Source organism: Hemicordylus capensis, chromosome 3 (genome assembly GCF_027244095.1).
Source record: "Hemicordylus capensis ecotype Gifberg chromosome 3, rHemCap1.1.pri, whole genome shotgun sequence".
Lineage (NCBI taxonomy): Eukaryota > Metazoa > Chordata > Lepidosauria > Squamata > Cordylidae > Hemicordylus > Hemicordylus capensis.
The window spans coordinates 46336884-46408972 of record NC_069659.1 but is presented as its reverse complement, the minus strand read 5'-3'; the positions used below and the strand labels follow the sequence as shown (position 1 = coordinate 46408972).

General features: G+C 43.7%; 1 long non-coding RNA gene across 1 annotated transcript; it reads right to left on the bottom strand.

The window, feature by feature from the left end:
• Window positions 1-17598: 17598 nt before the first annotated feature.
• Window positions 17599-68457, bottom strand: LOC128349179 (uncharacterized). Its single transcript, XR_008318610.1, has 2 exons — window positions 66996-68457; window positions 17599-17920 (listed from the first exon to the last, which is right to left on the bottom strand). It is a non-coding gene; the product is annotated as an uncharacterized LOC128349179 (long non-coding RNA).
• Between the last annotated feature and the right edge of the window lie 3632 nt (window positions 68458-72089).

Below are 72089 nucleotides of genomic sequence, written 5' to 3'. Positions count from 1 at the left end.
TAAGAATGGATTCTTTGCACAGCTCCTATTAACTTGGTTAATAGGAGGGTCCCACTGTACAGGGTCCCATTGGCCAGGCACAGCGGCCTCCAAAATGGCTGCCACACCAGGGAATAGGACCAAAAACTGGGCAATTCTTACAAAAAGGAAGGCTGGTGGGGTAGGGGGAACCTCCGCAGATCCCATCACCACCTTGGCGAAGCCCCCCGGAGGAGAGAAGTTAAAAAAATATTTTCCCCCTCAAAAATGTTTGTTGAATCCCCGAACCGGCGGCGGGGTGGTGGTGTTTGGTCCAGGGTAGAGCCGAACCGGGGGTGGTTCAGCTTGATCCTGAGCCTTCAAACCGAACCAGTTTGATACCGAAGCATTTTGGATTCGATCGTGTTTGCTCACCCCTACTAACCCAGTTGCCAGGGAACACGCTTAAAATCCAGTAAATACCCAGAAATTCAGAGGAGATGGCAACCTTAGTGTGGTTCCTTCATCCCCCCCACACCACCCTTTCCCACTGCTCATGAAGAGAATTGTTCCTCCTTGTTTTCTCTCCTGCTTTGCTGTGACTGGCTCCAGCAGAGCAGGAAGAGTTGCACAGCGGCTGCTGGCAGTTGTCATCTTTTCAGGGGCTTGCAGAAGAGAAGAGGTAGGAGAGAAAAAGTATGTGCAGTATGACAGGGTAATAGAAGAAAGGTGTAAGTAAGAATAACCCCAACACCACCACCACACTACCCAAACAGTCTGATCTGGATATCTGAGCATGATATTACCAAGTCTGCATTAAATATCTATTTTTGACAAATGTACAGAATGCACAGGATCTGTAGACATAGCTTCATGTTATAAAACCTGTTCTGCTGGGGTCTAGGATGGGTCTTGAACCATGCATTCCATCATGAATTTAGGCAACATAAAAAATATGGTAATATCCCTAGCCTGTGCCTCATCTGCTCCAAGGGTCTCAGTGCACTTAGGGAGCAGCAACTTTGTTGCCCCTCCCAGAATATTGGAGACTCCGGGGAGACTTAGAGAAGTTCTAGGTTATATTATACCCACCACTCATTCATTAGGCCCAAAACCTGCCAAAAAGGCAATGGGTTCTGGGCATGTCCTAGAACTACTTCCACTGCAAGCAGAAACCATAGTTCTGGCCCAGATTCTAGTCTGGACAAAGTCTGATCCACATCTCTTCTGAACCATTTTGATAGAGAAGCAGTGGTGGTTAAGTAGTCTCATCTCCTTTTGCAGCAATATTCTAGAATATTGCTAGATAAATATTGCTAGATAAATCTAGAATATTCTAGATAAAGAAGATCCAGCATCTATCCAGATTCCAGCCAGCAGGGGGCAGTTTACCTCCCTAACTCTTCTGCCTGAGTCAGCTCATACATTTCAACTGGTTAAATAAGTACATGGGTGTGGAGATGGGTGGGGTAACCCTACGGTCTTGTGGTAGCAAGCATGACTCCCCCCTTTGCTAAGCAGGGTCCACCCTGGTTGCATATGAATGGGAGACAATGTGTGAGCACTGTAAAATATTCCTCTTAGGGGATGGAGCCCCTCTGGGAAGAGCAGAAGGTCCCAAGTTCCCTCCCTGGCATCTCCAAGATAGGGCTGAGAGAGATTCCTGCCTGAAACCTCTGAGAAGCTGTTGCCAGTCTGTGTAGACAATATTGAGCTAGATGGACCAATGGTCTGACTCGGTATTTGGCAGCTTCCTATGTTAGCATTGTTCAGCCATTCAGTGTTCTTTCATCCAGGGCATTTCATCTGGGGCATTATTGTTCCCTGCAGATCTCCAGAATTTGTGCAATGATTTAATTCTGCAATTCTATTATTTTACTTTATCTTTTCACTAATGAATTGTGTTATCATAGAGATGAGTGATTGATAGCACAAGCTAGATACAGTGCAGATAAACAGAAGTCTATGCTCTCTATGTCGAGGCAATCAATAGTCCTGCAAAACTCAAGGGTTTGTGGGGTTTTTAAAGCTTACTTTCCTTAAGGAAAGCAAGCTTATCACATCAACCAGCTTTCTGCCTGTTTCCATGTGCGTCCCTCAATGTCTAGACCAATTTGAACCAAATTGGGTACAGTTGAATACCTCAACAGCCTGCTTTGTGATGATGTCATACAAGATGGCAGACATGTGAACATCTGAAGTACAAGTGGGCTCACTTGTGAATCACCTAACCAATTTCAACTATATTGGGTACAGTTGTAGGGGCACATAGGGACACCTCAGTGGTGTACTTTGTGATGATGTCATCTATCCCAATTCAAGATGGCAGATGCATGCATGTTTGAGGTGGAAGTGGGAACCAGTTTGAACTAAATTTAGTACAATTTTAGGGTCACCTAGGGATATCTCAATGGTGTTTATTGTGATGATATCATCCAACCCAATTCAAGATGGTGAATGCATGAACATTTGAGGCACAAGTGGGATAACTTGTGAATTGCTTAACCAGTTTGAACCAAATTTAGTGCAGTTGTATTGACACAAAGGGACACCTCAGTGACATAGTTTGTGATTATGTCATCCATTCCAATTCAAGCTGGCAGACACATGAACATTTGAGGTGGAGTTCGGAATCAATTTGAAACAAATTTAATACACACAAGGACACCTCAATGGTGTTGTTAGTGATGATGTCATCAACCCAAAATCAAGATGGTGGAAGCACGAACATTTTAGGGCTAACTTGTGAACTGACTAATAGATTTGAACCAGATTGGGTACAGATGTAGGGACACATAGCAACATAAGAAGCTGCCTTCTACCAAGTTGAGCAGCCCTGGTGTAGACAATACTGAGTTGGATGGACCAGACCATTGGTCCACCCAGCTCAGTATTGTCTACACTAAGGCTGCTCAACTTCAGCCCTCCTACAGATGTTGGCCTACAACACCCATAATCCCTGGCTATTGGCCACTGTGACTGGGAATTATGGGAGCTGTAGTCCAAAAACATCTGGGGGGGCCTAAGTTCAGCAGGCCTGGTCTACACAGACTGGCAGTGGCTCAATGACATAGTTTGTGATGATTTCATTTCCCCAGATTCAAGATGGCAAATGTGTGAACGTTTGAGGTGGAAGTGGGCTAACTTGTGAAGATTGTAATTATCAATAAAGATTATAGTGGAAGGAAAGTAGGAAGAGTAGTTCTTACCAGAACTTCTTGGGTTGTTTGTTTTTACAATGGATGCTCAGAGATCCATACAATTCTGCTAATTTCTCTAAAGCTTGGCCAACAACATTCTGAAGACTCTGCTGTAGAACTTTCTCTATTCTATAGCATTACACACCTAGTTATCTCATTTGGTATTCTTGTGATATCCATATTCTCTCAGTATTTATAAATACCTTTTGCATGAAACCTATAAGTCTAATGTCATCTAATACTACGGTATCAACTTTTGTACCAAGATACATTCAAAATTTGTGTGTTGGATGCCTATCATTCTGATTCATCTCCTTTCTACAATTTACTGAAATGATGTACACTACTCTTTTCCCAGTACTTATGTGAAGGGAATGGAAAATGGATGGACTACAAGCCCTATGATGCAATACAGCTTTGCATGAATCATGCTTGCTTAAGATAGTGCTTACACTGCAAACCTGGATAATACAAATCCCATGTGACAGTGTAACCTTTATCACTTACTTTGTTCACTTTTGTCAATCACAGTTTACAAAATTGAAAAATGGGAATATACATCTGCTGGATGAATTTCAAATTAGGCCAAACACTTCCTGCAGATGTTTTACTAGGGATGGCACCAAACTGTAAAAGGGAGTCCCTGAACAGGTGAACTAAATATGAGCCGGATGGACTTATAAATCCAGAGAAGGTTGAGGACAGAAGAGGCCCCAACTTTCAGTTTCCAATTTGATCCCCATAGTAGAACAAAGTCTTCCAAGAATGTTTTAAAGCCTCTATTCTAGCATATTAGTACAGATAGTTTTAACTCTTCCTAGCTCAAGCAATTTAGCCAGAAGGAATTAATATCACTGATCACAGCATTCCCAGCTGCACAATTGAAGCTTTTGAACATTTTCTGGAACCTCAGTTTTTGTTATTTGGAGTAGAAATTTAAAGATCTCTGGTTCCCATTTCTCACCTTTCATCATGCACAGAAGGTTAATCTGGGAAATGAGACAAGGACTCTAGCAGCTGGGAAAGCAGGCTAAGGGGGGAAATCCCAGAATTGGCCATCCTTCCAAGCTTTCAGAAAAATCTTGGTGGTGGGGGGGTGGACATCCCAAGTTCTCTTTGAAAGACCTAACCTATTCCAAAATGGAGAAGTGGGGTACCAATTTCTCCTTCCTACAGAAATCTATTGCTTAGATCCAGTGACACTCCCACAATTCTGATAGTGGGAAGATGGAATCAAACTGTGGATAGTATTGCTTATGTTCTTGGAAATACCTAGGAATTAACCTTTCCCTGGAACTCCCCATCAGCCCTCCCTGGCATCACCTCACCTCAGAGAAGGTAGGGGAAACGGGGACAAGAAGAGAATCCTCAAATCAGGAAAAGATTGCAGTGGCCGCATTCAATAAAAGATGTAATTCTGTGCTTAGATTTTGTGCAACTGTTTCTGGAGTGGACAGGAAAAAATGCACTACTTAGGGTAAAGATAATAGAGATAACAGATCTGCTAAGCCACATTCCAGTGAGCTCTCATGTGCTGATGCCTTGCCCACAGTTTGGCAAGACTGTGGGCAAGGCATCAACACGTCAGCAGGGTGCTGATGCCATTGGCCACCATCTTCATGCTGAAACCTTTTCAGCATGGCCTGCCAGCCCTCAGCAGGGAAAAGGCATTTAAATCCTATTAATGGCATTTCAACCCTTCCCCCTCACACCATTTGAACCACTGTCCCCATAAGAGCCACACAGCCAAACAGTTTCACACAAGCACAATTACTGGTAACTGGGGAAATGAGAGGGGCACTATTACTCTGTTTGGGAAGGGATCATGATGACTTCCTAGGAGGGAAAATATATATGAGGGCGAGAAAAGGATCTTGGGGTCTGGTTCACTGTAACAAAGGATGCTCTTTTGATGGCAGACACGGTCAAAGCAGTCCGAGAACCCCAACACACTCCTGCCCCATGTCAGCTTGCCAGCTGGGGATCAGTCCTCTCAGGAGAGGGCAGTCCACTGGGGAGGACCAGAGGCTCCATAGGTTTTGGGTCTCCATTGGACTGTGCCCTCATAAGTTAGGGCATCCAACTATAGGGCACCCCACTAATGTGGGAGTCTGGTCCAGACTCAAGGAGTCTGGGCCGCTCCATGTGTCCTGCCATTTCCCTGTGGGCTCGGTCTTGCTAAATAGGGGTTGGCTCCTAGTACACATTCAAACTTCCTGGGCTTGGACCGACATTGCAACATATGCAGATGGGCTTATCCTACCCCCAAAGGCCTACCTACAGGGGCAGGCAACCTTTGGCATTCCAGCTGTTGCACTACAACCCCCATCATCTCCAGCCACAAAATATTGTGGCTGGGGATGATGGAAGTTGTAGTTCAACAACAGCTGGAGTATCAAGGGTTTCCCACTCCCACCCTATGGTGTGTAGCATCATTCTAACAAAAGACAAATGCTAAAGGCAAAGTACAGGATAAACAATAAAGGAAACTTTCTCCAATATTTCCCTAAAATGTTCAAGAAGATTGGACCTATTCCAAATAGAAATGCGGAAAGTTCACTTACTTCTACCTCTCCTGCCCATTCTCTGTAATTTGCTTTCCTTGCAAATAGGATGTAGATTCTTCTGACATGGTTTTTAAAAGACCCTTATGTTTGGTTTGCTCTGCAGGAAGAAAGTTCTTTGGCAGAGGCATGGCCATCAAGAAAACCATTTGCCCTCACTACTTGAACTTGCAGCATAGAAGGCACTGCAAAGAGCCTGCTCAATGCTGATTTCAGTGATCACACTGGGACATGTGTAAGGTGGCAGTCTCAGGTAGCGCTATGTTGTCCAAATAGCAACATAAAAAGAGTTCTGTGTTTGGGTTGGTTTGGTTTTTTTTAAGAATACATTTCTATTAAATGATTGGCAATCTCCCCAGACCCTGGTGAGATTAAAAGAATTTGAAGTCTTTCAACCCCCCCCCCCCCGCTCACCTCTCCTCACATTGTTTTGTATTCAGCTTGGGCTTTCACTGGTATCTGCAGGAATTTATTTTCTTTATGGCCCCCCTGAATAAAACTAGTGCTGTTTTTCCAACTTGGATTCACAGGAGAAATATGAAAGCTAAAGGCACACCATATAAATAAACATGGAATGGGAACATGAGAGGCCTGATGCATACTAGAGAGACAATACAGCATAACAAATAGTAAGTTGTGCTTTGCCTGTGGCCATTTCCAGCTACATCAATAATTATATAATACTAGAGTCACTGATTTCTTAGCTGTGGATCGATGCTGGTTTTCGCGTCACCCAGGTCTATTGCTCGTTGTTGACATAAGAACAGAAGCTTTTGCAGCAGAAGAGAAACATAAGAGAAGAGCTGGATCAGACCAAAGGACCATCTCCAACAGTAGATGGCTGCATGCCCCTTGAAAGTTCACAAGTAGGACATGATGGAGACAGTCTTTCCCTGTTGCTCATCCCCAGTACCAGGCAACCGCAGGTATATTGTAGGTTACTTTAGATGTGAATGGCATGGGAAACACAAGTGACACTGGACTTAACTCATCATGTACAAGTGAAGCATGGGCAATATGGAGATTTGGAGAGGAGTGCTGGTCTTGTGGTAGCAAGCATGACTTGTCCCCATAGCTAAGCAGGGTCTGCCCTGGTTGCATATGAATGGGAGACTTGATGTGTGAGCACTGCAAGATATTCCCCTCAGGGGATGAAGTCACTTTGGGAAGAGCAGAAGGTTTCAGGTTCACTCCCTGGCTTCTCCAAGAAAGGGATGAGAGAGATTCCTGCCTGCAACCTTGGAGAAGCTGCTGCCAGTCTGTGAAGACAATATTGAGCTAGATAGACCAATGGTCTGATGCAGTATATGGCAGTTTCCTATGTTCCTATGTTCCTAATATGCAATGTTGATGTCATCCAACAATGACAGAAGAGCATTTGGGTTGACATTTACTTACAACTAGTTACTATTATTATTCATAAATATCTTTTTCAAAAGTTATCATCATGGTTTACATAGAAAATACATTTCTGTGAAATAAGTGGTCATATCGAACACCAGAAGGAACACCACAGAGTTAGTGAACATAGTGCTCCTGGACTCAGAGATCTGCAAACAGCGTTTCCAGGGGCAGGTTGTAGAAACTAGTCCTCAAAATCTTCCCCAGCATAGAATTCTGTGTAAAGGAAAGGTATACAAGATGCACTTTGAGGTCATCCCCCGCTTCTGTCGCACATTTTGAGCATTATTATTTTAGTTATTTAAAATTAATGCATGCACGAAGCATAACACATGCATTGAGATAAGAAGCTCTTTAAAGATTATATTCAGCATACTTTATTTTAACAAGAGGAGCCATGGCAGAACCTCATATTTGTATTTTATTCTGGTTTATTATCCTCATGCAAAGAAGAGTCCATACCAAAGAAACCCAAACTTCACAGGACAAAGAACTTGGATTAAGAGAAACTATACAAAAACAAGTATGAATATCAGTATCACTGCTTTTCTCTGAAATCTATGCATTTTTCTTGATAGAATTTGATGATGATGATGATGATGATGATGATGATGATGATGATGCAAGGAACTGTGTGGTTGCAGCAGAGTCGAACCAAGATACAGTACTTGGTGCCTGATCTGTCACCAAATTCCTTGCCCATGCCCCTTTCAAAAATGACCCTTGCAAGCTTGGAAAATGATGTGGGCGTGGGCAGGAGATACAATTTTCAGCCTTCACTGCTCTCCTTGTACTTTCAAGGAGTGTGAGGAGAGTTGCAGAGATCCAGTCAGTCCCAAGAGCTGCTCTGATGACTGTGATGGAGGGGCATCTTGCCACCCTCCAGACACCCCAATAGTTTGGCGATCACCTCACTTCACCTCATGAAGGCACTGCCAATGGATTATAGAATCCATTGTACAGTAAATGATGAATAGTATATGATATCACATAAAGGAGAAATGGCTGGAGGTCATTATGGAGAGACATGAAAACCCTACTCACACATTATGTTTAACATGGACAGTCTGTGTACAGTATATGCATGTACAGATCTATACATGTGTACAGTTCTCCTTACAGTATGTTCAACATACAAACAACAGTACACTTCCTATCAGTACCCTGCATTTGAGGGATACTGTACCAGGTTTATTTTTAAAAATGAATCCATATGCAGTATTCACACAAACACATGTACTTGTTTACAGATTCCTGCATGCACATATGATGTACTATCCGAACAGTGCTGAAGTAATCATGAATAGGTTATACTTCCAGAACATTAGAGACTTCTGCAATCATTTGACTGGCTGCATATCTTCACTCATATTGGCAAAACAATGAGGGCTAGAAACCATTTTTTAAAAGATGACTATTTTGCAAAATTATGTGAACACAAAAGCCTGGAGAAATACCAAACGTGACATTGAGTAACAGTATCCTAAAGTACAAAGATTCCAGCCTCTCCTACACCCCTTCCAATTCCCATTTCTAAAACAGCCAATCAGTAGAAAGTGGCACTAGAAAAAGTAAGGGAAAATCAAATCAGATAAATGGAAAACGCTTGAGAACAGCAATACACAACTGCCTTCTCCACTGGTGTGGGCTTCTTGTAACGAGTGAGCCTCAAATATAGATTTCCAGCCATTAATACCATTATTTAAATGCTCGCCCGAAAGAGAGCAAGAGCTACTCCTGACCCACGCGACTCCCCACAAACAGCAATTACCTGTAAAAGCTTCCCAAGTCAAATCTAATTAAACAGAGAGAGATGTTTGGAAGCAGAATGGATGGTTTTTCTTCCTGGAAAAGGGGGAGGGAGACATTTGGGGGAGGGAGGCAGATGCTGCATGCATTTCTGCTAAGGACCTGACCAAGAAAAAACATCTAGCAAACATGCACAGATTCCACTCCATATCATGAAGGGAGAAAAGGCTCCCCAGCATGTTTCCATAGCTAATTAGATTGCAAGCTGCCTGAGGCCTGGATTTGTCTTTTATTTCTTAATAAACAATGTTACACTCCCATGTTAAATATTAAGTAATATTATTGGTCCCAGTTTTGCAATCTTTACTTCAGGCACAGGACCAACCGAAGCTAATGGGAGGCTAGATCAATTGCATACAAACTATCTGTAGTATCTCTGGGCTCTGGAGGCAGAAAAAAATCATTTCCAAAAGCCTTCTGGCATCCCCTAAATTGGAAGGCAGAAATGCCAACATGAACCTCTTTTACATGAGATGCAACATAGTTATGTGTTTTGTTACTTCAGTTATACAGGATTGGACTTGTCATTAGACCAGAATGTCTCATCTTTATGAAATCACCACCCCATCAGGCTGCCAACCTGCTATTTTTGATGGGCTGCTTTCCGCCCCATCCACCCAATGCCTAGGTTTATAGCTGGTCCCAGCAGCTGAAATGCTGAGGCCCATCTCCATTAGTGCTATTACTAGTGCAATGCTATCCCATTTATTTCTAGTGGCTGGAGATTCATTTCCTCTTTGTTCTTCCCATGCTATTTTATTAGTGGCCAAACAATTAATTGTGACAGTGGGAAATGCCCAATGCCCCTGGGATTGAGGACTGCGTGCATGACCTGCTTGAACTAGCAGCACATGAAAAATGGGCACTGGTTAAGGTAAACAAATCAGATAAATTGTCAGAGATTTGGGACAACTTCCCAGAGCTGCATATAAAAGAAGAAGAGCCTTTTTATTTGCCTAAATTCATAGATATGAAACTGTGCGTTTTCTCTCTCTCCCTTTTCCCTCTCTTTCTTTCCCTTTCTTTCTCCTTTGCCATGGGAGAAAGGAAAAATTTTATTTTCTTCCATAGAAGGGGGAATGGAAGGGGAAAATTTTCTCCCTTCCATTCAGCATGGTGGGGGGAGGTGGGATTGAGGGAGGGGAGGCTGGGAAACAGGGCAGAAATTGACAAGTTGTAAATCGTAAAATGCCTTGTGAAAATTGATGATGATGATGTTGATGATGATGATGATGATGATAAAGAAATGGAAAAACAACATGGGAGGGCTGAATCATATGGGAACAACTTAGGGCTTCTGTCAACCGTCCAAAAATAGGCATAAATCTCCAGGTGACTATTGAGATTAGTCCTCAATAGCTTAATAGCTTGATATTGTGAAAAGATATTGGGGAAGATATCCAAAATAGCTTCAGTCAGATTTGGCCACCCAGGCACATAAAAACATAAGAACAGCCCTGCTGGATCAGGCCCAAGGTTCATCTAGTCCAGCATCCTGTTTTACACAGTGGCCCACCACATGCTGCTGGAAGCCTACAGGCAGGAGTTGAGGGTATGCCCTCTCTCTTGCTGTTACTCCCCTGCAACTGGTACTCAGAGGCATCTTGCCTCTGAGGCTGGAGATGGCCTGTAGCCCTCCGACTAGTAGCCGTTGATAGACCTCTCCTCCATGAAGTTATCCAAACCCCTCTTAAAGTTATCCAAACTAGTAGCCAACACCACATCTTGTGGCAGAAAATTCTACGAGTTGATTATGCGTTGTATGAAAAAGTACTTCCATTTATTGGTCCTAAATTTCCTGGCAATCAATTTCATGGGATGACCCCTAGTTCTAGTGTTAAGTGAGAGGGGGAAGAATTTCTCTCTATCCACTTTCTCCATACCATGCATGATTTTATAGACCTCTACCATGTCTCCCTGTAGTCATCTTTTTTCTAAACTAAACAGCCCCAGGTGTTGTAGCCTTGCCTCATAAGAAAGGTGCGGAAGGCCCCTGCCCTCTTCTGAAGAGGCACCATCCCTGCCCTCTTCTGGTGTGGCTCCTGAGGTATTCCTGAAAGAAACCACAAGGAATTCACTCCCACAGTAGTAGCAGTGAATAACTGGCCCTAGTTCTTGGCATTCATCTTTACCCTACATCTGACATGATCTGATAGGCAGAGCTGGGTAATCGCTGTGGTGGTGCTTCATCATAGTGCTGACCTTTTAGGAGGAAATGGGTCTAGGACAGAGTTTTGGTACTCCCCCACATGAAAGAAAATAAAAATGTTTCTTAGGGAAAATTGGAGAGGGTCCTGAATCTATCTTCCCTAACATGTGAACAATGATGTGATAAAGCTGCCATTACCACTCTGATTTAGTAGACTGAATCCAAGGATCTCCTTCACCTCTCTCATCAGGTGATCAGTGTTGTCACTGCACAGAGACATGGTAGGGAGAGTATACACACACAAGCACAGATAGTGAGGGGTCTGGAAACCAAGTCCTAAGAGGAATGGTTAAAGGTGAAGAGAGACAACATTTTGAATGCTCTCCAATGTAAAAGAAATATTTCCCTTTTACAAACAAGGCAACACCTCAGAGATAATAGTTCTAGCTCAACTCTCTCACTGTTGTGCTAGTTTAATATTTGCAGAAAGTTTAATCTGGAGGGATTTTAATCTTGAGGGGAAAAGAAATTGTTCATTTTCCCACCTGCAAACTAAAAGGAAGCTGCCCACCATACCAACTCACAATTCTAGCTTTTTATTGCCATCTCAATCTGCGGCAAGTACATCAGAAGGCTAGGTCTCTGCAGGCAGCGAATATGGTAAGAAATGGGTGGTAGAAACAGAAAGCTAGCACACTGGGGAGAAATGTTCAAGCCCAGCTCTATGCCTATTCTGTGCTGGTTTTCTGCTTGCATGAAGTTTTTAAACACAGGGCAGCACAGAAAAAACAGCATTCTCACAGCTTCGGTCTGAAATGATATAGCCTGTTCTACCACTTCTGTTGCATGCAATGAAGTGGTAGGAGAACAAGTTATGTCCATACATGTGAAAACTGACCTCAGCCCTAAGATCAGAAGAGCTCAATCTTAGTTTACATCACATAGCGATTTTCTTGCCATGCTGCATGCTACAGAGAGAGTTATGGGAATTTGAAAAATCTCTGACCCATAGCCTTTGCAACCAGGAAGATCCAGGTTATGGTATGTATCCAAAAACACACTTGATAGACCTCCTTGTTACATACAAAAGAGAAAATGACACTTATATCCTGAAGCCTCCTAATCAATCTTCCAGTAGCCTAGTTTTTCTAGGAAAGATGCCTCGGGCAAGTCTGTATGACCCAGAAAAATATATTATTAGTTTGTGTACCCTAAAAACTCCCAAGATCTGTTTTTCTGTCCAAATGCCACAGATTGATTCCCCTGCCCAGGATAATCTTTTGATGGTAGGAATTGTGGGACATTACTGAAAAATATGTATATGCCACTTTTCAGCAAAGTAGTTCTCAAAGCAGTTTACATAGCAAAATGTTTAAGAAAATGGCTCGCAATATGAAAGACAGACACCAACACGGAGACACCAGCAAAAGTAAATGGAAAGGTGGTGTGTTGAACAGGGACAGCAGCCTTCCCCCAACTAAATATAGGAGAACCACCACTTCCAAAAGGTGCTTCATTGCACAGTTAGCAGGGAAAGACATTTACAACAGTTTGTGAAGTGTGGCAAATAATCATCATGAGCTGTGATAGTCTGAATATTGACATCAGATACATGGAAGAGAGAATTCATAACCAAGTTATAAAGATGGTAACTTTTCAGAGTTATTATGGGGGGCATTTCATATAAACAAAGCCACACTTTAAAATGAAGTGGCAAAATAATTGCAGGCAGACTTGGATACCAATCATAACATGAGCCTCTTCTCATGAGCAGTGAGAAGGGCTAGAGGGCGGGCTGTGGGGAAGGCTGGTTTAACGTACTTTCCCCACAGACAAGCAGTCCTTCCTCCTTGGGTGGGGGGATTGCCCGTCCAGACGAGCACCGGCTTCTGCAGGTAGCTGCGAAGGTCAGGCTGCCAGGGTGTGCCCCACCCCCAGAGCTCCGCGATGCACCAGGGCTGTCCTTAGAGAGCCCTGGCGGGGAGCAGGGCACAGGGCAAATCAGCCAGTGTGAGGCCCCCTTCCAGTTAATTCTAATGGGGGTTAAAAGAGCGGGGCCGGGGTGGTCGCCCTGCTTGCCATGCCCTAAGGACAGCCCTGTGATGCATTATTGGGATCCCTTCTCCCCACCCTGAGTCTGCCAGCTGTGGCCGACATGCAGGCAAATAAATGAGGTTAGGAGGGTGCTCGCTCTCCTAACCCCAGTTAGAAGGGTGGCTCCATAGGTGGGTTTGCTGCCGTGGTGCTGCTGGGATCAGTGGCTCACCCACATGTGCAAAACCAGGCTGGGCTTCCTTAGCCCAGTTTTGCACGTGTGTGTGTGAATAGCTTCCATATGTTATGCAAAAAGAGTGGCATACTTCATAGTTGATCCTTGTTCTCCCATTTTTGCCCTCCCCCATTTTAACAAATATTAAATCCTTGCTTTGTTATAACTTTGCTGCATCTTCTATGATACATGTGTGATTTTATAGAGAATCCTTTTATAATCTGAGAAACACATGCCCATTACACTTCATTTGGTAGAGCCAGGGGGGAAACACCACATTCCTCCTGCTTTTTGGGTAATCCAAGAATAGATGTCACCATGATGTATGATGTAGATTCAATCTGAAGCTATTGGTGTTTTAAAAAATTGAGACCTCACATAATGCAATAAAAATTGAACACACCCAAAAATGTTATGATTGAATATTATTAATGTTACCTGTTCCTTTTTGCTACATGAAGATTTTCTCCTTTTCAATCAGACTGTAAGAATGGCCTACCAGGCAGGTTGATGGTCATTGAATAAATGATACAGAGTTTGCAATTCTTTTCTGTGTTATAAACACAAATTAAAATAGAAAGCTCACCATATTATTCTTAGATCCATTTGGTGCTTTTAAGTAGGCACTGAATGGTCAACATACTGTATATGAATTTCCTTCTTGCTAATGGAAGGAGTTACTTTCAGGTTTGCGAGTTATAATTTAAGTTGGTTTACTTGAATTGTAATTATGAGTTTAATGTTACAAAACATAGATTACCAAGAGGAAATCAGTTCCACTTGTCATAACGATAGGAAATCTGTCATTAGTGCTTTATAGCTCTATCCCACTAACCACAGCCACCATATGGATGGGGCAAACAAACTTCCTTTCTTGACTTCTCTGTACTTAGGCAAAGGAAACCACTTGTAAACTGCTACCATATATGTACCAACTAAGAAACAAGATAATAGCATATCTAAGCTTCCTTGAGAAAACATGTGCTATGTCTGCTAAGTTTCCCCTTTGCCAGAGGACGCTCACTTCTTGCTGTTTGGGGCAGCGACAGCTCCTTGCTGGCCCCACTCTCTGGGCAAGCCCAGTGCTGATGCAGCCCCACCCTCTCCCCCCTGGTCCTGACCTCCAGGTCAGACTGGCACTGATGCCACCACTCTTCCCTCTAACTTTTCAGGAGCACACTAGTCCCATCTATCACTGCCATGTGCTTTCTCCCCATCACCAAGAGTGAGGAAGCATGTGGTGACAGCAAAACACAGGAACTGGCATAAGCACCTGCCACTCCCAGAATAAGGGCAGATTGTTTTGTGTTGCTTGCTGATTGCTGTATCACACCACAAGCAGCAAGGAACAAGCAGTATGCACTCTGCCCTTGTGTTGGGGCCAGTGTGTGCTGCTCCTTGCTATAGCAGTGGAGGCTTTCACTTTCTCCAGCTCCTGTGTCTTTCTGCCACCATATTCTCATGACCCTAAACAAGGTCAGAAGAGCACCCAGCCAGGGTAGGAGAGCCGTGCATGGTCCCAGGTGGTGGTCATGTTTTTGCAAGATCATGGTAAGAGGAAGGGAGATTCAGGGGCGTAACTACAATAGGGCAAGGGGAGACAGTTGTCTGGGGGATGACTGCCTTGCCCCCCCCAGAGGCAAGTCACATGACTTACTCCCCCAGCCACGCACCTGCCTGGGCTTCCTTCAGTTGTATTCATCCTCTGAAATTGATGTGAGTGTTAAGACCTGGAGCTACCAGAACAGCATGTCTTTCTCTAGTACTATTCAGCCTCATTTAAAATTTCTTTACTTCATGAGCTGAGCTTCAGTGAGCGGGGCCCCATTTTAAAATCTTGTCTCTGGGCCCACTCCAACCTTGCTACGCCCCTTGGAAGAGCCATCATGGGGGAAGCTGGGTATGATGTTATTTTACCACCCTCAGTAAAATGCTGGAGACAGAATGTCGGTTGGCCACATCCATCCTACCCAGCTCCCATGCCATAACTTTCTCCTCCTTCTCACTCAGTCTTTGCAACCATCAATTGGGAGCACGCATGGCTCTTTTACCCTGGCTAGGCAATCCTCCATTCCTGTTTAAGGTTGTGAGAACAGTCCTCAAGTGAGTTGGCCCCAGAACAAGGGCAGAGTATGCATTGCTTGTTCCTTGCTACTTAAGACCATCGCCTCACCTGGCCACACTCTGTTACACCTATACCAATACACATGACCATTTTTCAGGGCAAGATGCAGGTTGACATGAGTGAATGATATCTGATCTTTTACTCTCTTAAGCAGGTCATAAAGGGGCCACATGTTTCTCTTATCACACACCCAAATCCAGATTTTTCATTATGTGGCCATAATTTACCACACCTTCATTGTGGCTGACGTGATGAATTTTTAGAGAGCTGGAGTTCCCATCACCGACACTCTGAAATTGATCACATCTGCCCTCATGTGTTTTACACTCCTATTTCTTTTCTCCCTGTTTCTGGTCAAACAGGTTTCACAGGTTTATGAGGCACTGCATAGGTTCTGCAAGATTTTGAACAGAGATTATGATGACAGTGATGCTGATGATGAATATGCACACGTACAACTTCTAAACTAAACTTGAATTCTCTCTTTTAAAAAATAAACCTAGTTGTTTTCTCCAGCAGGAAAATTTATCCAAAGACATTGTGATAGGTTAGTCTGAATCTGGCAATGTACTAATTCAATCAAGGTTTTCTACCATTGCACCAAACACAGAAGTTGCCAATGAAGTTTCACCTTGAGAAAAATATAAAAAAATGATTTTCAGGATTTCTCCTCTAGTGAAACATCTGAGGAATTTCAAAGGACACTGTAAGAGTTCTGATAAAACTAGCAACATTTCTCAGGGGTTTTTAATACATCCTTGCCATATGCGCTGAGCAGTTAAAACTCTGAGCCGTTAAAACTCAAATTACATCAAGGCTATGTCCATAGCAGGACACTATTGCTTGCTGCAATTCTTCACTTTGTTTCCTCATTCCTGTTTCAATACTTCATCTTTGCACATTTCCCATTTGTGTGTGCTTCTTTCTGAATGAAATGGAGGCTTTGAAAAGATAGTGGCACACACACACATGCAAACACCCAACACAGAATTGTGCTATTGCATCATTTTGATACAAACAGAAAGTGAACCCAATGGGGCCCATCTAATACAGGTTTCATCCATTCCAAAAGACTAGAGCTCAGTATGTGTAAGTTAACTCATTCATAACCTATGTGTCATTTCAGTTGAGGGAACCCTGCACCTTGGAAAATGGCTGGTTGGGGCAACATTTTACACTGAATTTTACCATCTTCCCAAGGAGCTGGGAGAGCCTCCCTGATTGTTCAGTGACCAGCAGCCTAGTCATTCAACTGATTCTTCTGAAGAATAGGATTTTTCTCATTTTAACTAAGGTAAGAATAATATGTGTATTTTGTATTATTTTTGTAAGTTGTTTCAAGATTTTAATTTAGCTGAAAAATTACTCAAACATACACCATAAATACAATGCAAGTAGCATACTCTTTTAAGTAGTTGCACAGCTGTGCTCTTGCAGAATGCCACTGGGGATGGCTTTCACATGTGTGCAGTAGCCCTGTGCCAGAAACACCGATGTTGGTTTGTGCAATGTCAGCCACCATCTTTGTATCAAGATATATACATATAATCTTAGTTTAATAAGAAATATCTTTTCCCAAGTTGCTTTGAAATCAGTGGAACTTTACATCTGTTTTGGTTCGTGTGGTCTGGGACTGATCCCCTTAGTAAAATGTTCAGGAACGGCAGGAAGAATAACTCTAACTTGTTATGCCATCAGGATAGGACTACAATCCATTCAAAGGGTATAAATGATGTTTCCAGGAATAGTCCTGCTGGAGGAAACCCTGCTGGATGTTTGTCCAACAGTTAATAAATAGTTCTCAGCATTTACAAAGTATCTAATGCTGCAGGGTCTGATTTACAGCTATTTTATCTTCCTTTAAATGTTGCACAGTGACATAATAGAGTATATCGGTATGATTGCTGCTGCTAGTGGAGGCTGAATTGTTAAAAGGTGGCCACCATGCTGTTCTAGGGACAGTAAGTAACCAGCAGACAGAAGGCACTCAAAGTTCAGAACAAAAACAAGCCAAGTCCTCTGCCCCTGAGGAAGAAAGAATGGGAACGTGAAAAGCACACAGCTTTTGTTTGCCAGCAGAAAGTATCCAAGAGAGTAAACACTGAAACTGGAGACAATCAATATCTTAGAGGGATAACATTTTGACCATGGTCATATATATGTAAAATCTGTTTGTATCCCATTTTCCTTATACAAAATATTCACAGCAGATTACATACACAACCAAGTATTACACATAACACCTAGCACAATCATTGACACACACACAAACAAAAGTGCAGCATCCAAACAACATGACAGCAGCACTGGCAGATCCGAACTTTTACTGCATACAAAAGTCAAAGTCCAAGAGTGTGTTGGAATAAAGGAGATGGGGTCTTCTCTGTAGTGCAGTTTACAATGTAGAATATCCTCCCAGCAGGGGGCGGGATCCATCTGGCTCACCTTTGAAGGGCAACAGAAAAGGTGAGTCAGGCAGTCTAGACATCCTAATTAAGTGCTTGCAGAAGGGCATCACATTAGTGCAAAGCTGTTGTGCTAGTTACTGGTGCTAAGTGTGGATCTTGCAATCCAATCTAGTGTTACACTACCTCAAGCATTTGAGGTAGTAATAACTTGGTTTGTAATAACCTTCACAGGGAACAGTGCAGTTCCCTATAAAGAAGTCATTCCAAACAGAGAATCCACAACACAGTTCCTAAAAATTCACCACTTTCCCCAATTCCTTTGTGGGGTGGGTTGGTAGTTGGCACCCATGGGCCCCTACCACCCAACTTGTTTTGATGTCCCTAGGCACTACCCATGGGGAATTATGGTCACTTCAAATTCCCATTATTCCCTATGGCATAAATAATTACAAAAATAATTACAAAAATTACAAACAGAACAAAATGGAGGTTCGAATTTCCAAATTCAAGCTTGAGTCTAGGGTGTTCAAACTGACCTTGAATCTGGTCAGTTCCCTCAAGGGTGATTTGATTTGAGGTTGAATCACTTGAATGGACCAGATTCAAGTTGTATCACTGGCCACGAATCAATTCACACATCCCTGCCCCCCCCCCCCCCGATTTGTATATGAGCAACTCATATTTTACTGATGGCACTTCAGCTACCAGCTTTGACAGAACAAATGCATGCCCTTTCTTAAGCAGAGGGTTGTTTCATTAACCATTGACAATGTGTCTGTTAACATTCAATGAAACATATTTTTCCCATAAAATAGAAAAACTGAACTACGTGTACATGCTTTTCGTTAGCCTTGACATGCTTTTCATGTTGCTAGCAACAACAACAATGTTTTAAAAAAAGAAAAGATGCTATGTTGGTTAAATGCAGTTTCTTTGGTGGTAAAGTAGATAGAACGTACATTTGGTAGCTGCACTGAAGGCAATGTGCACAAGACATTTCTTTCAGGGTAGCTTCAGTGAAGGCCACTGAAATTTGCAAACATGGGTCACAGTCCTTTGCATTATTACAGGCATTCATGTACCATTCAAATCAGTGCAGCTTAAGTTCACTTACATCTGAGCTAAACAGCGACCATAGTCTAAAATTATTCTATAGTAAGTGAGCGGGGGATTGCATATCCTAGCATACACTCCAAACTCAATATGGCTTCTTTAAAACAAGAAGAGATGATATAAGTTTAGTAATTACTCTTTTGTGCAACTTTCTGCTGGAGATATGAAAAGCACCACTTGTTCTGAATTAACCATGGACTTTCTAGGTCTAAATTCCACCCTTGCCAACTGTCCTGATTTACCCAGGACAGCCATAAATTCCCACCATGTTTCCCAGCATCTTAGAATCATGATTTCTCAAACCCCACCTCCCCCATTTCTGGCCCATCTCCAGCCTATTTACTGGCCAATTAGAGGCCCCCATGCTACACAAGGGCCCCATGCTCCTCCCCCAACCCAACCATCAGTTGTTCGGCAGGGGTGGGCAGTGTGCACACAGTGCATGCTGCTGGAAGCACAAATATGGGCAGAGTGGGAAGGTTCTGTGTATTTGGTTTGAAGCAGATTGGCCAATCCATTGTTTTTTCATAATTTTACTTATTGCAGTAAAGCTGCCAGAAAGAATATTCTCTATCACAGATTACTTCACATCTAGTGAAAATGGAATTAACTATTACTATTCCAATAAACAAACAATATTTTTTTAAAAAATAAAATAAAATAAAATAAATGCACTATGCTCAAATTGGATTGTGAACCAGAAGGTCTGTGTGAGAAATGTGAAGCAAGGGCATGTGTTGTTTTAATTTTTTTTTCCCCTTACAAATACACTGTATGTCTAAGCTGGTTTGTGATCCTGGTGTGTGTTTGAACTGTGGAGCAAGGGACATGTATTGTGTCCCAGCTGGTTTGTGAATGACCAATCAAGAAGGCATGTGGATTCTTTGTGGGTTGAGTAGTCTTAAAAAAAAAAAAAAAAAATCAGACTGGAAAAGACTCCTACCTGAAACTTTGGAGAAGTCACTGCCAGACAGTGTAGACAGTACTGAACTAGATGGACCATTAGTATAAGACACCTACGTTCCTAACTAGTTGAAATAGTGTGTGGGCACTTGAGTTGTGCTGCTTCATTGTTTCCAGTAGAAACAGTGCTGCAGAAGTGGCAGTGCACCATTTTTTAAAGTAGTTGCATAACTGCCTGCCTCCAAAACACCAGTGGGTATTGCTTTCACGTGCACAGCAGCCTCGAGGGACTAGAAACACCAACATTGTGTTGGCAGCATGTCAGCCACTGCTTTCAGGTTACGCTTGTCACCCCCCACAGGGCTTCTGTGTTTTCAGTTTTCTCATTGCTGAATTACTATGCTAGGAAAAGCATCAACTAAAGCACGTTTGGCTGAAGTGCCATTGTTAATGGCATGGAACTCTGCTCGAAGGACCCTTAATTAAGTTTTCTCTAGACCTGCATATTTATGAAGTCTATCTACAAAATGTTTATGGGTTAACATCTTAGAAATGCACACAACACCAGGAAACAGTCACTGGAAAATATGCTATGCAGGGATAAATAGGGACAATTGCTCTCCCCAGCTAAATATGAGAACTGCTACTTAAAGTTGCCTTTTGCCCAGCTAGCAGGGGTAATTAAGGCATGCCTTAATTACCCCTGCTAGCTGGGCAAAAGGCAACTTTAAGTGGTGGTTCTCATATTTAGCTGGAGAGAGCAATTGTGTGTATATATATGATAGACCTGTTCTCCATAAATCTGTTGAATCCCGTTTTAAAGCCATTTGATCCTGTGGCCATTGCCACATATTGTGACCGTGTATTTCTTTGAAATGTTGGGAGAAAGGATTGAACCAGCATGTGTATTAAACTGATGACAAAAGACTAGTAGAAGATGTGTATATCTTCAGCGGGAAAGATAAATCACAGTTTCTTGGATTGAAAGAGCCCAAAGACTTAGGCATCGTCAGTGGTATTTTGAAACTGTTCTTTGAGCAGTCCGTCTCCATAATGCAAACAGTTTTCAGAAGCCTTTTCCAGTTGCAAAGGTGGTTTGGCACAGAGCATCTCCTAGCTGATTAATAGTTCATTTAACACATTTATGTACCACCTGTAGCTAGGTCTCAAGGCAGTTTACAGTTGTTTAAAATATCTATAAACATTAAAATCAATAGGTAAAAGAAATAATTAAACTTTAAAAATCAACTAGGACTAAATCAAATAAAATCAAATTAAAATATTTGTAGTGTGTAGTGACTGAACAGATGTGTCTTCAATGCTCTTCCAAAGGCCATTAGAGATGGTGGAGCTCTAACTTAGACAGGTAATGTGTTCCAAAGCCCTGGGTCAACTACAGAAAATACTCGCCACTGAGTCATCACCAGGTGAGCCAGTAGTAACCACAGACAAACCTCCTCTGATTTATTTACGTATTTCTTTGTGCATTCCACCTTTCTTAAGACATCCCAAGGCAGTTTACAAGTTTAAAACAGCAGAACTCCATAAAAATCACATTTAAAATCAGTTAAACAATAAAAACCATAACATGCCACCCAGCAACGCCCCCCCCCCAATATCTTCTCTGATTATCTTAGCTGGCAGTGAGGTTCATGACAAAGGCCATGTTCTCTTAATTACCCTGCACGCATTAATTAGATGCACACTTCTTTGAAGCCCAGCCTATATGTGGATTTTGTTTTCTTAAAACATACCTATATCAAGAACAGCCCTAGCTGCCCATTGTTTCTTAATAAAGTTCCTCTAAATCATGATTTTGATTATTCAGGCATGAATTGGCAGCTGACTAAAACACACACACGCACACCGTTTTTTAAGGTACAACTAAAGAGCTGTAGGATAATTTACACAAAAGGGTACTTTCTCAAGCAAGTAAGAGTGAGAGATGACTAAGAGCAGAATCTATTTATCAACAGCCCACTTAAACGGCAGGGATCTAAAGGTTTGTTTAATTTAAAATGAGGACCCTCCTGCTCATGTTAAAAGGCTCCGTAAGAAGCCATCTGCGTAAAAATGGGATATGATGTTTTTCCAATCTGCTCTCCCCATGTTGTCACAGTTCAGACAGACTCTGTAACAGGAAGAGCCTTGCCATTCACTTTTACCTATACACGTTAACAGATTTGAGTGAGTGAGTGAGTAAAATGTCACATCAGCTGGCCAAAGAAAAGAAGGTGCTTGTCAGTGCAGAATATTCCCCCTGCACCACCTCATGTCATACATTCTTATCCTCAAGTAATGGTTTCATTTCACTTGCAAAGAGATGTCCTGTAATGCTAAAATATGAATTCTCATGTGACTGCAACATGTATATTCCCGAAAAAGAGATGCTCCTGATGAAAAGTTCTTTGGACTGATGGTCCAAACTAAAGACCATCATCCACACATGTCATTGGGTTATTCATGCACCCAATTATGCAGCTACTCTGAGCCCAGTTCATAAAATTATACAACTTCCATTGAGAGAGCAAAGGTTAGTTTGATGATGAAGAAATATGCTTCCAGCTAACACTGTGAGGGCTGGGCAGTGTCGAGCTAAGTAGCAAAAGAACAGCATTGACTCAAAAGTGAAAGATTTTCACTAAGCTGCAGATTTTTAAACCTGTTATCTCAAGCTACGATGATGATGATGATTACATTTATATCCCGCTCTTCCTCCAAGGAGCCCAGAGCAGTGTACTACTTACTTTAGTTTCTCCTCACAACAACCCTGTGAAGTAGGTTAGGCTGAGAGAGAAGTGACTGGCCCAGAATCACCCAGCTAGTTTCATGGCTGAACAGGGGTTTGAACTCGGGTCTCCCTGGTCCTAATCCAGCACTCTAACCACTACACCACACTGGCTCTCCTCATATGGGAGGGTGGTTGTGGAATGGCTTTAATTTTTTTTTTTAAAGCTCTCCTTTTGAAACTTAATGGATTGATTCACAAATGACAATGGCAATATGACAAAGAAATGGTTTGGGGTATTTGTTTTTTGGTTTTTTTAAAGAGGGTTTTTTAAAAAAAAAAAAAACTTAATGGGCTGATTCACAGCTGCAATGTTTCAGCTTATTAAAACATTGCAAATTGTCCTTTGGAAAAAATGCACATGATTATATATGCAGGGATCTTATGATAGACAACGAGGCTATTCACACACGCATGCAAAAATGGGCTAAGGGAGCCCAGCCTGGTTTTGCAGGCATGTGTGAACTGCCAGGATTGGGTCTGCTCCTGGTGGCACCACAGCAGACAACCCGCCTAAAAAGCCTCCCTTCAAAATGACGTTAGGAGAGCAAGCTAATCTCCTAAACTCCTAAACTCATTTTTTGGATCGTCAGTCAGCTGCAGCTGCCAGACTGCGGGGAGCCAAGAGAGGGGAGGGAAGATCCCCATGATGTGCCATGCACTTGCACAGTACATTATGGTATTGCTGGGGGCCAGGATGACACATCCTCCCCACCAACCCTCCCCGCTGCCTGGGTGCACGAGGAGTACTCCAGCACAGGAGCAGCGGTCGTCTGCATAAGTCTAACCCGCCTTCCCCGCAGCCTGCTCTGGAGCCCTTCTCACCATCATGAGAAAGGGCTCAACATTTCAGAGGGAGGGTTGAAGAAGTGCACAGATTTCTGAAGGGCCACCAGGGGCAGATTCATAATCGGGTAAATGTGTTCAAAGAACATGAGCCACTGAAGAAGAAGGGCTTTAAAGGCGTTGCCCAATAACATGGGGCTGTGGGCAGTGCCTGGGCTGGGCATAGCTTGCCATTCTCATTTGGCTATGGGCCGCAGGGGGCCATATGCAGAGGAGGGTAGGGCAGGGCAGAGATGGACACCAATGTGTGCTGTCATTGTAGCCATCGCCTACTGAACACCTGATTGCCATGCAGGTGCAGCTGGCCTCTTTACGGCACATACCTGGCCAGCCCGCATAATCATCAGCTATTTGGCAGGCAATGAAGGGACTCGTCAGAAGGCAAAGCTGTAGATCAGCTGCCTGCCCTGAAGTTGGCAAGAGGGGTGAGGTGGCTATTAAGGCAAGAAGCAGCAACAGTGTGAGCAGACCTGCAAAGTAAGTACCTGGGAGGCTGCTGAGCCAGCCATGACAAATCTCCTTTGTTCTTCCTCCTGCAACTCTCAGCCCCAACCCAAAACTGTTATGAGCTCCATGTGAGGGCAGGGGTGGGGGGTGGGGTGTAAGAGATTTGAGATGCCCCCAAACTCCTTTGCGATTGGGAATTAATGGGGATCCCCAAATCCTCACATTAACAAGACCTGTGGGTTCTTTTCGATGGTCTTGGCTGTTAGGACTCTCAAGACCTAAGAAGACACGAGGAGAATGAAGGGGTAAAATCAATCAAAAGGATTTATTTTCTCACCAGAGTCCAGATCAATCTCAGCACCAGGACACTTCTCTTTCTTTACAGCAAACAGTTTTAAGCTAACAACTTTAAAGATGGTCAAATACCTCTCCCCGTTTGTGGTTGCTCAATTCCCCAGGGTCTCACCCAAAAGAACCTTGTGTTTCCTCTTTTGCTAGATGCTGGGCATTGTCAAATTGATTGATTCCATTCTTCTCTTCCTCTCCTTCCTCCCTTCTTCTCCAATCCCTTATATCCCTTTTGATTGATTTTACCCCTTCATTCCTCTCGTGTCTTCTTGGGTCTTGAGGGTCCTAACTGCCAAGACCATCGAAAAGAACCCACCGGTCTTGTTAACGTGAGGATTCTGGGATCCCCATTTATTCCCAATTGCAACAGAGTTTTTGGGCATCTCAAATCTCTTACAGGGGGGTGGGGGATATCAGGCAAACAGTGTGGGATGAAAGGTGGGAAAGAACCCACCTCCCCCAGAGGTCCTGCTCTGTGTCCCATCATATGATGGTTTGGCAAGTGGGAAAGAGCTTCTTTGCAAAACTCCTGGCCTTGCAGTATCTGTTTAGCTCCCTCCCTTTCTGCCTCCAGAAGCCAGTCAAGCCCTGACTGTTTCAACACAATTGTGCCCTTCTGGAAACCAATTGCTGGTTTTACATCTTGTGTGGAGTCCATTTTGGTTTTGTTACCCTTGTTGAATTTTTGCTGTTTCAGTTTTATTTGTAAAGATGATGAAAATATTCTATCTGGTTTAAATTTTTTTGTAAATAATTCTTAGTCACCTTGAGGACCTTGTACAATTGGAAAGGCATGGCAAAAATATTTTAATAACGTACATAAATACAAGTATATTAACACGTTCAGGCTCTGGTTTAAAAACCTTACATTCTGCCCTCTGAAATATTCCAGTTTTGAACAAGGGTCTATAGCAGGGCTGCTCAGCATTGGTCCTCCTGCAGATGTTGGCCTACAACTCCCAGCCGCCTTGAGATTTTCTTAATGAAAGGTGGGGTATTAATTTTTTTAAAAAAGAAAAATCCCTGCCAATTGGGATTTTTAAAATTTTTAAAAGCCTTTAAAGACACATCTGTTCACCCAGGCTTTTAACTGATACTGTTTTGATTGTTTTTAATGTTGTTTTAGAATTTAGAATATTGTTTTAAAATTTTTAAATTGTTGTGTTTTAAATTTCTTGTCTTTGTTTTTAACTAATGTTTTAATGTTGTTTTTATCTTGTTGTAAACCGCCCAGAGACGTAAGTTTTGGGCGGTACAAAAATATGTAAAATAAAATAAATAAATAAATAGATTGATTAATTAAATAATAAAATATTGGCCACTGTGGCTGGGGATTATGGGAGTTGTAGTCTAAAAATAGCTGGGGGGCCTAAATTGAGCAGCCCAGATCTATAGCATAGGGGTGTGCAATTCAGACTTTTGATGTTGTGATTTGGATCTGAATCGAAACACCCCCATTTCATTTTTGGGTCTGAATCTGACCCATCCGAATCACCCCAAATTCGATTTGGATCTGAATTAATCCGAATCTGAATCGATTTGGATCAAAAACAGGTCCCAGGGCCAAAAGAGTGGGGTGGGGTGGTCGCGCCTAATGAGTGGAGGCTACCACCCAAATTGCAGAGGGATTGGGCAAAGGGCTGATTTTTAAGTGATTTTAGCAGTTTTCACATCTTTAAGGTTTTTCTCTATAAGGAACAATGGGGGTTTCAGCAAATGTATCGCTTCACATCGGGGGGAAATGGGTGGCCTAGAGCAGAGTCTGGTGGGTGGTAGTGCCCAAGGGGGGCAAGGAAGCTGTCAGAATTATTTCAAAGGAATTGGGCAAAGGGCTGATTTTTTAAATGATTTTAGAATTTTTCGCATCTTTAAGGTTTTTCTCCCTAAGGAACAATGGAGGTTTCAGCAGCCCCATAACTCCACTTGAGGGTGCTGGTGTGGCCCAGAGCAAGTGGCGGTGTAGTGCACAGAGGGTGCCAGCCACCCCCATGGGTTTCTAACCCATGGGGTATAGGGTTCTATTTTTTCTGAGGTGTTCTGAGTGTGGATTCTCTGGTAGCAAATGAGAGGGGATTCATGGTTTGTATCGAAAATCTCACTTGCTACCAGAGAATCTACACTCAGAACACCTCAGAAACAACAGAACCCTATACCCCATGGGTTAGATCCCTGCAAGAGAAGACAGGGATCCTCTTCTTTTTAAATTTCCCCTTCTAAACAACTATTCATGGCTTCAGAAGCTGTGTCCTCCATTGCATTTGGATAAGGAGGGGTGAACCAGCTAAGTGGAGAATGCTTTTCTTCCTGCCGTCAGTCATTTTAGGTATCTAACATTTCTACTATTGAAAAATACTGTATAAGTGACAGCGCCAAACAATCCTGAAGACACACTGAAAAGAGATTTTAATGTTATGCCATTATAAGGGCTGACATTTTTACTGCACAGCACATATGCTTACAGAATAATGTGTACAGGTTTAATGCCTCCGTATTGTAATATCCAAGGTGGAGATATTGAATATTCAATTAAAATTTAGTTTAGGACATTGGCTTATTTTAATTAACAGCTTTCTCCCTTCTACTCTCTTCCCCTATTTCGACTTTGGTGCTTGAAGGGGCTAAAAAAGAGAATGTTTGCCTAACTGCTAAGGTTTAGTCCTCCCCTTCAGCTTATGTGAAACTACACCTTTTGGTTTCATGTAGCCTAATTCAGTGCACATTTACTCAGAAATCACTCCCATGGTGATCTGTTGCGCTTACTCATCGGTAAGGGTGTATAGGGTTGCCAGAGTGGAGCTGTCCTGGTGCATACCTCCACTGATGATGTTTTACACATGCACAGCAGTGTGAACAGTGCTCCTCTGCCTATGTTCGCACACAACGCGGAACTACAGTTGAATGGGCCAGAGGTTCTTCAAGCATTACGTAGGAATGTGGGGGAATGTGGTGTTAATGCTCTGGAGTCAACCCCTGAATTAATTTTGGACTTGTGTGGGGAACCAGCAAATCTAGAGTGAACAACTCATTACAGAATAAATTTGTGCAAAACTTCAGTCTTGGAAATTACTGACAGTGAATTGAAGTCAAATATAATCAGGCTTATTGGTTTTAGAAGTACAGAAACACTGTACAGAAACACTTTCTGTAGAGCGGTTTGGTGCCTCACCTGGAGGTTGGACAAAGTACATCCAAATTCTGAATGACAGGCTATCCCCTAGAACTATAGTTGAGGGAGGAAACTCTTCCCTCAACTCTGGCCATGATTGGCTGTGTGGGCTGTCCTTAATGGATGAAGGAACCCAATTCCTCCTCCTCTCTGCAGTCATGCTGATTGCAGAGAGGGAGCTCCCTGTTATAACTGAATTTGGACAGGCAAGGGGTGGACTGAACCTTGGGACCATTGGGCCCATGGTTCTGTATCACATGTGAATGTAACCATAGAGCGGTATGTAAGCCAGAGGAGAGATAGAGATTATTGCAACCATTGTCTCCTATCAGTGTTCATATGATACAAAGTTTGAAACACCATGAGGTGCATCAAGGAAAAAAGCTCTTGGGAGCTGGCCTAAATATTAGTAAATAAGAACATAAGATCAGCTCTGCTGGATCAGACACAAGACCCATCTAGTCCAGCATCCTGTTTCACACAGGGGCCCACCAGATGCCTCCGGGAAGCCCACAGGCAAGAGGTAAGTGCATGCCCTCTCTCCTGCTGTTGCTCCCCTGCAACTGCTGTTGCTCCCCTGCAACTTGAGAGGCATTGTACCCCTGAGGCTGTAGATGGCCCACAGCCACCAGACTAGATAAGAACATAAATGTTTCCAGTGCTTGGGAATAGTGGGATGGCCAGACACACACGCTTAAAGAAAAAGGAATGACGTATGAGAAACTAGTCACTTAAAGTTGTGATGTATCTGTTATGAGAAAAAATAGCCAAACAAGATTCATTTTTAGCTGCTTTCCCATTCTCAGAAAACATGGAAGGGACAGCATAAATTTCTGGTTCAGATAATTATAAATAATGCTGGCTGAAACATGAACAATTCAAATTAAAGATGCACAGAATTTAAATGATTAGGATAGGTCACATTTTGGTAGAAAAATTGTGTTTTTCTAAGAAAGGTAGAGGCTTCCCAAATTGGGAAAGAGGATATTTAAATTTTGGAATTAAGTTTTGTGAAATGTAAAGCTCAGATCCATTTCATATAACGTACATTTCAGCAAGCTTTCAATTCAGTAATCACCAGAATATTATATACTCTCTGTCTACCTCATTCAGCAACACCCAAAAAGATGCTCCTTGATATCCTGCAATCCATACATGAAGGTAAATGGAAATGTAAAATAAATACCCAAAACTAAATTAAATACCCAAACATTAATTGGGAGGAGGGGGGTCTGAAGAAATTCTTACAGTTAGGATTTGTCTGCAATAATTCCGCATTATTTTTCTGTCCAGAAAAATTTTGTTCTGTACTTTCCTCACTATGGATATTGAACTGATTTGAGTAGAGGTTTGGGGGGGGGGGAGGTGTTAGGTAAGTGTATGCTTAAAATTGTAGTGCTTATTTTTTTAATGTTAAGTTTCAATTTTAACAATTTCAGTCATCTTTTTGTAAAGCTGACTCAAATTGGATTTTGACCAATTCAGAATGAAATAATTAACTCTTCAGTACTTGTGCCCTTGTTGATCTCAAGTTAAACTACCCTTGTGTTGAGAGTCAATAAACAACTAGAATTTTTTTTTAATTGATTAAGTACTGTCAAGTTGGTGTTGACTCTTAGCGACTACATAGTTAATCTCCAGGATGATCTGTTTTCAACTTGGCCTTTAAGCAATCTCAGTGGTGCATTCGTTGTTGTCACCATCGAATCAATCCACTTTGCTGCTGGTCATCTTCTCGTTCCATCCACTTTTCCCAGCATTGTAGACTTCTCAAGGGAGCTGGGTTTTCGCATAATGTGTCTGAAGTATGATAGTTTGAGCCTGGTCATTTTGTGCCTCGAGTGAAAATTCTGGATTGGTTTGTTCTGTGATCCATTTGTTTATTTTCCTGGCATGGTATTTCCATGGTATATATACTTGGCATGGTATTTCCATGGTATTCTCAAAAGCCTTCTCCACCAGCACCAAAGTACAAAAGCGTCAATACTTTTTCTGTCTTGCTTCTTCAGTGTCCAGCTTTCACATCCATAGAGTGTCATGGGAAAAATCATTGTCCGAACAATTCTAATCTTTGTAGGTATAGACACGTCACGGCATCTAAATATCCTTTCAAAGGCTTTCATTGCAACCCTACCAAATGCTAGTGTGTGGCGTATTTCTTGACTGCTGGATCCTTTACTGCTGATGGTTGATCCTAAAAGGCAGAAGTTATCCACCACCTCAGTTACCATTATCAATTCTGAGGCTGGTTGCTGTACCCGTTGTCATTAGTTTAGTCTGTACATTTAGTTGTAGTCTCACTTTCTCACTGTCCTGCTTGATTATCATTACTAGAGCTTCCAGAACATCCTTATTCTCGTCTATCAGAGTGGTGTCATCAGTGTAGCGCAGGTTATGGAAGTTTTATCCTCCAGCTTTAAAACTATGGTCATCTTCTTCCAATCCACCTTCTTTCAGTATATGTTCAGCATATAAGTTGGATAAATAAGGAGAAAGTATACAGCCTTGTCTTGCTCCTTTGCTGATCTGGAACCAATCTGTTTCACCATGTTCCATCTGGACCAGAGGCGTAACTATAGGGGGGGCAGGGGGGCACGTGCCCCGGGAGCCACCCCGGCGGGTCACGTGGGGGGCGCCAAAAAGTGGCTTCCCCCCACACACCCCTAGATCGCCCGCCGAGTGTGGTGGCGGCGGGCGGGTGGCGGGGGCGGCGATGGCCAGGCTGTAGCGGGCCGAGCGGCGGGTCGCCCGCGGCGTTGGCGATGGCCTGTAGCAGGCCGAGCGGCGGCGCGGCGGGTCGCCCGCGGCATTGGCATGGCCTGTAGCGGGCCGAGCGGCGGCGCGGGGGATCGCCCACCGAGGACTACTGCAGAGCAGCGCTGAGCCTGCCTGCTGGCCCGGCGCCACTTCCCAACTGCGCAAGCGCTCGTTCTGGGATGCCTGGCGCGCCTGCGCAGTTGGGAAGCGGTGCCGGGCCAGCAGGCAGGCTCGGCTCCACTCTGCAGTAGTCCTCGGTGGGCGATCCGCCGCGCCGCCGCTCGGCCCGCTACAGGCGACCCGCCGCGCTGCCGCTCGGCCCGCTACAGCCTGGCCATCGCCAACACCGCCGCACACCCGCCGCCAAATCGCCACCGCCAGGTATGTGGGGGCCGAGGGGGCGGCGGGGGGGGGCGCCATTTCAGGGCCGGCCAGCCCTGGGTGCTGTTTCCCCCCGATACGCCACTGATCTGGACTGTGGCTTCCTGTCTTGTGTAGAGGTTTCTCATGAGAACAATAAGATGATCTGGGATGCCCATTTTCCTAAGGATATTCCACAACTTGATATGGTCGACGCAATCGAAGGCTTTTCTGTAGTCAATGAAGCACATAGTGACTTCTTTCTGTTATTCTTTGGCTTTCTCATTTCTCAGCAATGATGTTTCTTGTTCCTCGGCCTTTTCTGAAACCAGCTTGAACATCCAGCATTTCCCTTTCCACATAGGGCTCTAATCTGTATTGGATGATCCTGAAAATTATTTTGCTAGCATATTAAATTAAGGATATTGGGCGGTGGTTTAAAAAACTAGAATATACAACCACTAACACACTATTCAACTGTCAGCCACATCATATGGTAATTATTACCTTGGAAAGAATCTGATTAATTAAAGAGACAAGCTTCTTTTCTTGTAAAGCAACTACTTAAAGGACTATGCTTCATTCACTCTCCCATATCTTCCATGGCATGTTATTTGAAATCTTAATTTGTCAATGTATTTGACAGCATTAGATATAAAGGAAAGACAGAGCAAGGAAAACAGATAAAAACTTAATGTTCAGTCACTTCTGGCTACAACTGGGAAGGGGGGATTCATATAGATCTGGATGTTGGCCTCCAAGGAGGCTCACAGCCAGAGGCACACTTGTGTGTGACCAGTTTCCGCCTCCTCTCCAACAATTAGAACTCTCAGACATTTTCAGGATATGAGTGCCATTTGAATTGACAAACTGGGATTTATGCAATGTACTTCACACTTCACCATGGCCCTGCCTCCACTTTGAAAGCAGCGGCATGTTGCCTTAGGGTCTGAAACTAACATAGACAAGGAACATGAGCCCAGGTCTCCTGTCAGCTGGCTCAATCAAAGGCAATATTAAGCAGAGTGGTTTTCATATTTCTTAAGCTGGAGAACAGAATGGCAAAAAGAGAGAGAGAGAGAGATGAGGTTAATTTGGATCATCATAGCTGTGCACAGCTGGAAAGAGGGTTCTGAGAGAAGCCATTTTCTTGTTTGTAGTTCATGCAGCCCATCCCTTTGTGGGAACTCATGTCAAGCAGGCAAGGGTTCTTAAACTTCTAAGACTCAAGTCTCGACTGTTCCTCGCAATTCACCAGATATTGAATTCCGAGTGCCAGGGGCAGTTTCTTTCCTTTCCACACTGCATCCCTGCCCTCTGGTTCTAGTTTAAATTGTTCAATTTCTAAGCCTTTGTGAAAGTTGTGGGCTCCATCCTTCAACTTACTTTCAGGGCAGGGCTTGAAAGTCAGGCTATTGGACTGCAGAAATGGGCAAACTCCCCTCAGTTTAATTTAGGTCAACTTGGTCATTACAAGCATTCTTGACAAGCATTCGCACTGTGGGGACAATTTATCTCTTTCTGAGAAGTCTGTTCTGTTTCATAATGTTCAGACATAGAAACTGAGGATATAATGTCTGTACAAGATTATTATTTAAAAAACACCACTTTTCAGCCAAGTTTTAAATGTATGCTCTACAGGAAAAGAAATGAGAAAATTGCTCCCTGTTCCTGAAGGACTCCCAGTCTAAAAAGAAACTAGTTGGTACCGGAGATACCAGTACCAACCACTGGAAGCGATTCTATGAGAGAAGACAGGGGAGGCAGACCAGGGGAGACAGCAAATTTTTGTTGTGTTTATTTTATTTTATTTTATTTTTATTTAACATATTTCTATACCGCCCAAAATGTGCATCTCTGGGTGGGTTACAATTACAATAATTTAAACATTAAATCAATTGAACAATTTAAATCATTTAAACATTAAAATTATTAACATTAAAATCATTTAAAACCCAGCATTAAAAATATTAAAACTATAAATCTAATTATACGCATGGGTGAATAAATGTGTCTTCAGTACCTTTTAAAAAGTTGCCAGAGATGGGGAGGCTCTTATTGCAACAGGAAGTATATAAGTAAGCAACGGAGAAAGTCCGTTCCCAAGTAGTTGCTAGACAAGTTGATGGCAGCCACAGGTGAACCTCTCCAGATTATCATAACAGGTGATGGGGCTCATGGTGAAGAAGACATTCTCTTAAATACCCAGATCCTAAGCTGTTTAGGGCTTTATAAGTAATAACCAGCACCTTGTATTTTGGCCTGAAATCTATTGGCAACCAGTGTGGCAACACAGGAATAATGTGGTCTCTCCTAGCTGATCCAGAGACCAACCTGGCCACCACATTCTGGACCAAATCTAGTTTCTGGACTACATACAAAGGCAGCCCCATATAGAGCACATTGCACTAATCCAGCCTAGAGGTTACCACTGTTTTGAGGTCATTCGTCTGAGATGGATGAAGCTGGTACATCAGCCATAGCTGATAAAAAGCACTTCTGGCCACTGCTTCAATTTGGGACACCAGGGAGAGGTTCGGATCCAGAAGCACGCCCAGATTGCATAACTGTTCTTTCTGGGGGAGCATGACCCCATCCAGAACCAGCAGATCAAAAGAATCTCCCGAATTCCAACCCTCAAAAATAGTACCTCGGTCTTATCTGGATTCAGCTTCAGTTTGTCATTCAGCCCATTACTGCCTCCATGCAGGCATTTAGCGAGTTTATGAGAAGGTGAGCAAGCCTTTCTAAGCACCTAGCCTTTCCCCTTCAAACAAACTAACAGGAAGAGGGGAGTTTTGCAGTGGCTGTTTCTCTTTAAGGGGTAGCGCTCTCTCTCTCTCTCTCTCTCTCTCTCTCTCTCTGTGTTACTTGTTAGGGTTAAGATATCACAGGGCTAGGAGTTCTTACCTAACTCCAGTGTTTACTTAGTGGCTGCCTGGAGGGAGTGGAGTCAGCTAGGGCTGGGAGAGGACCCACATTCCTTTCCTTTGACTCACATCCTGTGTGACAGTTGGAAGGCTACTCTACATATGAGGTGAAGGCCCGAGAGCATAGCGAACAGAGCATAGCAAACAGGACGTCGGAGTTTTGCAGGAGTTTAGCAGGAAGTGTGCAGTGGAGCCTGGAACAAGCCCCTGCGATCACAAGGAGCCTGGTGGAGAAGAGAACGTAAGTACATATCCCTCCCTTGTATCCCTCATATTCTTGGGAAAGGCTGTTTGGACAGTTAAATAGTTGACCATTACAGCTGAGAGACCTATCCTAATAAACTATCTAATAAATGGACAATAAGCTCCCTAAATACTGTAAACAGCCAACAAAAACAGTATGAAGATAGAAGGTCAGCAGGGGAAGGGGCACTTCCCAGTGTATTGCACAGAGTGCCACATGTATGACTATTTGCCCCATGGGCAGAAGTCATGGATGTGTGCTTGGTGCAAGGAGCTCCTGGCTCTCAGGGAACAAATCCATTCCCTTGAGACCAAGGTGGCGGATCTGGAGAAGCTCAGAGAGACAGAGAGGCATGTGGATGAGACCTTGAGGGATGTGATAGAGGCATCCCACTCCAGGGCTTGTAGCTCCTCTGCTGTCAGGGAGAATGAAGGTCTTCGGCAAGGAGGACATCAGTCTGAGGAAGAGGGAAATGCTCCTTTAGAAGGGACCCCTTCCATGGATGATGAGCCCATATCCTCTCGCACAGGGGATACTCCTCTGGGGGGTGGGGGCCTCCTTGTAGTTGGTGATTCGATCATTAGAGGGATAGAGAGATGGGTTTGTGACCCACGCGCTGACCGCACGGTGACTTGCCTGCCTGGTGCGAAGGTTGCGGACATTACGAAGCATCTAGACAGGCTCCTAGGCAGTGCTGGGGAGGAGACAGCTGTTGTGGTGTACGTCAGCACCAACGATGTGGGGAAATGCAGTCGGGAGGTCCTGGAAGCCAAATTTAGGCTGATAGGTAGAATTTTGAAGTCCAGGATCCCTAAGGTAGCATTCTTAGAAATGCTACATGTTCCATGCGCAAGTACAGTGAGACAGGCAGAGCTGAGGGGTTTCAATGCGTGGATGAGACGTTGGCACCGGGAGGAGGGGTTTAGATTTGTTAGGCACTGGGATACAGTTTGGGGCAAGCAAGGCCTGTACAAAAGGGACAGGATGCACTTGAACCAAGATGGAACCAGACTGCTGGCGCTTAAAATCAAAAAGGTTGCAGAGCAACTTTTAAAATGACACCTGGGGAACAGCTGATGGGAGCTGGGCAGTATCCTGTTTGGCAAAAGCCATCCTTTAAAGTGTGAGGCTGCAAAGAATTCAGATAAAACAGAAGGGGACAGAGCAGAACCACATGAAGAGCAGACGGGAGCCTGTGCCAGCAGGTCAAAGAGTCAAAAGAATAGCATACATCAGGGGAGAGGTTCAGCATATAGGTGCTTATATGCCAATGCCAGAAGCCTCCGAGCCAAGATGGGTGAGCAGGAGTGCTTGGTTGCTAATGCAGAAATAGATATAGTGGGCATAACAGAAACATGGTGGAACAGTGAGAACCAGTGGGACACTGTTATCCCTGGATATAAACTCTATAGAAAGGACAGGGAGGGGTGCCTTGGAGGAGGGGTAGCACTGTATGTTAAAGAAGGGATAGACTCTAACAAGCTAGAAAACCTAGGTGGACTGGAGTCCTCCACAGAAACCCTGTGGGTGACTATACAAGGCCGGAAAGGGAACGTGCTACTGGGAACGTGCTATAGCCCTGCGGATCAAAATGTTGACAGTGACTGGGAGTTGCAGGAGGAAATCAGGGAGGCGTCAAGGAGAGGCAGGGCTGTAATTATGGGTGATTTCAATTACCCACACATAGACTGGGTAAATTCACATTCAAGTCAGGACAAAGAGGTCAAATTTCTAGATACACTAAATGACTATGCCCTAGAACAGTTGGTCATGGAACCGACCAGAGAGAAGGCGACCTTGGATCTAATTCTGAGTGACACCCAGGACCTGGTGCGTGACGTCAGTGTCATCGACCCTTTAGGGAACAGTGACCACAGTGGAAAAACTGAAAGCTAACAAATCACCAGGGCCGGATGGCATCCATCCAAGAGTCCTCAAAGAACTCAAATGTGAAATTGCCAACCTCCTTGCTAAAATATGTAACTTATCCCTGAAATCGGGCTCTGTACCAGAGGACTGGAGAGAGGACTCCTGAGGAAACTTAGCGGTCATGGGATAAAGGGACAAGTATATGTGTGGATTGCTAACCGGTTGAAAGACAGGAAACAGAGGGTAGGTATAAATGGAGAGTTTTCACAATGGAGGGACGTAAGAAGTGGGGTCCCCCAGGGATCTGTACTGGGACCGGTGCTTTTTAATTTATTCATAAATGATCTAGAAGCAGGGGTAAGCAGCGTGGTGGCCAAATTTGCAGATGATACCAAACTCTCTCGTGTAGTGAAATCCAAAATGGATTGTGAGGAGCTCCAAAAGGATCTCTCCAAACTGGGGGAGTGGGTGACAAAATGGCAAATGCGGTTCAATGTTAGCAAGTGTAAAGTGATGCACATTGGGACAAAAATCCCCAACTTCAAGTATATGCTGATGGGATCCGAGCTGTCGGTGACAGACCAGGAGAGGGATCTTGGGGTCGTGGTGGACAGCTCGTTGAAAGTGTCGACTCAATGTGCGGTAGCTGTGAAAAAGGCCAAATCCATGCTAGGGATCATTAGAAGGGGATTGAAAATAAAATGGCTAACATTATAATACCCTTATACAAAACTATGGTGTGACCACACTGTAGTACTGTGTACAATTCTGGTCACCACATCTTTAAAAGGACATTGTTTAACTGGAAAAGGTACAGAAGAGGGCAACCAAGATGATCATGAGGCAAGACTACAACACCTGGGGCTTTTTAGTTTAGAAAAAAGATGACTGCAGGGAGACATGGTAGAAGTCTATAAAATCATGCATGGTGTGGAGAAAGTGGAGAGAGAGAAATTCTTTTCCCTCTCATACAACATTAGAACCAGGGGTCACTCCATGAAATTGATTGCCAGGAGGTCTAGGACCAACAAACGGAAGTACTTTTTCACACAACGTGTGATCCACTTGTGGAACTCTCTGCCACAGGATGTGGTGACAGCCAACAACCTGGATGGCTTTAAGAGGGGTTTGGATGACTTCATGGAGGAGAGGTCTTTCAATGGCTACTAGTCAGAGGGCTGTGGGCCACCTCCAGCCTCAGAGGCAGGATGCCTCTGAGTACCAGTTGCAGGGGAGTAATGGCAGGTGAGGGCACGCCCTCAACTCCTGTCTGTGGCTTCCTGCGGCATCTGGTGGGCCACTGGGTGAAACAGGATGCTGGACTAGATGGGCCTTGGGCCTGATCCAGCAGGGCTGTTCTTATGTTCTTATGCCTTCTCCTGATGATGTTGACATGGAGAAATAGATTTGAGTGTCATCAGCATACTGATAACACCCTGCATCAAATCCCCTGATGATCTCTCCCAGTGGTTTCATGTAGATGTTGAATAACATTGGAGACAATATGGAGCCCTGAGGGACACCATATGAAATTTCACCCTTTGAAGAACAACGATCTCCAAGTGACACCATCTGGAACCTGTCCATGGGATAGGAGCCAAACCACTGCCTCTGACCTCCAATCCTCTCAGACGTTCCATAAGGATACTATGGACAATAGTATTGACAGCCGCCAAGAGATCCAAAAGGACCGACAGAGTCACATTTCCTCTGTCAATTCCCAATTAGAGATCATCCTTCAGGCCAACCAAGGCACTCTTCATCCCATAGCCTTCCCGAAAGCCATTTCGAAATGGGTCTAGAAAATCAGTTTCCTCCGTCTGGCCACCACCTTCTCAATAACCTTGCCCAGCCATAGAAGTTACTTAACTCTGAGGGATGCAAGGCTTCTTCAGAAGCAGTCTAATGATTGTCTCCTTAAGACAAGGAGGCATCCAGCCCTCTCTCCGAGAAGCATTTATATTCTCTAACGGGCCCTCTACAACAGCTGCTCTGCCAGATAGCATAAGCCATGTCAGGCGAGGATCAACAGGGCAAGTGGTAGGCCACACCATTCCAAGCAACTTGTTCATATCCTCAGGTTTTCTTTCCTAAATAAGCAACCAATCAAGGAAATAAATAAATCAAAAAGAAACAAGATGGAATGGACAAGCTAAGTTAGTTAGGGCTAGTTTCCCCCTCTCTAGAGCTTGATTTCTGGCTGGCTAGGGGCAGATTCAGTTTCAGTTGTGGCTAGAGAGATAGTGGGTGGGGACCAGCTGCAGGTGAGTCACACACAGCATGTGGGAGGGGCCACATTCCATAGGTGGCTCAGTTGGAAGCAGCTCTTGAAAAGGTAAAGTTCAAACAGGAGTTTGCTAAGAGATATCAAAGGAGATTTTTTGTGGTGCTTAGTGAGGAAGTGTGTGGGGAGGCACACAAGTGGTTCCCCTTTATCACAAAGGAGAAACCCAGTATGGCGAGAAGGTGAGTACCACCCCACTTCTGTAGTTTTCTTGGAGGACAAAGCTTCAAACCTTTAATTAGCTGATAACTAATTAAAGTTACCCCTGCTAACTTGGCAAAGAGGCACCTTTTAACATGGTATTTCTCTTTATTTAGCAGGGGAGAGTATCTGGCCCTATCCACCCACAGCACAATACCTCCAGTGACTGTTGCTGGTGTCTATCTTATGTTTCTTTTTAGATTGTGAGCCCTTTGGGGACAGGGATCCATCTTATTTATTTATTATTTCTCTGTGTAAACCACCCTGAGCCATTTTTGGAAGGACGGTATAGAAATTGAATAAATAAATTAACAACAACAACGGCTGACTTCAACTACCCTCACATAGACTGGGCGAAATCACAAGCAGGTATTGACAAAGAGGCCAAGTTTCTAGATATGCTAAATAACTGTGCCTTGAACAGCTGGTTGCAGAACCAACCAGAGAGAAGGCAAACTTGGACTTAATCCTGAGAGGTGCCCAGGACCTGGTGCAAGATATCAGAGTTGTAGAACCACTGGGGAATAGTGACCATTGTGTGATCCAGTTCAGCTTATATGTGAGTGGAGCATTACCAAGCAAATTCAACACAGATGTGTTGGACTTCAGAAGAGGAAACATATCAAAAGTGAGAGAACTAGTAAAAAGGAAGCTGAAAGGGAAAGTCAGGAGGATCAAATCACTCCAGAAAGCATGGAACTTATTCAAAACCATAACAATAGAAGCTCAGTTGGAACATATGCCAAGAAGGAGGAAAGATTATTATTATTATTATTACATTTATATCCCGCTCTTCCTCCTAGGAGCCCAGAGCGGTGTACTACATACTTGAGTTTCTCTTTCACAACAACCCTGTGAAGTAGGTTAGGCTGAGAGAGAAGTGACTGGCCCAGAGTCACCCAGCTAGTTTCATGGCTGAATGGGGATTTGAACTCAGGTCTCCCTGGTCCTAGTCCAGCACTCTAACCACTACACCTCGCTGGCTCTACCATCATGTTCAGGAGGATGCCAGCATGGCTAACGAGTCAGGGAAGATATAAAATGTAATATGACTTCCTTCAGAAATTGGAAGTCTTGCCCAAATGAAGAGAACAGAAAAGAACATAAACTCTGGCAAAAGAAATGCAAGGAGACAATGAGGGATGCAAAAAGAGAATTTGAGAAGCATATAGCTAGAAGTGTCAAGGGGGATAACAAAAGTTTCTTTCAGTATATCAGAAACAGAAAACCTGCCAGGGAGGCAGTTGGACCCTTAGATGATAAGAGTGTGAAAGGTATTATTGAGGAGGATAAGGAGATTGCAGAGAAGCTGAATGAGTTGCATCGGTTTTCTTGCATCTGTTTTCATGGTGGAGGATACTGACCATATACCCATTCCAGAAATGAGCTTCTCAGGCTTGAAGAAGAAGAATTTCTGAAGAACTGGACCAATTTGAGGTGACGATGAAGAACTGGACCAATTTGAGGTGAGGATGTTCTAAACTGTCTTGAAAAACTAAAAATGAATTAATTGCCAGGGCCATATGGCATCCACCTAAGAGTTCTCAAGCAATTCATAATTGCTGATCTTGCAAAAATATGTAACTTGTCCCTACAATCAGGCTCTGTACCAGAGGACTGGAAAGTCACTAATAAAATACATAATAATAAAATTTGTTAGCCACCCCATAACAAATTGATCTCTGGATGGCTCACAACGCAGTTAATGTAAGTCGGTTTTTCAAAAAGGGATCCAGGGGTCCCAGAAAACAACAGGCCAGTTAGCTTAACTCTTGTGCTAGATCAATTGATGGGAAGCATAGTAAAGGACAACATTGTTAAACACTTAGAAGAACTGGCCTTGTGGAAGGAGAACCAGCATGGCTTCTGCAAGGGCAAGCCTTGCCTCACTAGCCTTTTGGAGTTCTTTGAGAGCGTCAACAGGCACGTGGTGGATAAAGGTGATCCAGGTGACATAGTATACTTGGACTTCCAAAACGCTTTTGACAAAGTTCCCCACCAAAGGCTCTTGAGTAAACTTAACAATCATCATGGAAAGAGGACGGGTTCATGTGTGGATTTGTAATTGGCTGAAGGACAGGAAACAGAGGGTAGGAATTAGGACAGTTTTCACAATGGAGGGAAGAAAGAAGTTGGGTCCACTGGGGCAGGGGTGCAGAACATGGTTTCACGTTATGTCCAAGGGCAGCCATTATAAGGCATGTGTTTGTATGTAAATTTGTATGAAATGCAATCAAGAGAATTGATCCAAAGAGATGTATGCACATACATACAATGATGGTTGCATTGAATGGTTTGAGAATATTGTTCAACGGTCAAGGTTTGTTTAACATTAAAGAACTTTTGTGCCTCAACCTACAAAGCTGCTGACTTTGGGCACCTTATCTGCTGAAGACGCATCTGCAGAATCTCATAAAATCTCATTCTTACATTCCCCACTGGAGAACATAAGAACAGCCCTGCTGGATCAGGCCCAAGGCCCATCTAGTCCAGCATCCTGTTTCACACAGTGGCCCGCCAGATACCACTGGAAGCCACAGGCAGGAGTTGAGGGCATGCCCTCTCTCCTGCTGTTACTCCCCCTCAACTAGTACTCAGAGGCATCCTGCCTTTGAGGCTGGAGGTGGCCTCTAGCCCTCCAACTAATAGCCAATGATAGACCTCTCCTCCATGAAGTTATCCAAACCCCTCTTAAAGCCATCCAGGTTGTGTTGAGGAAAGTGCTGCTTAATTTAATACTGCCAGGCATATATGTGGGGCAGAAGAAATTACATTTCCTTGAGTCTGCTTGTTCTCCATCCTTGCTGGGGACAACTCCATGCCATATATGCCAGAGCCACAATAAATATTGACCATTTCTGACACAGGGATAAAGGAGTCTGAAATGTCAAGCTACTATTCCCTTTCCTGTTCATCACCTTCCCCCTTTGCTTCTCTTAACAAGCCTGGGTGGTGTTGATTGTTCTTACTCAGTGACAGGAATGCTCAGTGATAGGAATGTTCACTCTATATGGTCTGCAGATGCTCAAATACACTCTAAAACTACTTCTTCTGTCCCAAGACTGGGCCCTGGCTAGTGGTGGCTCAAATTAAAACCTGCTATACCATTTTGTTGGGTACTGACAACACCAATTTTGAGTCATTGCCTGAATGATGAGCTTGGAAGATTCCCAGAAAAATGAGGTCTTCTGCACTGCACAACATCCCTGCTTATCACCACGACCACACCCTCCAATTGCAGCTCTTTTTTCCTGGAGTTCACCCTATTTCTCACCAAATCTTTGCTTTTGATTAAAAACAAATACATATATGATTTGTTTGGTCCTTACGATGGCAAAGAAAGGCCTCCGAATGTAAATAGCTGCATTATTTAGGTTTATTGAACATCTGACACTGGGGAATGTGCAACTCATGAAATTTTCAGTGTGGAAGTATAAATGAGACATTCCGATACATTTTTAAAATGTGAATGATCAAAATTTTATACAGTGAATGCAAGTGCCAGCTCTGGCCATATATGGCACAGTTAATTTAAAGTGAAGTTCCACCAGAAAAGCAGCTGTAAAACTGGCATTGCATATTTATTGCCCTTGGATAATCTCCAACTCAAATGTGCTTAAATCTGAAAGTGAAAAAGATGTGGCCTGGTCTTTACTTGCCAACCAGAAAAACTATGTTCTGAGGGTCTCTCTCAGTGATTTGTTTATCTAGCTTTCTATCACCAAGAGCAGAGACCAGCAACCCAAATTTCACATCTAAGTATTAGACCAGATTACTGGGAGCCCTAGGCTCAATCAAAGGGCAAGGAGCAATACTGCCAACCTCCCTTGTATGTGAGGTACCCATCATACCACTGCTATTAACCACAGGATTATGATCTAAATAGACTAAGTGTGACCCTGAATTGCAGATCTTATGTTCTCCAGGAAACAATGCAGCTGCTGTAGCAGATATAAAAAGCACTTCAGGCCTATTTGAGAGTCCTAGAATACACCTAACTGTAAATCTGCTCTGCTGAGAAAAAGAAAAGCCATCTTGACCAAGGCATCTCTAAGTTTCTGATAACTCTCTGAGACATTAATATGGTGTTGGCATGGCATCTGCAGCTTTTGTTAAGAGGACTTTGTCAATGTCTTTGCCAAAGGTTAATCAACGTATGTATGAGCTAGTATATAAGAAAGGATGGATGCAACAAATTTGTTTCTCCAAAGGCTGTTGAAAGCCAAAAGGTTCCTTAATATCCAATTCAGAAAAAAAAAATCAACTTCAAGGTTTGACTCCATGCCTAGGAAGCCATGGGGAATCAGCCATTTTTCAGGCACAAGCTACCTAGTCATTTATAACCATTGTACAACCCCAGCCTCGGAGCCTGTCCCCTTTCACATCGGTCACACATCACATCGAAGTGATAGTTCATAGAACATACAAATTCTAGTGGTTCACAGAATGTGCAAGTTCTAGTTCCAGTCTTGGGAAGGATATACCAGGACTGGGCATTCCCTTCTTCTTTCTTAGATTCTCAGGAACATCATGCCAGTTCTTGTTCTGTCTTTGGCCAGAGCATTGAACATTTGTCTTTACTCAGAACACAAATCTGATTTGTCACCCTTACATTCAGGAACTAACTTTGGTTGATCAAGACTACTTCATATGGATTAGTTAATCCATATGAAAAGAGTTCATATGGGTGTTGTGCTTTCAATATATATGTGTGAGTGAAGCATAGATTCATGGGCATTACTGACTGAGTATATGGATGGACCAGGAGGTAGCATTCATTCCAGATTAATAGAGAATGCAAGGATACGTGGTAGATGAGTTCTGAAATGTAGCATTCTGGAGCCTAAAGGTAGTTATATATATTGCCAAGTTCCTTGATGTTCTACAGCTTATGCAATCTGTCTTGACAACCATACATGACTAACGATAACTGCTTGATGACTATTAGACTGGAGAAGTTTTTTTGCTTATCAGAAAGATTAAGTGTTTATGAACCAGGTCCATCAAAATGTCACAGATGTTGCATTCCAAATAATATGTTTTTGTAAACATCAATTGTTCTTATTCATCTTTGGTTTCCTGCCTTCCTGGGCCCTTCTGAGATGTTCATGCCGCCCCAAAGAGCATCTACTTATTCTTAACTCTTGTATTTTACAAAGCAGCAAAGACTGCAATGGGCAAGAATGGAATTAGTTAAATCCTATAGTATAATTATTAGCAGGTACAGTAGTTGATTTGTTTTCTGCCTGTTAACAGCGGCAATTACCAAATGAATCAGTTCTATTCCTAGAAAATAAGGCAGTTCCTTTAACTAGGGTTTAGTTATGGAACTTCCCATGCTTAAAAACAGCAGCTGACATGCTGCACAGCAAGCCACCCATCCAAGAGGTTTGTGGGCTCCCTGCTTCCATGCCAGCCAAGAGCAAGTCCATGTAGCTTCTGAAAGTAGATGCTGCTCTGTGCTTCTGAACAAAAGAACAGCCCTGCTGGATCAGGCCCAAGGCCCATCTAGTCCAGCATCCTTTTTCACACAGTGGCCCACCAGATGCTGTGGGAAGCCACAGGCAGGATTTGAGGGCATGCCCTCTCTCCTTCTGTTACTCCATTACAACTGGTACTCAGAGCCATCCTGCATTTGAGGCTAGAAGTGGCCCACAGCCCTCCAACTAGTAGCCATTGATAGACCTCTCCTCCATGAAGTTATCCAAACCCTTCTTAAAGCTATCCAGGTTGTTGGCTGTCACCACATCTTGTGGCAGAGAATTCCACAAGTGGATTATGCATTGTGTGAAAAAGTACTTCCGTTTGTTGGTCCTAGATTTCCCGGCAATCAATTTCATGGGATGACCCCTGGTTCTAGTGTTATGGGAGAGGGAAAAGAATTTATTTCTCTCCACTTTCTCCACACCATGCATGATTTTATAGACCTCTATAATGTCTCCCCGCACTCATCTTTTTTCTAAACTAAATAGCACTAGGTGTTGTAGTTTTGCCTCATAAGAAAGGTGCTCTAGGCCCCTGATCATCTTGGTTGCCCTCTTCTGCACCTTTTCAGGTGCAGGAGTGTATCATCACTACTGCACCACTACCACTATTGGGAACAATGGTAGTAGTGATGCAGCAACAATGATACACAGTTTCAGAGACACAGAGCAGCCTTCACCTCAGGGCACTTTCCAGATTGCACGCTACCACAGTGTCACAACATATCCCTTAAGTGTGCTTCAGCACTGCCTGTGCTGTCCCTGCACTGTTAGCAAGATGCTGCTCACATTTCTGATGCCTTTAGTTGAGATTTTGTTGTGTCGTAGCCCTATAACGTCGCATATTATATTATTAATTATTTCTTGTTTACACAGTCAGACAGGTGTTATTGACTGGTTTGTTTTATCCAGACATCGAGTCCTTCCCAAGGACCTGGGATGGCTGAAGTTTATCATCAATACTGTTGGTTATTATAGATATTGTCACAAAATATAGGCTGTTCCCAGTAAAGCTGCTTTTTGTAATTGGCTGATGGTGATTTCTGTGGCCCCTATGGTGTTGAGGTGCTCTTCAAGGTCTTTTGGAACTGCACCCAGGGCGCCAATTACCACTGGGATTATTTTGGTCTTCTTCTGCCACAGCCTTTCAATTTCAATTTGTAGATCTTTGTATTTTGTGATTTTTTCTATTTCTTTTTCTTCTATTCTGCTATCCCCTGGTATTGCTATGTCAATTATTTTGACTTGTTTTTCTTTCTTCTCGACTACAATTATATCTGGTGTATTGTGTGGCAGATGTTTGTCTGTTTGTAGTCGGAAGCCCCATAATATTTTTACATCTTCATTTTCTTCAACTTTTTCAATTTTATGGTCCCACCAATTCTTGGCTACAGGTAGCTTGTATTTTTTGCAGATGTTCCAGTGTATCATCCCTGCTACCATGTCATGCCTTTGTTTGTAGTCAGTCTGTGCGATCTTTTTACAACAGCTGATCAGGTGGTCCACTGTTTCATCTGCTTCTTTACAAAGGCGGCACTTGCTGTTTGTGGTGGATTTTTCTACTTTTGCTCTTATTGCATTTGTTCTTAGTGCCTGTTCTTGTGCAGCCAGTATTAAACCCTCTGTTTCTTTCTTCAAGCAACCATTCTTAAGCCATTGCCAGGTCTTGGTGATGTCTGATTTTCCATTATTATTATTATTATTATTATTAATAATTTGATTTCTATACCGCCCTTCCAAAAATGGCTCATGGCGGTTTACACAGAGAAATAATAAATAAATAAGATGGCTCCCTGTCCCCAAAGGTTTCACATTCTAAAAAACACACAAGATAGACACCAGCAACAGTCACTGGAGGTACTGTGCTGGGGGTGGATAGGGCCAGTTACTCTCCCCCTGCTAAATAAAGAGAATCACCATGGTAAAAGGTGCCTCTTTGCCCAGTTAGCAGGGCATATTCATGGCAGTAAAATAGCTATATTTCCCGGTTGTAGCTTACAATGGATTTCAACTGCGGTTTGAATTCGGCACACAAAACATTGCATTTTACACCACTTTTGGCATTGTAAGGCTCGCTATCTGGAACCTCCCTGACAGCTGTGGGTGGGCTCTTGGCTGGTGTGTGAAAGTGGTGAGTATGCATCCCTTTTGGATGAGCAGCTTGCTGCACAAAATGTCAGTCATTAAGTAGATCTCAATTTTCTTGGTACATTTATCAGCTGTCCTATCTCTTTTACTTCAACAGCCAATGGAAAAACAGGCACAGGAGTACTTAGAGGGAAACACATCTTTGCTTAAAAAAAAATCATGTATGCAATTTCTTACTGGTTGGGAAAGCTACCATGGTGTTCAGACATCTTTGGTGCTGTTCTTATGATAAAGAAACATCCACTTGAGGATGTTTCTTTAACATAACAGCCCCATGCAGTGATGTGCAGAAAACCCCTTCAATATTTCACAAGGCTTATACAAACTTGTATGGCTTCTCTTGAAAACTCTCAGAAGCCCCACCAGAGGTATTGCTACTGCAGCCAATTTCTCTCCTCCAATCTAATGGAGAGACCAATTTCCTGCAAAAATGCAACTTATTTAGATTCTGGAAAACAACAATTTTCAATGGGCACTGCCCCATTTCAGAAAACATACTGAGGAATATGGAACCTTGAAATCTGGGTCACAATATCATCTGGGGTGATAGCTGAGCTTCAGAACCTCTGTTGTAAAACTTTGTCCTCAAAGCTTCACTTTTGACTTAAATATTCAGTTTTGCTTCATTTCAGGCCGTTTGTGTTTGTATTCAGACCTGAAACTTCTGAATGTGTGGTACTGGTGACCTGGCTGAAGAGGTGAGTTTTTCTAAAGGCAGAGAATTCCGAGTTATTTTTCCAGGTTTGTTTGTTTTTTGAAAAATGTTTCTAAGACAATCTGATGCAAGACAGGACTGGGTCGCCCATCTCTAGAAACTATGGTTCACAGCTCATTCTAGTTCTGTAAGGCAAAAGGCATTGCTATGGGTCTTTAGTTTTGCTCTTGTGTCCCCCACAACCAGAAGAACTACTGAGCATGAGAAAGGCTCTCAAACATAAACTGTGGTTACTTTCAGAGTACAAAAATTAGCTCTTGTTCAGTGAACGGCAAAAAATAATAATGGCATAACACATTCTCAGGAGACTTTTGCAGGATTTTTCTGTATGGCATGCTCTCTAGGGATACAACTGAATTCCTTCTTTGCTGAAATTTATCACAGAACACATAGTTCTAGACTTCTGCTCCCAGGTGGTTTGGGTTTTATATGTTACAGACATGCCTATGGATTTTATAGATTTGTGAGAAAATAAATATTTATATGCATAGCAATTTTTTACTCCACCAACATTCCTACCCATGTTTGGTAGCTCATACATTTGTCCTCTAAGGAGAGAAGGTTTGCAGCTTCCATTTGCAGTGTAAAGTGAACTATAATATACCATTGGACAGCTGCAGGTGTTGCACAGAATCCCAGTAGCAGCTGAGTTCCATGTGACCTCCCTCAGCCCCAGGAGCGTGTGCTCTCCCCTCCCATCCCTGCATGAGTGCCTGCTTCCATATTCAATTGTGGGTCCAGACATTGGCCAACTTTGGATGCAATGTGGAACTGTGGGTCCAAAGGACCTACAGTATGGTTCAGCACCCTCTCCCCCACTTCTCCCATCTGCATTTGGATGAAATGGAGAGCTTCCTCTCTTCAGTCTCACTGATTGCAGAGAGGAGCGGGGACTGGCTGCTGGGGCTTTCTTCTTTAATGAAGTACAGTCCCAACAGCCAAAGGCAGATCAAGCAAGGGAGGAGCTTCCTCCCTCAACTTGGGTTGCCTATGTGGGGAAACTGCGGTGACAGTATTCAGATGCAACACTGACATCACAGACTTGGAGTTAACGGCGGCAAAACAAACTTATATTAATTATCATCATCATCATCAGTACAGATTGGAGTCCAGGGAGGGAAACCACAGGTCCATTAAAAAATATATATATTTTGCTAACCTGGTTGCCCACATTCGTATGTACAGTTTCTGAAACTGGAGGTGAAGGGACCTCCAGTTTCATGTTACGTGCACATGTGGTCATTGTGACCAATCTCAGTATATCCTCATACAGGGATTGGAGGGGAGAGCACACACTCCCCAGGGTTGAGGGAGGTCATGTTGCTACCAGGGTTCCACACAACATCTAAAGCCACTCAGTGTGTTGGCATTAGACATCACACTGGGCCGCTGAAGCCTAGTGCAACATATAAAGCCAGCAAATCCAAACTTGTTCTAACCACAGTTTGAACTAGATAAGATCCTAGTTCGCTATCTTGGCTTGTTCACAGACTGTGGATAAAACAAACTTGGGTTTGCCAAGGTTGAACACAATGAGAAATTCTAGTTTCTTTTAAACTGTGACAGAAAACTACCACGTTCCTTTCCTCGTGCACAAAGGGGAGGAGGGAGTTCACAAGTCTGAGGATTGTACAGGTAATGCTAAACTAAACCATGGTTTAGCATTATGTCTGAACCCAGACTAAATTTTGCTAGCAAGCAATACACTCAGTCCAATCTTTTCCTTTTCACTCTATTGCTTCTGGCTGTGGGAGGTCACCTTAAACCATCATCCTTCTCCTCAGCACAGACACACCATTCAAATTCACAGAGATCATCATTACATTTCATCTTCAGCCACTTACTCAAGCTGTATATATCCAAGCTCATTTCTAAGCCTTCCTCATAAATTAGTCCCTCCAGCCCCTAAATTGCTTTTGTTGCTCTTCTCTGAATTCTCTCTAATTTTGTTTACATCTTTCTGGAATTGAAATGCCCTCAGTCAAACGTAGTAAACAAGAGCAGCTTGTTCGCCAGCTAGAGGGTAATTCCCGCTACCAGAGAACAAGCACAAATGCACAAACACACAAATACACTCAAGCATTTCCAGAGCTGTCACAAATGGAAGTTTGCACACAGATTCATCCCATGTTCCCTGTGAGAAATAAAACCAAAGCTCTGAACATTCAAAGATGTCCAGACTTTCTTCAGAGAGCCATTTAATACAAACTAGAATCAAACCAAAACCCTGTTCACACATGACCTATTCCCAGTCATGTCAACAGACTTATACGTAAATATAGGGAGGCTTTGTAAACAGCGCAGCAAGTAGGAGAGAGCTGCAGCTTCCTGCCAGGCATGATGTGATTCTGCTATTGCTGCCATTTTTCCGATGTCTGAAGTCTCCCAATGTTGGGCAAACAAGGTCAGTTGCACCTCACCCCTACATCTGAAACCAACATCTGAAGTTGGCTTAATGAGGTTGGACTGAGGTAGGTAACCATTCTCTGTCCCACACTGGTGGCTTCAGACATCACAATAATGGCAGCAGTAGCAGGGGTGTGTGCCTAGTGGGAACCGGCAGCTCTCCCATACACTCTCTCTGCTGGACTAGGACTGGGGAGACCGGAGTTCAAATCCCCATTCAGCCATAATACTTGCTGGGTGACTCTGAGCCAGTCACTTCTCTCTCAGCCTAACCTACTTCACAGGGTTGTTGTGAGGAGAAACAATGTAGTATACCGCTCTGGGCTCCTTGGAGGAAGAGCGGGATATAAAAAGTAAATAAATAAAATAAAATAAAATAATAATAATATTACATACATACATACATACATACTTGCTGTGTTATGTCTGAAGCTTCCTATAGACTCCATGCAGATATTCGATTGCACATGCATAGTTACTATCACTACATAGGTCTGTCACTGCAATCCTATTTGCCTGCCCCATGCAGCTAATATGCCACACTTATATCATGTGCATAGGGTTCCAGACTTCTGAAAATCTCCCTCAGCATAGGAAAACTTTATTAGAAGAGAAAGGAGAACATTTTTTTTCCCATTTAGAAGAGGGGTGTTTCCCCCCCCCCCCAAAGAACCAGAAGCACATGGTAATCTATTTTGCTACCTTCAAGACAAAATGCACTTTCTGCTTCTGGATTTCCATACAGGTCTAAAATGTATACACCACAAGGCTCCTCTAGACCATTTGAAAGTACTGTATTATTCCATATGAAGCAAGCTGCCTTATACTAGCCATAGTCAGACATTATCCAAAAGCATGGTGGAGGGCAATATGGCAATGGGAGGAGGACACGCCAGGTGAGGGAAAGGCGCACTGGCTATATCAAAAGTATCATCCCCTCCAGTCCATCTCCCATCCAAGGAGATCACAGTAACTCTCCCAGCAGCCCACCTTGTCTGAAACTGGTCCTATTGAACACCAGGTCTGTAATAGCAAAGACCGCAGCCAACCAGGAGGTTATCGTGAATGAGCATGCTGACCTGGCATACATTACAGAGACCTAGCTAGATGAGGGAGAAGATGTACCAGTAGTCTCTACCAACTGTTTCCACCAAGTTTCCAAAGGCAGCATTAGTCAAGGTGGGGTGGGTGAGGTGGTGGGGTTGCCCCAGTTCATTGGGAGACCATTCTCCTCACCAGTTGCACCATCTGCCACTCCACTATCTGACCAGTTAGAATGTTTGCACGCAGTGTTCGGATCACAAGAAAAAGTTGGGATTCTGTTGGTATACCACCCACTCTGCTATCTAACAGTCTCCCTGCCCAAACTGCTTGAGGTGGTCTTAGATGAGGAGTTGAGGACCCTGAGGCTGTTTGTCTTTGGGAATTTAATGTCCATGCTGAAGCCAACTTGTTTGGGTAAAACTCAGGACTTCATGTCCTCCATGATGACCATAGGCCTGTCTCAACTGATTTCTGGTCCTACACATGTGGCAGGCCATATAGTATTTGGGTCAACAGTGGACAGAGGTGCTCTGTGGATCATCCAGAAGACCTTAATAGCATTGTCATGGATGAATCACTATACAGTGAAGACTGGACTGAGGGTAGACCCAATACATCTCTGCAGTGGTGGGGGACCTGTTAAGATGGTCTGCCCTCATCGGCTTATAGATCCTGACAGACTCCTGATGGCTCTGAGAGACATTCCTTCTGAGAGAGTGGATGATCCTGTTGATGCCCTGGTCTCCCTCTGGTATGAGGAAGTAGGCTGGGTTATTGACACAGTTTCGCCTAAGCATCCACACGCAACCTGCCAGTCCAAGCGATTCCCTGGTATATAAGCGAGTTGTGGCAATGAAGCAAGCTGATAGACCACTTGAGTATCATTAGTGGATAACTCAGAATGAATATGACTGAGCACAGGCTAGAGCCCAAGTCTATGGTGGTGACAGTGGTGAGTCTATGGTGGTGATTATGGCAAAGAAATCCTACTTTTCTGCCATCATTGCATACACTATGTCATCCAGTGGAGCCTTTTTGAGTGGTCCAGGACCTCCTATATGAGAGCCCCAAAGACCACCAAACTGAACTGTCAGCAGCCCACTGTGATCAATTTGCACTATACTTTGTGGATAAAATTGCATTCAAATGGAACAAATATGAGCAAAGGTTTTTGCGGAACTAGAACTGGATGTTACCAACATACCATCTGGTCTTGTTAGATTGGATGGCTTTCAGACTGTGTTGCCTAAGGAAGTGGACAGGCTGAACCAGAGGGCTCTCCCCACCCCCACAGGAGATAGCAGTCATTAGGAAATGGGCAAAGAGACACCTTTTTAAAGTGGTGATTCTCTTTATTTAGGAGAGGGAGAGCAACTGTCCCTTTCCATCCCCGGCACAGCATCGCTTCAGTGGCTGTTGCTGATGTCTGTCTTGTGCTTCATGTTTAGATTGAGCCCTTTGGGAACCAGGAGCCATTTTATTTATTTATATCTATGTAATCTGCTTTAGGAACTCGTGTTGAAAAGTGGCATTTGTCATATTCATATACTGGAGCTGTCTTTATTTTCCCCTTTTAGAATGAGAAGACTTTGGGGATAGGGAACCAATTTTGTTTATTTCCCTTTGCGATGGAAACCACTTTGAACCTTCGTTAAGCTGTGCTAACGCCCGCTGTGGCAGGTGCAGTGCGGTAAAGAATGCTAACTAAATGGGTGTGGCACCTGAGGTGATGTAAAATCTATGGGGGAGGGCCAATCCCTTGAGGCTTGACAGATCAGGGATGTGGCCCATACCTCTTACAGGCGCATCCTCGCCATATGGCTGTGCAGCATCGGGGGGATGGCATGCTGTTAGTTAAACGCCTGACCTTAGCTCAGTTAAGAAGGGCACCTCCGCTATCTGGCGGAGGATTCGCCTGGAGCCAGGGTGCTAACGCCACGGTCAGTAGGAGGGGCGGCCACCGTGTGGCCGGCCCGTTAGCTACCGCACTGCGTGGGTGGGGGGCATTGCCAATCCCAGCTCATATGGTTGTAACCAAAGCAAAATAAAGTCTGACCGTTTACCATCACATCCGCGTCTCCTTGGGGTCTGGGACAAAACACTGCTGCAGCCTCCCCGTTTTTGTTAGGGTCGTGTTGACTGCCTGGGCCCCCATCAGTGCTGAAGAATGCATGAAATCTGCCCTGAGCCATTTTTCAAGGGGCGGAATATAAATTGAATGAATGAATGAAAAGAAACTTATGTTATCTATTTCCTGTCCCAGATAGAGCACAAAACCTTGAAAAAAGCAAAACCCTAGGGTGATGCTAATGCCAGAAACTTCAATAAATAAACATTTCAAAATGTTCTAGGGGACTGAGGGCAATTTTTCTTCTGACCCACTATCACAGCCTGAAGTCTCTTCTAGTGTAGCTCAGACCCAAGTGCAAAGAACATGCTATGTCATGAACCCCTGACAACCTGCAAAGAAAAACTGGGTATTTTGTACAGAGAAGTGGCAGGGGGCTGTTTAACCCTTCCTCACTGCTGCTTTCTCACAGATATTAATTTTACAGAAAATGTTTTTTTTTTCCCCATGTGGATTTCCAGTTCCATGTTTTACCCTTTAAAACATGCAACTGGAACCCATCAGGATAAAAGCAGATGGGGCGGGAGTTTCTGCAGGAAAATCTCAAGCAAGGAAGAAATTAAGCACTGACCCCACTACTTTCCCACACAAACACCTTCACCCACCCCACACCCCACACACAAAGCTGCAGTTGTTTACATAAAAGGCCACTGGGGATTGGTTACATGTATTTGCACTTAGTGTGTAATTTGTCTAGACTCTTCATTGTGCACACACTGCTCTTTAAATGTATACTTAAAAATTGTAAGTGGACACCTAAAAATACAAACCACCCAGAAAAAAAATACAAACTATTAAATGTGAAGAACAGGTATTTGAAAAACAGATGTACCATGACAACCACTTCTCAAGGTGTTCTGTGTGGTTTCCAGTTGCATGTACACAGGTGTGTAGTTATAATTGAGCAGATGGGTTCAAAGAACCCGGGCCACCCAGCTCCACCCCTCCCTATTTTCTTCATTATCGCCCTCACTCCAAGAGGCCACAGGGGAGAGGGGTGAACACAAGCCCCCCTCTCCCCTAGTTATGCCCCTGCATGTACACTTGGTGGTGAACCCAGAGCTCTTGCGGGGTGAACTGTCCTCAGATTCAGTCCAAGAATTAAAGTTTATACATCAACACAAGTGGCACTGGAACTGTTCTGAAAATTCTCTCAGAAGCAGTTTTAGTGGAATTCAAAGGTGCTGAAGGGCTTTAGAATGATGCAGTAATTTCAGAAGTGGTGGAGGAAAAGATAATACCTGTCAAGTTTCTGATGGAGGGGCTTATCACTCTTTGGTGGTGGTGGTGGCGGCAGCAGAAGCCTTCCCGCCCCCCTGTACAGTTTATGCTGCTCCTCTGCAGACAATGCCACCACCACTAATCAATCACAGCCCAGGTACCTAGGGAACCTGGTAAGGGAAAACAAGGGGGCAGTTTATTTACTTATTACTTATTTATTTATGAGATTTGTATACCGCCCTTCCAAAATGGCTCAGGGCGGTTTGCTGCTAGAAGGTTGGGAAACTTCTCAGAATCTCTCAGGCCTGCCCAGAAGTTGCCGAAACTGGCTCTCTATTTTCACCACCTGAGAATGTGATGGAGAAAGCGGCAGGCTATTTTGGATATGAGAGGTTATGTTGGTGAAGGTGGGAGGATTTCATCTCTCTACTAGGCGTTTGGCACCTTACTGCATAGGAACTTAGGAAATGGCCTTATATTGAGTCAAAGCATTGGTCCATCTAGCTCAGTATTGTCTACACAGATTGGCAGCAGCTTCCCCAAGGTTACAGGTAGGGATCTCTCTCAGCCCTATCTTGGAGATGCCAGGGAAGGGACGTGGAACTTTCTGCATGCAAGCATGTAGATGCTCTTCCCAAAGTAGCTCCATCCCCTGTGGGGAATATCCTACAGTGCTCACACGTGTAGTTTCCCATTCAATTGCAAACCAGGGTGGACCCTGCTTAGCAAAGGGGGCAAGGAAGCTTCCTATGTAGTTATGCATCCAGTACATTTTAGATACAACATGCATAAGGCAAGGTTTATTAGCAAGACTTGCCACATACATATTCACAAAGGAAACTATCTTCAAGTACATGCAGAAATGCTTCCATATTTCATTTTTCTTCCAGGCTTAAATTCATCATCTTCAAAAATGTGGAGTATAGGTTCTTATTCTTTGCTGATGCATTTTTGCACCAAAAGGCATACATGTAAAATAACTTAGTGTGTCTTCACAACCACACAGACATATGCAAGTATATCTTTGTGCATATCTGAACACATTTACAATCACAAAAGTCATAAACAAATATTTTCATCATGCAAGTACACAGTGGTATCTGAAAAAAAAAAATTTCTGGTATATGCACCCCGATATAGTTCAACCAAAGGATAAAAATTCAGAGAGAAGATGAAAAAGTTGATTATTTTTTTAAAATCCAGCAATTTTAGAAAGCTATTCACTGTCTCCTTGAGAGGAGCGAGTTCTTAGGCAGCTCAGAATCTGATTTTAAAATGTTAATGCAGGCTAGAATAGAAGCTCTCTGGGATTTTATATAAATAAAAACATTGTCCAATATGTTTTCTACCATTAATAGCTTTTGGCACTAGTTATACTGTCATTTGAATATTTTCAGTTAAGGTTGTATTACATTTTCAAATATGTGGATATTCATGGTATACATTCAGAAAAATGGTAGATGTTGATTGTAAAGCATATGTTTCATGCTAACAAACCTTTGATTCTAAAGATCTGCAATTTTGCATCCTTTGCTTCTAGAGCTCCTTGAGGAAAGAAATATAAGCTCAAAATGTCTATGCATGAGATTAATCATAATCTTCATTCCCATGGACTTTAATCCTTACATATTGCTGCTGAGTGCAGCCCATCTCTGCTCCCATATACACTCACCCATCAACACAAATATATACCCACATATGTACTTTCACTAATAAAAGTGAAAGTGAAAGCCTTTCTGGGAGGACAGTATAAAAATTGAAATAAATAAAATAAAACAAACAAATAAAATAAAATAAAATAAATAATACTCCTCTGCCAGAGAGGGAGGCCGGTAGTCCAGCAGTCAGAACAGGAATTACATGATCTGCTTAGTGTTGCTGTTTCTCTCTTTTTTAAAAAAAATGACCTCCAGGTGAAATGACCTCCAAGTGTCCTTTTATTTCCACAGGGTTTTTGGCTTTGCTTCCCAGTGTCTCAGAAATCTACAATATCTCTCTCTTTCAATGGAGTGAGGGACTTGTTCTTCCAAACCCTTGAGCATCAGAGTTTCTGGTTCCCCACCCCCACAAGGTGTACCAATATACACATGTTTTGGAAAGCAATGGGCATTTCACTATGCATTCTGTTCATACTTGCTGTCTCCCACCCCATCGCACCATGTACATTCAGATAATGTGTAGAGAGAGATCATCTACACATCCCAGCATGCGTACAGGCCATGCATTTAGCATTAGTGCAAAAGGGGCTTTATATGCAGCTGTACACTGATGTTGAATACTGTAAATACATAGCCACCAGGAGCATGGCAAGCAAGCACATTCTGGGTATGGCCAGCAGGTGCAGTCCTGTTCACCCTCCATACAGTATATATACACAAGGAACCAAACCTGAAGATAAGACTGTTGAGTAATGCAATGCTGACAGACATCCGCATCTGGATTGTGGAGTGCATGTAGCCACTGTTTCTTCCCATCTGCCTAGTTTGAACTCAATGTTGCGTATCCAACTACTATTTCACCTCCAAATGGGAAGTATTCAAGGAAGCCCAGTACTTCAGCCCAGACCACCTTGATATCAATTCTAATATGAATTCTGGGTCTAAGGAAGCCCAGACCACCTTGATATCAGTTTCCTGATTTCCTCTTTGCCTTAAAAGCACCAATATTGCTTTAAAAAAAACAACGCCCAGCCACCTAAAACCCATTCTGGCTATACCCTACTCATCCTTGGTGTTGAATTGTGTGCGGAGCAGCAAGAGAAAAGAGAAAAACCTTTGCACATTAAAGTAACAGCACAGGTATATTTGCTCATATGGCATTGTGTTTTAGAACTTTAACAGTGAAAATAATTCAGTTTCTTCATTTATGCTGTGCTCATTATTAAGGGGCACACTGATTTCAAACAGTGTATTTATCCATCTTCCTGGAATGATCTTCACAGGTCAAGACAAAACACACACAGGCTGACATCTTAACAAAGCACTAGTGCTTCTGAAAGGTTCAATTAGCTCAGCTCTACCGCTGACTCAGTGGTGGAGGTGAATTTCAACAACTTCCCCTTCCCCAGGAAATACTCTGTGCCACCTGAAAAATATGTCCCTGAGCATTGCACAGCCTTCATGGACATTTTTGCAGTGAAACAGAAGTCTCCTGGGGGGAAGGGGAACTCACCAAAACTCACAGCATTAGTATGGAACCCTTAAGAAGCACTGGTGCCTCAACAGTGCTTATTCTGTTCTATTAGAGCTTTGTTAGGCAGGACATCAGCTGCAGAGGTTTCAAATTGTCTCCATGCTTTCTGAAGGAGGCTGTTTATATGTTCAGCTGCACTTACAAAGTTACACGTATTCATTCACCAAGTCACATGCAAGCAACTATCTCGACCCCATGCTCCAGTTGTGGCAGATACTCTCAGCAGGACTTAGTCCTGGAACATATTTCCAGTGTCAGCAAACTCACATGGAGCACATGAAGTAGTCAAATAGAAGATATTTCATCCATGTGTTTATGAATAGACACTTCTCTTTGCCACCAAGTGACCCCAGCCAGACCCCAGCCAGCCCTCAAATCCTTGGGCTCTGGGGAAAAGAACTCCTAGGTTAGAATGGATGATTTTGGAGAGTTGGGTTTAACTCTATGATTTTCAGAAACTGAAGGACCAAATGTGCCTTCTCAGTCAGCAGTACGTCTCATGAGTATAAACCAAGCAGCTCCCCAACTCTCCTGAATATACTGTGCAGCTGAGACTGGACTGATCTCTCAGTATTTCCTTTCAAAGATGTGTGTACCCCTATTCAACCATTTCTGCATCAGCGATACATCCTAGCTCCAGCTCTTTCCCATGGACTCTGTTGCTAACAGTGGTCTTTGCAGAAATTCTTTCAAGGCAACATGAACATGAAGTGCCAGTAGGCCACAATCCCTATTGCTTTAATCTTTGCATGCGTGGGCTCTTGGCATTCTAACTTGCCTTAGCTTATACATTCCACGGCCAGGCATCAAGTGATTCACATGCCTGTATGAATAATTTCTTCAGTGCCTTACCTCATTACAGGAGCCTCTGTGTCCCCAAGTTCCCTCTGTCCTACAAAGAGAGGAGGAGTTGCTATCTAAACACTCATTTCACTTTCTTTGGATTCCTACTACTGGTATTGTTGGCATTATAAATGAGCATGGCACTTTACAAAATCAGCCCCCTGCCACAAGGAACTTACAGTTTAAAGCTTGACATACATAGGAACATAGGAAGCTGCCATATACTGAGTCAGACCATTGGTCTATCTAGCTCAGTATTGTCTACACAGACTGGCAGCGGCTTCTCCAAGCTTGCAGGCAGGCGTCTCTCTCAGCCCTATCTTGGAGAAGCCGGTGGGGAACTTGAAGCCTTCTACTCTCCCAGAGCAGCTCCATCCCCTGAGGGGAATATCTTGCAGTGCTCACACTTCTAGTCTCCCATGCAAATGCAACCAGGGCAGACCCTGCTTAGCTAAGAGGACAAGTCATGCTTGCTACCACAAGACCAGCTCTCCTCTTCATAGTTTACAGTTAATAACTTGACATAGGAAGGCAGGCCCAGAGAAGGGACGAATGCGCATTTATTTTAGTTACACATACTTAGGCTTAGTTACAAAGGATGTGCTGACTAAGTGGTTGTTCCAAAGGCTTGCTAAAAATGGCAGTTTCACAAAGTGATTTGAAGTCTGGGGGACCCTTTTGTTCATCCCCTTCTTCCCATCTGTTCAGTAAATGCAGTGGATTTGGTCTCGACTATATACCTCAAGTCCTTTCTTTCTCCCCCCCCCCTATATTTCTCCTCATTATCAGAGCTGGACAAGATGGTCTGTGCTGTAGCTGATATTTTTCTTTCTCCCCTTTCTGGATGAAATGATATTGAGGAGAGCACTTCAGCTGTCAAAGCGATTCCACCCTGGCTGAGTCTGAACAGCACATCAAATCATGGCACATTTTTCTTTAAAGGGAAAGGGAGCCTCTTCAGATCAGTCAGATTGCTGTTGGTCTGCTAACTTGATTATCCGGTCACTGTAAGGGCTTGCCCAGGTGTGTGCATCAAAGATGCACATGGGTGGTCCAAAGAATTGCTCCTAAACCTGTCTTTATTGGTTTGCATTCTGTCTTGGATTTGTATTCTCCCATATGCTTAGCAACTTCAATGCAGCTGCTCCTTTTCAGTGACCGAATTTACATGAGATAGGGAAATCATAATGTTTCATATCATTTTTGCTAATCAGGGGTGGCCCTTTCATGAGGCAAGGTGAGGTGTCTGCCTCAGGTGGCAGGTTATTGGGACACCAGAAGGGTGGCGAAATACACACACACACACACAGAACAGCTGCCATCAGAGCAATAATACCAGACCAATGTGACCCTTGCAAACTTTTCAAGAAGTGCCTCTCTTCATAATCCTTGCAATGCTTGCAAGAAACATGAGAAGGGAAGGTTGTTGGCAACCTTCCCTCCTCTGCACCACTTTCAAAGTTTGCAAAGGTTGACTTTGAGATGGAATTGGCCCCCACCAGGGCCATGGGTCAAGGCAGCATATGACTCCTTGCCTCAGATAGGGGTGCACGAGCCAGTTTGATGCAAACCACAGTACACAATTATACCCAGTTCGGCCAGTTTGAATTTGAAACACACAGGCCCCGGTTCTAAGAACCGGTTCAGGTATACTTGTAAAGGGGAATCCTTGATCATTCCCTTTTTCAAGTAAAGGGAGTATCCCTAATCCTCCATAAATGCCACCAGGAGGGTGGTGAGAGAAAGGGGCCTCCATATCTTTAGGGGAGGTGGTGGCATGGTCAGCAAGGCAGTAGCTGAGAAATTGGAGATGTTGGGGGAGCGTCAGCAGGAGCTCCTCTAAGCCCCCCACTGGCCTCCCAAATGACAGCCCAGGCCGGCTATGGTTTGATGTGTGTGGAGGTGTGAACCAAGCTGCAACCGACTTAGGCTGTCATTCAGGAGGCTGGCAGAGGGCTTGGAGGAGCCAACTCCGCTAAAGATATGGAGGAGCCACCTCCCTAAAGAGGCCCTTTTCTCTCACTACCACCCCAAGTGGCCTTTAGGGAAGACTAAAGGATGCCTCCTTTACCCAAACTGGCCTGTGAACTAGTTCAGCCCAGTTTGAAGGTTGAACTGGACCCAGTCTGCTCAAACCAGAAACTGGAAACTGAGCCAGACAAAGCAGTTCCATGCACATCCCTAGACTCAGGTGTAGCAATATTTATTTCTTTAACACATTTTAATACCGCCCCTTATGGAAGTCCCTGGTTGGTTCACAATCCAAAAAGCAAACACAATTTAAACAGTTTAAGATACAGATAAAGACTCTAAAACCTAAAACTTGAAAACTATAAGCTAAAGCAGGTATGTTTTCAGGTCCTTCTTAAAAACATCCAGAAGGGGAGACTCAGATTTTGTTAGGAAGCATGTTCCAAAGTCCCGGGGCAACCCTAGAAAAGGCCCAGTTTCCAGTCGCCACCAACCGAGCCTGTAGCAACTGCAACCAGACCTTAATATGTGGTGGGGTTCATGAAGAAGGCAGCGTTCTCTTAAATGCCTTGCACCCAAGCCATTCAGGGCTTTATAGGTAATAACCAGCACTTTGTATTTCACCTGGAAACATATCGGCAGCCAGTGTAGTTATTTTTAAATGGATGGAATATATCTCTTTGGATAACCCCAGAGACCAACCTAGATGCTGCATTCTGTACAAACTGCAGTTTATGGACTACATACAAAGGCAGCCCAACATAGAGTGCATTGCAAGAGTCAAGTCTAGATGTTACCAGCATATGCACCACTGTTTTGAGGTCATTTATCTCCAGAAATGGACAAAGCTGGCATATCTGCCAAAGCTGATAGATAGCCCCCCTGGCCACTGCCTCAACCTGAGAGACCAGGGAGATGTTTGGGTCCAGAAGTACTCCCCGATTATGTACCTGCACTTCCTGGGGTTAGCAATACCTTTGGCTAACCCTGTACCTGCTGCTTAAGCACTTCATCTGCATTATCTCTGTAGCCCTTATAACAGCCCTACAAATTAGGCCAGTAATATCCTCTTTCTGACTGGCTGACCGAGGTAGAGATAACTGTGACATGCCTACTCATCAGTTCATGGCTGAAATGAGATTTGATCCCAATGTCATGGGATTTGATCCTGCTCACACTCTTAGCTGCAATACCACCTTTCATCAGCCTTGGGTTAGGGCCACATTGGTTCAACATTACGATAGCTTTAGAAGACACCAGTCCCCGCATTTCAAACAGGGGTCTACATGTTAGCTGCAGCAAACTGAGGTTCCGTAAATAATTGGAATGTGTAGAACTGTTCACAGTACAGAGGGCAGACAAAAGCCTGCTAGCAGGATTGTGCAGTCCAGAACAGCAACTGTTACAGAAAACACACACTGATCAGTGGAAGCTGCCCTCTTCATGGCAGCCATGATTCTTCATCAGAATACATTGAGTTTTAGATGTGCTGAGCCAGCTGTGTGAATGCTGGTGTCATATGCCTTTTCCCACAGACCAGCAAATCCAACCAAAATGCTGTAGCTTCAGTGATGTATGAAAAAAACACCCAACTGCACTGACATCTACATATTGCAACAGCATTCACACAAACACGCACAAGGTTCAACCCATGGTACTCTGCACATTCTGACAGAAAAGATAGCATGGATCATGCAAACTGGCACTTAAGCAGGACTATTTGCATCTCTGTACATAAGGTACAGCTCCTCTCCTGGATCCTTAAATGGCCTGTCATTAGACCTAGTGCATTAGCCAATAAATTCATATATCAAGTAAGATATGATTTATGGAGCTGGGGTAAAGGGAAATGTGGATGCCTGTTCTTAAAGTTCTTTTTTGCTTACATTACCACACTTTATTTATGCCTCACCTTACCATACTTAATAACTGAAGGCAGGTAACAAATCACAAGTTAAAATACAACACATGACATTTTAAAAAATAAAAACATTACAACTAGGATATCACAAATTGCCATATCCTAAATCATCATAGCCACAGACCAGCACAGCATCAAAGAACAAAGGCATGGCAGAACAAAACTGCCTTTGCCTGCTGCTGAACAGCAGACAACAGTGGGAGGGACTGGGAGCAGACAGTAACAGGGAGACTGGGAGAGCATTCTGCAGCCTGGAGCCAATAACAGGAAAGGCCCTGTTCATTGTGCATGATAACCAAGCCTTCCTTGGTGTTGGCATATAGAGCATGCCCTCTCCACTGATCTTGTGTGTTAGGCAACCACCAAAGCAAGGAGGCAGTTTTTCAGATAGTTGGGCCCCAAGCCATGGAGGGCTTTACATTTCTTGAGTTTGGGTGCTAGGTGTCATGCCTTCTCTGCCTAATCATCAAGTCACTTCCTGCAGCTTCCTCCTCAACATCCATCTCTCTATCAAGACCTTTCCCAAAGCTCATTAACTGCATCCCTTATGGCAACTGGTGCTTCCCCAAACTGGTTGCAATTTTTCTCTTCATTGCAACAAAGATTTGCTTGCTTGGACCATCTAGGGTCCTTTTAAATATATATATTCTGCTGGGCAAGGGATGTATCACATCTAGGAATGAGCACACTGCTGGTGCTAAAATAGACACACAGAAAGCAATGGCTGGCATACAGACAATTTCCCCAACAGCACTACTCTGTATCTAGTAGTACGGCTATACCGGACTATTCTGTATCCAATAGTATTACCCTAAAAGACTACTAAATTTCAATAGGATTTCACATCGTAAATTTAGTCCGGATGTCAGTCAATATCACTGCTTAACTACCTATTTAGCATAAATTGTACTTTCAGTCTTAAGTGTGATGCATTCATTGCTGTGAATGCTTTACAGTCACAGGATATGGATACTGGAAAAATCTTCCCCTGAAATTTAAAACCAGTAGATTTTACATCACTCTGGATAACAACATTGATACTATGGTATACAATCTATTAGCAAATTCCCATTGCTAACAGATTGAAGTAAATGGGAGCTCCCAACAGTACAATTTCCCAGTGGTTCAGTTTGATATGTTGATCCGAGCAGTAGAACCTTAATGCTATCTAGGTAATATGTCTCCAAAGATATTATATATATACAAGTGAATTTTAGCCCATTGAAAAACGGGCGCTGATAATGCTTTCGGCCCCCGCCGACGAACCGCCCTCCCAGCTGCTCGATCCCACCATTTGTACAGGAAAGAGGAGCTCGGCAGCAGAGCTCCTCTTTCTGCAAAGGCTCTTCTCAAACTGGCGCTTTGAGCAGAAAGGACGCCCTTTCCGCTCAAAGCGCCAGTTTGAGAAGAGCCTTTGCAGAAAGAGGAGCTCTGCTGGCGAGCTCCTCTTTCCTGTACAAATGGTGGGATCGGGCAGCTGGGAGGGTGGTTCGGCGGCGGCATTTTTCAGGGCCAATTTGGCCCTTAGTAATTTGGCGGGGGGACAGGAATGGTGGGATCGGGCCCCAAGGTTCCCCCCCCCCGCCCGGCTTTACTGGCGGCGCCAGGCCTCGGCGGCGGCTCCGCCACCACCTCAGCCAGCTTCCCCGCTGCCTCTTTCCCCGGCGCCTCTCTCCTTTATTTGCGGCGGCCGCTTCTGGCCCCGCCGCTGCCTCACCCGCACTCCCGCCGCCAGTTGCCCCGTCGCGGCCACCGCCACCTCTGGCCGTGGCCACGGCTGCGCCGCCGCCTCTCCCGCACTCTCCTCCTGGCGTAGGCGGCGGCCACTTCTCCTTCTCCCGGCCCCAACATGGCCGCCGGGTCCTGCCGTTCGTGCCTCCCTTGCCCTGTTCTGGGCATGCCCAGAACAGGCCAGGCACGAACGCACGCTTGGTGTCCGTCCACGGACGGACACCAAGCGTTTTATTAGAGAGGATAGAGAGAGATGAATTTAGCAAGACAAGTGGAAGAATCATGTCCGACATGGCAAGGAAGAGGAGCTTTTGCAAGTTGGGGAAATTATTTGGGTGAATCTGAAGCCCTGGCTTTGGAGTATGAGGACCAGTCCAAAAGTAGCATTTGGATTCTACTTCAAAGCTCTCTGCGTCAGATTAGAGTATAAAGCCTATACTGTCCTTTCCCTTCTCTGGAGTTTACAAGTAAACTTGGCTTGACCTAGGCCTTTGAACATCTCCATCACTTAAGAGAATAGAAAGCAATAAAGAGATACATTCTCTCATCAGTCTTCCCAGCTTGAGGTGAGATCCCTGATCTCATTAGCCAAGACAGCACCTGAGAACTACAAGAAGGACAAGTATATCCAAAGAACCAGTGGAGGGCTGAGCCTATCTCTCAGCCCATACACAGCCAACACAAATTAAGTTGTGCACATTATGCAGTCATAGCTTCCACTACATATGGGCAATGGATCTCTCTCACACACACATATATCAAAAAGGTATAACTACTAGTTTCTACATCATAATCATCCATACATTATTAGATAGCAAAGGATTCCTTGCAACTTGTCACCCCAAAATAGAGTATACACCCTCATTTACAAAGTTGTGTGCCACATAATACAGGAGTCTTGATTACCTCATACACAGGTTACATTTTAATACATTCCATCTAGATACAAAGCAACACACCACTGTGATATGTACACATTTCTAAAGTACTCGTCCCATGGCCAGCTAATGGATAGCTGAAGCAAGCAAGACTTGGCAGGAGGTCTGCATGCAGATCTCTGGGGAGAATATGTTCCAGCGGACAGAGAGAGCCAAACATCAAGGTTCCAAGCCAAACCAGGAAATGAGGTTCACTGGAATTGCATGGTTTTGATAGGGAAGGGAAGCAAAGGTGATCAATCAACAGTCTATTTTCTGGGCTCTAGGTTGGCAAAATGAAGAAGTGGAATCTCTGTAGAAGTGGAGCCTGACCCATACGCCATAAGGTGAAAAGGAAATATTTGCCTGGCAGAAAATACGAATAGAAATTATTTTCTAAAATGAGAACTTGTACAGCAAAAAGCCCTGTCCAAGGTACCAGTTTTTCAGCCTAGGCAAGGTGAAGAACAATGTGCAAAGCTGAGCCACTGATCCCCAGCAGGACAGCAGAAGAGCCTTGCCAACCATTGCTTTCTCCTTGCCAGGGCATTGGAGGACTTTCTGTCCATATCACTGATCCGGCACTCCAGTACCTCTGTTCCAATTCGCTCTCATTCAGCTGCCTTTCATTTAACAGCAGCTTAGCTATAACCACAAACCCAAGTTCAGTTCTTTTCTCTCTCCACCCCCATTTCATCTTGCTAGCTCATAGAAGTCTGAAGCAACAGGCAGGGCATGATTAAGCCCACCCCCGGATAACCATTCCTTCCCCCAACATACGAAGGAAAACCAGCTTGTGTGGGAAAAGGGTTGGAACCAGAAAAATGGCATGCCCCATTGCCTAGCCGTCTCTGGCAAGAGATGCTGGAAGGCAAGAAACCATCATGTTGTCAGAGATTCCCAGTTCAAGAATTGCTACAGAATCCTTGAATGAGAGCCCTTCAGAGCCAATATTTCAAGAGTTAAAGGAACCCACTTCATTCAAGCTTTGCTAGCTTCCTTTCCAACTGCTGCCCAGAATTCCAATTTTGCATATTCTAAAGCAGGCATTCTAGCTGCTGGGAGTTTGAGGGAGAAGGGATAAACAAAATAAAATAGAAGAGAGATTTCAGTTTGAGCTGACTTCTAGTCAAACCCTTATAGCAACAGCACTACCCCACCTCAAAATCCACACAGACTCCAGAAATTATGACTCTTTACTAAAAATGGTAACTTAATCTGGGTGTCAGAAAAAAGATACAGCAAAAGAATATCTATAGCATTTTCCCCCAAGTGCAGTGAAACTGAAAGGGCGGGGGGGAATACAGCAAATACTCTGGCCCGTTTGGTTCTCGGAGCCAAAGGACCAGCATCACTGTAAACAGTTAAAGCAGCTCAGAACATTGCAATGCTGGAATCCTCCAATCTCAGCTCTCTGCAGCTTGTCAATGAGAAGCACTGTGTAGTAGCTTTCAGCTGAGAAACAGGCGGCCGTCCGTGAAAGGAAAGAGGAAGCTTTGCGAGTCTGCAGTTTGCCAGTGTGTGTTATTCTCAATGGGTCTGCACCAGTGGTGAGGGAAGCTCACACCAAACCACTGAATGTTACTGTTCAAAGTGGCTATAAATCCAACTGACAGTGGAACTGTGTGGGAGGATTTGTTGAAAAAAATGTATATGTTCACTTGCCCAGCAAAAATGGATACACAAGGAAGAGGACAGTGGAAGATGGTGCTTGTTTCCAAAGCTGAGAGTACATTATTTTTCCAGGGAGAAAAAAAATATGCTCAGTAGAGAGGAATGTGTGTGGGTGTGATACAGAAAGGAGGTTAGGGAAAAGTGCAATAGATAAGGTGCTAGGAAGAGCATGGAGATGTACGTTCACATTGATGGAGAAGACGTGCAAGAGCACATATGAAGCAAGAGCAAACATGAAGCCAGTGTACATCAGAGAGTGCTACAGTAATAAAATGTGCCTTGCATAGCATGTGCAACAATTATGAGAACGTTTGCTAGAGAAAAAGAAGAGCCATTTCTTAGAGAACATGTGGGGTTGCCTTATCACACACACACACACACACACACACACACACACACACACACACACTGTGTCAGACTCTAGGGTGATATGGCAGCTTGATTTAACAAATGAGTGAGAAAGATCTCTTTATGGCAAAGGAAGCTAGGCAGGACATTTAGGAAAACTGAATATGAAACAGGCTGTGTGTGTTTGTGCAACCAATGGCACTCTTCTAATGGAAGTGTGGGGGGACAGGAAGTGAAGGGTGAAAGGAAAAGCGTATGAGAAAAGTGCACATAAGATGCATGTATGTTACACATAAAATGGAGGAATCACATGTTGGAGGAAGGCAGCATCAGTGTGTAAATGTAGGGCATATTCTACAGGAGTATGTGCAAGTATAACTAGTGTTGTTTGTGAACCCTGGTGTGGTAGTGCATGAAAAGCAAGCTGGCAGAGGAGGACTGGGGAAAGGGGGCATGAGTTTGTGTGCAAGTTTGCATCCACTGTATCACCCATGCACACTCCAGCTCCTTAACACAAGACATTTGCAAAACTGTAACCATCCGAGACTCCATTTCCATCTGTAGAAGCACAGGTCCTGACATAACGCTTTTCACTTCCCACTGATATGCCAGAACATCTCCCACCTATGCCATCACACTTCATCATACAACTAGGAGGTGGATTTTAAAAAACCCATTCCACACACTGTTGGAAAAACTTAGCCTTGCCGTGGCTTCCAAGCCCTTTGCTCTTCCGCAAAAAGATTGTTTGGAAGGCAATAGATAACAGGAGTACAGACATCAATGTATCACTCAGGCTGCCAAGTGACATGGGATGTGGTTGGAGGTGGTACAGAGGTGCACACCTCCAGCGGACCCCTCCCTTTACAAAACCTTCTCCCACTCTTCCCCCTCCCTTGCAAAGTACATACAGAAGCAAGCCAGGCACATGAGGTGCCCTCTAACTAGAGCAGCCACCAGCAAACAATTTTACCCTGGGTCCCCATTTCAAAGACGGCTGAAGAACCAAGTGGAGCAGGCAGGAATCCATACTACAGCCCATCTTTCCTGTCCTTTTCCATCATCCCCACATCAAGGCAAAAGAGGAGGGAAGGGGAGCTTAATTGCCACCTACCTTGCAAGGAGAAGAGAGAAAAGAAGAATCCCAGCACCCAGATACTGTGCAGCCAGTAGGTCCTCATGTTTCTGTCTCGGTCGATTAGGATCGGGGTCCTCTTCTTTCCTCTTGTGTTCTCTCTTTTATTTTCTTTTAAAGATGTGATCCTCCTTCTCTCTCCCTTCCGTCTCCCCAGTCACTGTTCTACAGGCTTTGACAATCCAATACACAGGAAGCTGACCTAGGATGGCCAGATTCCTCAATAATCTCACACTTTCGCCTTCAGATAATTGGGAGAAGGGGAGGGGGTAGCTAGGATGCTCGTCTCAGCCTGAGAAAATCTCGCTCGCTCGCTCGCTCTCCCTCTCCTGCAGCTCCAACTAAATGCGACTGTACTTAAACAAGCAATGCCTTATAGGACAGCGCTCAGAGCTGAAACGATCCCACCTCTGCCATCTAGTGTTGCAAACCAGAGCCATCCTTTCCTCTGGTTGCAGTGGAGATCTGCATATACAGGCTTCCTTCTTCAGCTCTCTCAGGGTTATCGGCTTCTGGATACTCTAGTGCTTTGCTGTTGCTGGACAATTATGCCTTAAGACCAAAGATTGCCTTCTTAGGACCCTATAAGCACTTTTTGCTTTTCATGTAACCATAATAAAAGGGAGGATGTTCATTTGGTATTGGAAGAAGTGCTGCCTTCCTGCTTCCCACCCAGCATTAAAAGTGTTCACACATTCAAAACCAAGGAGTGAGAAAGGTTTGAAGGTGCTTTTACGGTCAAGTCTGAAAAACACCCATAAAAGCAAAACCTGTTTTAGGAATTCTGGAGAGCAGATTAAAAGAGAAGTCAGAGAAGTCATGTATTTAGCAGTAAGAGCCATTTTCATTCTTCAGCTGCCAACTTTACACTGGAGCATGCTTGCTCCCCACACCTGCTCTTTGCCTCAAAACTAAGTTTCAGGGTATCTACAAAAACCACACCCTTTGGTCTTTGGTTAATTAATTCAGAGTAATTTCCACTCTTTTCAAGACAGGATGGAGCACTTCCAATAGAGGAAACAGGATCAGTCCTAGTCATCAGGCCTGTTGCCCTGGAGTCCACCACAGAGATTGCAAAGATTCATTTGTTTACAAAAGTCCCATGTACAACAATAGCTGTTGAGTTCCCAGGGGAAACAAAATCACCCTTTCGACAACAGCCTGGGTTTTCTTTCATTTACCTCTTTCCTTCCACTGTTCCCAAGTGTTTCCTTCATTTCCTCTCACCAATCTGAAGCAGCAGCCCTTGACTTCCTGTTTCCTACATCATCTTCTTTCAGGGAGTTATAGTGTAGAAGGGCCAAAAAACAGCACCCTATAACCATCACCTCCTGGTATTCAACTACTCTCCTTCAGTTACAGTTGCTTATAGAGACCAGCAACAAATTAAAAAAATCTCCACAATCCTTTCACTACCTTCCTGTTTCTCCTCCTCCTTGTCCTCACCAGAATTCCTAACAGGCTGCACCTGTTTTCCCTTTAAGTTAATTGGCTCTTACTTGACCCCACACAGACACATGTGTAGAAGTTCAAACACCGAGCAAATAACATGTATGTACTCTGTCTCTTCAAACTAGTGGTCCCCTTATCACAGGGCCCACAGCAAGAATTAGTGGCTCTCCTTTTATTTCCCAAACACTGTGGTATCAGTTGAACTGCAAGCCATTTGATTTTTTTCTGTCTTGCATAAAACTCTGGGCTTCTAATCTTTTGATTGCCCTGAACAGCTAAATTTGTCTTTTGAAATCACCTTTTGGTGCATTACAAGGGAACAAAGTATGTAACTATGCACATGAAAAGCACTAAGTGCTGTCTCTCAGTTCATTACAGTGTCTGAGGTGTGTTTGGTTAGAATGTGAGAGTGGACCTTTCTGGGTGCCATGCCTGCCTCAGTGTTGGGATACCTTGCCTTGGGAGGAGGCAAGCATTTCCCCCTCTCCACTGGCCTTTCTCCACCAGGTTAAAAACTTCCTTTTACACGACTGTGGCCCTGCAGCTGTTGTTGGCCTACAACTGCCATTATCGTCACTCACAGTGGCCAGTCACCAGGGATGATGGGAGCGGCAGGCCTCAGGAGGACCACAGTTTGACACCCTGACCTGAATGAGGTAATCCTTGAGAATTACTCAGCTGTCTTCAGAAGCATTTCCATGGGTCCTATTTGGCTTTAATGACAAGAGTTAACATAGTGCTGAAGCCAGAATGTTGGGTCCTGCTCTAAGCATGAGTGGCAGGCTAAGGGGGTAAGTGACAGGGCCAGGGCAGGACTTCTGGCCCCCTTTAAGTTGTACCAAGCACAGCTTCTTCACCATAACATCTGTATAGGGCTATGGAGTAGAATGAATGTGGGGTGGGAGAGAAGCAAGCTTGATGTGGTACGTCTCATCCCAGTTCCTCATGTGTCCATCAATGTATGCTATTTATTTACTAAAAGATCTACATCCCACCTACTTTCTAATTAAAATACGAGGTGGCTAACAACAACAAAAATTAAAACACCCAATAAACCAATAAGGCATTACAACAATAGCAGGATAATAGCTAGCTTCAGATAATGGCTTCAAAAAACAAACAAACCCAATAAATGCACAAAAATGAAAAGAAAAGAAAAAGACATAGAGAACTCAGTTACAGATAGACAGCTATCTGACAATCAAGCAATTCATGTAGATCTTGGAAAGGCCTGCTGAAATAACAGCATTTTCAATTTATTTTAAAGAATGAAAGGGAAAGTGCCAGCCATTTCTCAAGTGGCAAGGAGTTCCAGAGAACATGGACAGACGTGGAGGAGGCCTGTTGATGTATTGCTATCAGCATAACCTCAAAAGTGTTAGGGAATGCTAGAGGGCCTTTCTAAAAGATCTTGTAGAATGGTCAGATTCTTGTGGGAGAAGGCACTGTAGTTCTAGAAGCGCCTTGAGGAAGCGGATAGGGCTTTAAAAATAATAACCAGCTCTTTGAATCATTCCTGGAAACAAACAGGCAATCAATGCATCAGGAATAATTGTGTAATGTGCTCCACCACAAGTTGGAGCTCTTGCAGCTGCACATTTTACCAGCTGAAGTTTCCAGATGGTCTTCAGGGGAAGCTCTACAAAAACATATTACAGTAATCCATGTATTAGGTGGCAATGGCATGGCATTGACCATGACCAGGTCTGCTTGAACCAAAAACAGACACAGCTGGTGCACTAACCAAAGCTGCAGAAAGGTCACCTCAGTCACAGCTGCTACTTGGGCTTCCAGGAGGAAAGCTGGGTTGAGAAGCACTCTGAAGCTGCAAACCTGATCCTTCATGGGGAATGCAATCCTCTTCCAGAATATTGTTGTTGTTTACACAGTCAGACAGATGTATTGACTGGTTTGTTTTATCCAGACATCGAGTCCTTCACAAGGACCTGGGATGGCTGAATTTTATTATCAATGTTGTTGCTGTTATTATAGATATCATCGCAGAATATAGGCTGTTCCCAGTAAAGTTGCTTTTTGTAATTGGCTAACGGTGGTGGTATTATTATTATTATTATTATTATTATTAGATTTCTATACCGCCCTTCCAAAAATGGCTCAGGGCGGTTTACAAAGAGAAATAATAAATAAATAAGATTGATCCCTGTCCCCAAAGGGCTTATTTAAAAAGAAATATGATAGACACCAGCAACAGTCCCTGGAGGTAGTGTGTTTGGGTTGGATAGAACCAGTTACTCTCCCCCTGCTAAATAAAGAGAATCACCACATTTGAAACCCCTGCTAACTGAAATAGGATGAAAACTGAATAGGCTGAAAACCTGCTACCAGGTAAACAGATCTCTTGATCTGTCTTGTTCAGAGGTTCTTTCTGCCCATTAGTGAGTCTAGGCACCAGTTCTAGACATTCACTGCCTTTTTAATGTTTGTATGTTTGCATGGTCTCTCATAGTTATGCAAGGTTTTCCTTGCATAACAAAGAGAACCCATGCAAACATTCAATATGTACATATGTAGATCCTATGCAGAAGAGCCAATGAATGCATGTCCATATGTCTGGGGTACTCTGTTCTTTGAACAGGGCTTCAGCATAACCTACCTCAAAGGACTTTTTTGAGTCTAAAATACCACTCTGAGCACTTCAGAGGAAGTATGAGATATAAAATTAAGAAATAAATGAATTTCAGAACTATGATGTACATAGTGATTGCACAGAATTTCTTCTTTTGTCTCCTCCTTTCTGCGGTTAGCTAGTATGATAATAGTTTCCCCCCAGATGTAAGCCGTCTTCTCCTGCTTAATTTTCACCCAACTCCATTGCTTTCTGTGCAAGCCATAGTAAAAACATCAATCAAGCAATAATCAAATATGTGGCAACTATTATGCCACTGGAGAGTTCAGTCTTTTTAAAAGTCATGATGCTAAGAAGAAAAGGAGCCACAGAAAGAACGGTTCCCTGCTGCCTTTCTTTCTGTATGCAACAATAAGGCCTTCCTACCTGTGTGCAAACTACATAGAGGCTCCAGCACTTACTGGCCATCCATCCATCAGGCAAACTATTGGCTTCCAGAGAAAGTGAAGCAATCGCTACTTGATTAGCTGTCAGATAGCCATTAAGCAGATTAGTCAGTGGACTACAGCTGTAGTTCGGAAAGAATAATAAAACCATCACAGTCCTATCCTCTCTGGTGCATTTCCTGTCCACCTGGTTGTTCCTTACATTTTCACATGGCAGTGGGGAAAAATGTTTTCATATATCAGTATTCCCCCCCCCCCCATATTCCACTAAGGGCATCACATCCATAAGGGCATCACCATTCTAACCTCTCTCTAGTACTTCCTGTCTTATTTTGGAATGATTTATATTGTTCCAGTCTTTTGTGTCCTATGCCTTATTTTTCTCAGTTTTCATATTTCAGTATATACATATTTCATATTTTACTATATCCAAAAAGGCATATGCACAGAGAGGCCACTCTATCTTGTAGTCTGATCTGTACCAAACTGAAGGGAATGACACCATGGCATTTCTTAAAAGGACAGAGGAGGTATAGAAGGGAGATGGGTTTCCTTCCTAATCATCTGTCTAATCATCACTGAGGGGTA